Source organism: Andrographis paniculata, unplaced genomic scaffold (genome assembly GCF_009805555.1).
Source record: "Andrographis paniculata isolate CXL003 unplaced genomic scaffold, ASM980555v1 Contig66END, whole genome shotgun sequence".
Lineage (NCBI taxonomy): Eukaryota > Viridiplantae > Streptophyta > Magnoliopsida > Lamiales > Acanthaceae > Andrographis > Andrographis paniculata.
Window position 1 is genome coordinate 1,697,839 of NW_026137602.1, and position 72,089 is coordinate 1,769,927.

The 72,089-nt window shown below is 33.0% G+C and overlaps 6 protein-coding genes across 6 annotated transcripts; 3 read left to right on the top strand and 3 right to left on the bottom strand.

Moving 5' to 3' along the window:
- Positions 1–3,403: 3,403 nt before the first annotated feature.
- LOC127263146 (protein ASPARTIC PROTEASE IN GUARD CELL 1-like) lies at positions 3,404–5,094 on the bottom strand. Its single transcript, XM_051292126.1, has one exon. It carries the CDS (start codon positions 4,959–4,961, stop codon positions 3,543–3,545), a length of 1,419 nt encoding a protein of 472 aa, XP_051148083.1. The 5' UTR covers positions 4,962–5,094; the 3' UTR covers positions 3,404–3,542.
- Positions 5,095–11,423: 6,329 nt separating this feature from the next.
- On the top strand, positions 11,424–14,215 carry LOC127263065 (uncharacterized). The gene is made up of 2 exons (XM_051292001.1): positions 11,424–11,575; positions 11,795–14,215. Exon 2 carries the CDS (start codon positions 11,835–11,837, stop codon positions 13,998–14,000), a length of 2,166 nt encoding a protein of 721 aa, XP_051147958.1. The 5' UTR covers positions 11,424–11,575; positions 11,795–11,834; the 3' UTR covers positions 14,001–14,215.
- A 1,068-nt stretch (positions 14,216–15,283) lies between these two features.
- LOC127263053 (uncharacterized) lies at positions 15,284–23,813 on the bottom strand. Its single transcript, XM_051291987.1, has 14 exons — positions 23,436–23,813; positions 22,930–23,020; positions 22,693–22,777; positions 22,342–22,426; positions 21,257–21,326; positions 19,668–19,737; positions 18,451–18,496; positions 18,116–18,359; positions 17,815–18,020; positions 17,647–17,721; positions 17,243–17,312; positions 17,083–17,163; positions 15,623–15,702; positions 15,284–15,525 (listed from the first exon to the last, which is right to left on the bottom strand). Exons 1-14 carry the CDS (start codon positions 23,549–23,551, stop codon positions 15,447–15,449), a joined length of 1,398 nt encoding a protein of 465 aa, XP_051147944.1. The 5' UTR covers positions 23,552–23,813; the 3' UTR covers positions 15,284–15,446.
- Positions 23,814–27,909: 4,096 nt separating this feature from the next.
- Positions 27,910–35,812, top strand: LOC127263189 (DNA mismatch repair protein MSH2). Its single transcript, XM_051292207.1, has 13 exons — positions 27,910–28,178; positions 28,277–28,326; positions 28,440–28,472; positions 29,321–30,394; positions 31,293–31,847; positions 32,151–32,261; positions 32,326–32,415; positions 32,533–32,604; positions 33,031–33,141; positions 33,348–33,474; positions 34,450–34,649; positions 34,884–35,033; positions 35,226–35,812. The coding sequence occupies exons 1-13, from the start codon at positions 28,130–28,132 to the stop codon at positions 35,427–35,429; spliced, it is 2,826 nt and encodes a 941-aa protein (XP_051148164.1). The 5' UTR covers positions 27,910–28,129; the 3' UTR covers positions 35,430–35,812.
- Positions 35,813–64,218: 28,406 nt separating this feature from the next.
- Positions 64,219–69,688, top strand: LOC127262976 (uncharacterized). The gene is made up of 7 exons (XM_051291859.1): positions 64,219–64,412; positions 64,723–64,933; positions 66,509–66,632; positions 66,786–67,123; positions 67,598–68,435; positions 68,938–69,119; positions 69,427–69,688. Exons 1-7 carry the CDS (start codon positions 64,318–64,320, stop codon positions 69,505–69,507), a joined length of 1,869 nt encoding a protein of 622 aa, XP_051147816.1. The 5' UTR covers positions 64,219–64,317; the 3' UTR covers positions 69,508–69,688.
- LOC127262977 (peptidyl-prolyl cis-trans isomerase CYP26-2, chloroplastic) lies at positions 69,619–71,000 on the bottom strand. Its single transcript, XM_051291860.1, has 2 exons — positions 70,135–71,000; positions 69,619–69,926 (listed from the first exon to the last, which is right to left on the bottom strand). The coding sequence occupies exons 1-2, from the start codon at positions 70,959–70,961 to the stop codon at positions 69,824–69,826; spliced, it is 930 nt and encodes a 309-aa protein (XP_051147817.1). The 5' UTR covers positions 70,962–71,000; the 3' UTR covers positions 69,619–69,823.
- Positions 71,001–72,089: the final 1,089 nt, after the last annotated feature.

Below are 72,089 nucleotides of genomic sequence, written 5' to 3' on the forward strand. Positions count from 1 at the left end.
TTATTCCTCTTAAATTTATATAATAAATATAAATTAATTTAATTGATTTTCTAGCGTGTTTGTTTGGGGATTGGATTTTAAATACAAACCCCAAACAAACATAAGTATGACTGCTCAAAACTCTTTTATTTATATCTTTCATTAATAAATAAATATTTTTATCTATATTTAAAATTTCTCATTTTTATTATAAAATTAGTTTTAAGTTGATTATAAATAGAATAAATATATTTTTTATTTATTTGTTTGTATTATATAAAGAAAATTATGTACAAAATGATATTCATATTGAATATATTTTATTGAAATATAATAGTAAAAATATTTAAAATATCAACAATACTATTTACATAAAATAATAAAATAATATCATAACTTATTATTAATAATTTATTAATCTACACTATCTAAAATATTGTGTCTCTAACCAAATGGATCATCTGCTAGGACCGAGGAAGTACTTCATCCATCTCGCATAATTTGTATTTATTTTCTATTTTCTTCATTCCTATATAATTTGTCATTTTTATTTTTGAAAATTTAATTATATATTTTAATTACATTTTAAATTTTAAATTTATAATTTTAATTAAATTATTTAGTTATTTCAATTTTAATATATAATTATTTTTATTATACAATAACTATTTTTTTAATATATTTTTTAATTATTTATTAATTTTATTTTATCTAAATTCTTGTATACGAAGTAATTAATCCAAATTAGATTGGACAGATAGTATACAATTATAAGTTACATTATTCATCCAATTTTTTTCCCCAAAAACAACAAATCAGACACCTATTTTTTATTTTTTATATTATACTAAAAATCAATTTTGCATTCAAAACATCAAATCAATACCTATTTATATCACATTGTACAACTATTCAAATTCAAAATTTTTACTATTCAAATCCCAACTCAAAATTCAAAGCCAAGCAAACACACCAAATAGAATTCAATGTAGAGAGGCATAGATAATTTTTTCTAGGGCCATCGTGTATGTAATGTGGCCATATGAACGAGTGGAAAAGTTGAGGCACAGTAATAGTAATAAAAATAAAAATAAAAAAAAAAAATAATAATAATAATAATAATAATAATAATAATAATTAATATGTCACATGGACCGCCACCATATCCATAAATATCTATCCATCCCATTCCCACCCATACACACACGCCATTAATTAATTTATTATCGATATGCTATAAATGAGCCTCATTTTGCGATTACACCAATCCTTATTTTGGCACTCTTATGGTTGCTTAGATACGAGGTTATCTGTGTCTTTGTTTGGGGGTTTGGATTTTGAGTTAAAGATTTAAATAGTAAAAATTTTGAATTTAAATAGTTGTATGATGTGATATAAATAAATGTTGATGTAATGTTTTGAATATAAAATTGATTTTTAGTACAATATAAAAAATAAAAAATAGGTGTTTGATTTGATATTTTTTGAGAAAAAAAATTGGATAAATAGTATAAATCTAATTCAATTCCCCCAAACAAACACACTAATAATATCATTTGAATTCATATAATAATAGTTTGGGGAATGTTTAAGGTGCACCAATCTGATTTTCAAATAACTACTTATAATATATACAAATTGTACATATTTTTATTACACACATCACATGCAGTGTGTGTGATGTGTGTAATAAATGTACGGGTTGTTTGTTCAAAATTATATATGTAATATGTTAAAATAACTGTTGTGTTGTTTATTTATAATTATATATGTATTGTATAAGAGTATATTATGTATTAAAATTAATTGTTGTGTGTATTGTATGTGATTATAACATATGCGGTAAATTTATGTGTTGTATTTATATTATATTAATATAAAGAATGTGGTGTCAGAAAAGTATACTATTTGTTATTTCATTACTTTGTTAGTTTATGTGCTTTATTTATATTATATTAATATAAAAATGTGCTTCCATAAATAATATTGTGTGTCGTTTGTTATTACATAGTATATTGTTCAGGAAAGTCTGAATTTTAAATTCAACAATTTTACATACAGCCAATACTTTGATATGATATACAAAAGTCACAATAAAGTGGCACTAATTTAAGTTAGAAACTAAAACTTTAAATTACTCTCATTTCATCAAATAAAATTGGTCCAACTTTTTTTATTTCATGGTTCCACTAAATTATTCCTAATTATTAATAAAATAATAATTAACAAGTAATAACTTAAATCACAACTAAAAAAAAAAAATGATAAAAGAAAGAAGCCAACACCGTCACAAGTTTAGAATTTAGATGTGGTTTAAAAAATACTTTCACTTCGTCCGTCCCACGTTGATGTTTGGGTTACCGTAGATACGAAAATTTTGGATAAGTATAATTAATATAAAATTAAAAATGTATTGGTAAAAATTATTATTATATAATATAAATAATTATAAATTAAGATTAAAATAACTAATTAGTTTAATTTAAATTAAAAAATTTAAAATGATATAAAAGTGTATAATAATTTTCTAAAAAAAAAAAAGTGACATGGAATGTGAGACGGATAGAAACGACAATGTGAATATAGTAGATGAGACGATGAGAGTAATAATAATGATATTTCAATATTTTATTGTACGGTATTACAGCGTAATCTTTTTAGAATAATACATTAATTTTTTTAATAAAATATTATATTTAAATTATTATTATAAACAAAATAACAATTAAACACTAATAAAACAACATTTTTTTAATAATATGAATAGATATTAATGATATATTTTTCAATATAAATTTATTTTATAATATATTATAATATTATTTTTAGTTACTCACAAATACACAGTATATTTCTATTTTAAATTGTTAAATTATAAAATAATTATTAAAAAAATTATCTTTTTTTTTCTATATAAATTTCTAATTTACTATTACATCATTAATTTTTACATTAAAAATAAAAAAAAACAACAGAAATAAAATTATCTTTAGTATAAGGAAATACTAGCATAATATCTATTTTGCATTTTTTAGTTTTTTCAAATTTCACGGAAATAGTACTCCATTCGTTTCACTTACCTATTTATTTTTCTATTTTTATATATCTCACTTATTATGTTATTTTTTTTTTATTGAAAACAAAATTATAAATTTTAATCTTATTTTAAATTATTTAATTTATAATTTTTTTAATTTTAGTTAGATTGATTAATTATTTTAATTTAAATTTAAAATTATTTTTATTATATAATAATTATTTTTATTAATAAATTTTTAATTATATACTTAATATATTTTCCTTAAATTTTCGTGTATGTAAAAAAAAAATAAAAAATATATATATATATATATATATTGTAGCCTGGATTGAGGAAATAATAAATTTTGATTTGATATTTAAAAAAATAATAAAAAAAATAAAATTATCTAAATAAACACGCCTATTATTATTATTTTTTCTTTTTCCTTTTTTTCTGAATATTTGAATTAAGCAAAAGTAAATCGACATTACATTTATGATATTGAATTTCCTCAACTGTCTATACGCCTCGTCCAGCCTGGCTAGCATTTATGCGGGCTGAAACTAACGTATTTATTAGCCAGATTATAACTGACACGTGTCCCCTGCTGCTGCACATTACCTATTATCGACAGTGACCCCTCCGTCGCCGCAAACGCCAGGCAGAACTTCCCATCGCTGCTCACCGGAATCAAGTAATTCTCCGGCGGCAGCGCCAGACTCTTCCCGCCGGCGAACTGCAGCCCTACCGTCGGGACACTCACCGTACTCATCGACGACAGATCGTAGCACGTGTCGAACAGCGAGAACCCGTCGGACGGCGGCAGGTTCCGGCTCATGCTCTTGAACGTGTCCCGGAAGGCGGCGTAGACTTCCGACCGGAGCCGAGTCACCGCCGTGCCGGAGTCCACAATCACCCCACCCCGGCCGTCGGCGCTGATACCAAATAAAGACTCCGGAATCTGAACCGGACGGCCGCCTACGTGGATTCCGGTGATGGCGACGTAGCGGTAGGTGGCAGCGTAAGAGTTCGTAAGCAGCGGCGCCACGACGGCGTCCGACGGCGGCGCTGTGTTGAAGTCCAGCGTCGAGGCGGCGCTGGAGTCGCGTTTCACCAGACAGTACGAAAACGACGTCGCCCCGATCTGCGACGGCAGCGACAGCGCGCCGGCGCCCATTCCGAGAAGACCGGCGGAGCCGGCGAATAAACCCTCGTTGTCGTGGCCGCACCCGACGGCGACGTTCGGCACGGACCCGGTCGAGCCAAACGAAACCGTTTCGGTCGCGAGGTCCCCCAAGGTCCGGGACCCGTCGCCGTAGTCCACCTCGTAAACACAGGTCCCGTCCGTTCCACAGCCGCGCACGTGGAGCGCGGCGCAGGTGGAGGAGCCGCACGTGAGGCGGCGGTAGGTGGAGGATTCCGACGGGTTAAAGACGGGGTCCGATTGGTGGTAGCAGGCGGTGCAGGGCTGACATTGGAGCCACGTGATGTCGCTGCCGGTGTCGATCACCATATAAAATTCCTTGGGCGGCTGTCCTAATCCGACTCTGGCGAAGTACTCGCCGCTGCCCTGGCGGACGCCGGAGGTGACCGGCGACTGGAGGAGTTCCTGGCCGGCGACGATGGCGTCGGCGCGGGCCTTGTCGGCGGCGAGGCGGGAGAGAGTGAGGGCGGTGTAGTTGTTGCGGTAGGGGTTGGGGAGAGGGAGGGAGGAGCGAGAGTGGAGAGGGAGCGAGAAAGAGGAGGCGGAGACGGAGAAGGCGGCGTCAAGTGAATAATTAACGGCGTTAGGGGTTTCGACGAGGTGAGGTTGGAAGATTTGACGGGTGAGTTGCAGTGAAGAGGAGACGTCGAAGGGTTGGAATGGGAGGTTGCTGTCTGAGGAGCGAGAAGTGGCGAGGAAGAAGAAGAAGAAGATGAAGATTGTGGAAGTAGGGAAATGGAATTGGGGAATGGCCATTTTTGCTGGGCAAGAGAAAACTAGAGATGGAGATGAGGACGATGATGATGGCCACAGCAGAGCATTTTATACAATAGTACTACTACTAGTGTTTAGTCTGTAAACAACAGATCGGATCTTCTTGCCTATTAACACATCTTATCTATTTTCACATTAAAGTGTATATATAGATCTTTCTTCTTTTTCAATACAACAGTCTTATTTATTATATTTATCCGTCTCATTTTTATAAATATTCATATCACCGTAAAATTATTTTTATTTTTTATTATTATTATTACACAAATACCACTACTTTTAATACTAATACACTTCTAAAGACATATCAATATAATATTAATATTATATAAATTTTATATCAAACTCGAATAAAATCATAATTTTGAAACATTAGCAAATATTATATATATATATATATAATATGTGTGATGATAGAATTTATTTTTAGGATAAAAAATACCGTAAATTGGGGTTGGGTTCGGTTCGGAGACAGCTAGCTAGCTGTTGAGAGAGGATAGCATTTATTACAGGAAAAGTGGGTTTTTTGTTTCTTTTTTAGGGAAATGTGGTGCGCAGGCAGATGACCTCTACCGTCTCTCTAACTACTGTTTTAGTGTATTGTCATCTGTTTTTTTTTTGTTTATTTTCTGCTTCAATAAAAATTTAATACTAGTAATACTTTCTTCCGTCCCGCTAATTTGTCATATAATCTTTAAAATAATAATATTTAATTAATTAATAATAGTAAATTATAATATTATTTTCAATTGAGATACCGAATCTGGATATGTCCATTATTTTTTATCATCCCGTTATCTTTTATTTGATCACCGAAGATACTTTATTTTATTTTATATTCACAATAAATATTTTTATTTTATTTTTTTTAATTAATTCGTATTCTCATATCTTATATATATGCATATATATTTTTTTCTAATTATATTTTTATTTTGTATTAATTAATTAATCAATATTATTATATTATATTATTTATTATTATTTTTCAATATTTTTTTATTAAAAATTTGTGGAGAAAAATTATATTATTTATTATTTAATTATATTTAGTTTTAATTTTAAATTTAAATAAAGACAAACGGGTACCGAAGAAATTTTCGAATTCACTTTCCTCTTATGACTTTGAAGAGCTACGAGTTCAAAGTAAAGAAGTTGCATCACAATTCGCTCGTATGACACAACTGAAGAAAGAAAAAATCAAAAGCAGCGAGTGTATTGCAAAAATGAAATTCTATTGAACACTAGTAGAAAAAAATAATTTGACGGAATACGATATGCTTGTTAAAGCTAAATTGTTCGAAAAAATTGTTTTAAATATTGTTTGGATTATATTTATTTTGTTCTATATTATTCAAATTTTCTTGTATTTTATTTTATATTTGTAGGCATTAAAAATTAAATGTCTAAATTAAATTAAATATCATATATATTAGAATAGAATAAAATTCTGGCATAATAAATATGTGATATTTAATTATGCACATACGTTAATTTTTGTATAATAAATATCAATTATTAATGTAAAAATCTGCTCAAAATAGAAGATATTGTACAAATATTACATCCATAAATAGAGCCATAATAAATTTGGCAACAAAATAAATTAATCTTGTCAACAAATTAAGTATATAAATTAATATCTTCCAAAAAATGAAATAATATAAAAATTTTGAGAAGATAGGAAGACTCACAATCAAATCCTTCAAGATTGGAAAAACAACATCCTATGAAAAAGAAAAGATTATAAAATCTTTATGTTGATCAATCGGACACGCCACGTGGCACCATCCGAAAAGGAAACCAAGCCACCATCCCCTATAAATAGGAGTCTTGGCCATTTCATTACACACCGAAGTTCATTTGAAAACTCGCACAATGGTAAGAGACTCTCTGCAATGTTATTCATTGTCCTTCGTCGAAAAGTCACCGATTTGGACAAACGATCTAATATTGGTTGACGAATCGATGGAGTTAACGTTTTTCATCGTATGCTCGAGCCAGAGGACGGATCAAAATTCCAAAGCCATCAAGAAATCCATCAAAGCCAAGGAAGAGCCTCCAAAGTCCCTCCCAAAGCTTCAAGATGTTCGTCGCGTTCGTCATCAAAAGCATTAATTTGGCCCTCTTCGATCCACAAGTCAAAGGGACACACCACTAAAGCCGTTATGGAGCATCAAATTTACCTCCTCAAAAATCAAATTCCCTCGGATCATCTAAAGGAAACATCAATCCAAAGTCGATAATCAAAATCGTCAACACGGATATCAAAGCCCTCCAAAAACCGGTAAAGCCAAACCGAATACCAAATTCCTTTGAATTAAATAAGTCATTCAAATCCAAATTGAAAAATAAATCGACCCGAAAAGATACTTACATAATCTAAATAGAAGATAAAAATTGCATATATTCCACTCTATTTTTTTCATTTAAACATCGCACTACTTTTTATCTATATTATAATATAAATTTTCTTAATAAACCCACATAAAATATAATAAAAGAAAAAGAATTCAGATAAAGGATTACATATTATTGAATTTAACATAATAAATATTAGTTAGATTAGTACTCTTTTTGTTTTAACTAAATTGTCTTATTTAACTTAGGCACAAATTATTAGGTATTATATAATTAGTAAGTAATGAAAAAATATATTAGTAAAAATAATAATTATTTAATAAAAATAATTATAGATTAAAATTAATATAACTAAATAATTTTATTAAAATAAAAAAAATTATAAATTTTAAATATAATTAAAGTATCTAATTATTTTTCAAATAAAAAAATAACATGAAATATCAGACGTATAAAAATGACAATATAGACATAATATATAGGATGAAGAAAAAAAATGACATAAAATGTCATATGTACAAAAATGACAATATATAGGATTAGGGGTGAGCAAAATATCTGAAATCCGAAAATTCAATCCGAATCAAACCGAAATTTAAAATTTGGTTCGGATTTTTCGGATTCCCAGATCGAATCGGATTGAATTTTTAACAAATTTCGGATTTTCGAATCAGATCGGATCGGTATACTTAAAATCCAAACAATCCGAAATATGACATTTTAATATATTTTTTTATTATACATATTTAATATTTTATTAATAAAATATTATATTTTAATATAAAAAACTCAAATTTATTAATTATATTTTAATATATTTAATTTGTATATTATATATATTTAATATTATAAAATAATAATAAAATACAAAAGAAATTTAAAAATTAAAAATATATATATATATTTAGAATTTCGGATTTTTCGGTTTAGTTCGGATTTTTTTGTTCAGATTTCGGTTATTTCGATTCAGTTCGAATTGATTTTTTCAAAAATTTTGGATTTTCAGATTGGTTTGGATTTGGCAAACCAAAAATCCGAATGCTCACCCATGTATACTATGGAGAGAGTGTTTAAATACAACCGTTTTGAATCCAGCGTAATCGTATTCAAATGTGATCGTTTTGACTATATGCAAAATTTAGTCAACTTTTTTCTCTTAAAAAAAAAATCTAGTATGACATTATAAACTTTCACGTGAATGACAACAAACGGGAGGATGATGTGACTCTTAAAACTCTGATATCATGTTAAATGATTTAAACGATTGTCTCACTTAAAAATTTAAACTTTTAGCGATGCATATTATTAATTTATTTATCTACAAACGAGAGTTCACCAACAAAACTAATGTTAAAACCAAGATTTATTAATTTTATTTTGTACATGACCAAAAATCGCTTGTATATATTATAAATGAATTTTTATTTGTTTATCAAATGTATCAAATATTGAGAGTTTGTTTGGTTTTGATTTTAAATTGAGATGATGATTTAAATGTTTGTTTAAATGATATTTTGATGTGATATTTAAAAGAAGAATTATATTTTTATTGAAAATAGTACCAAATGTATAATTCCTATAAAAAAAAGAAGTAAAATAAAATAAAAAATTGCCAAACAAACAAAGTCCATTGTTGACTTAGTTGGTTGGTCTTTTGTGGGTCTTTGTTGTGTGGGCTCCTCTATTTTTTGGGCCTTTAGATATTAGATTGTGGTTGATCATTTGGGTTGTCACCTATTGGATTGTTGATTTGGGCTTTCTGTTGGATTTTTTTTTTTTTAAAAAAATATTTTTTATCATATAATTTGGGTTGAGTTTCATATTGTAATTTTTTATTATGATATAAATTAATACTCTTTTCATCTATAATCGGATCATTTGGAATTTTGTAGTAAAATAAGAAATAATAATATTTTATTAGCTAGTAGAAGTATATAAATTTTTTTGATATTTTTGTTTTTTTATGCATAAAGTAATTGTAAATGTAATGATATGATTGTAATTTAAATAAAAGTTAATGATATTTTAGTATTAGTATATGATTACTTTTCTAAAATATGAAAGAACTATTTTAAAATAGAACAAATGAAAAAGAAAAAATAATACTTTGAATTAGAATGAAATTAGTATTTTTAAAAATATATATATATTTACATATATTTTTAAGTTACTTTTTGTCCCTATTTACTGATAATACATGTATTTTAAAAAATATATTATATAAATATTTATCTTTTATTCAATATTTTTTATTATTTCTATAAGTTCTCAAATCTTCAAAATATATCTAAATATAACTTAAGTTTCTAAAATTATTCACCAAAAATTTTATATAATTCAATAAATTATTTATGAATTTATTTGTTTAGTATGTTAGTTTTGAGGTATTTTTGGTGTGAGATATAAGAAATTATATTGATAATATAAAAAATAATACTTGATTTTTTTAAAAGAATAAAGTATATAAATTATTTATATTACATGGATATATGTATATATTGTTTTTTCTATTAATATTCATCAGAAATTGTACCAGCAAAAACTTATTTGGTGCACGAATTATTATTCTTTGTAGATTTCTCACAATTTTTTACTATTCATGACATTATTTTTTCTTTTATAAAATATCAAATCAAATGACTCTCTTTTATTTTGTATATTATATTAAAAATTAATTTTATATTTAAAATACCATTATCAATATTTATTTATATCAACTATTCAAATACAAATTTTTATTATTAAAAAATTCAAACTTAAAAATCAAATCCACGGACAAACACACCTGGTTCCACAAATATCATTGGAGTCTTTTTTTTAAGAAAATTTGTGTGTTTGGTTACCGGTTGAATTTTTTGAGTTGAAAATTGGATTGAAATAGTTTGTTTCTTTACCAAAACCTTTTTAACATATTTTCTCAAAAAATAAATAGTTGATTTATGTTATTTTTATTCAAACGTTTATTATTTTTATATTATCTATATTATTTTATTTACACATTTATTATTTTTATATTACTTTTATTCACACATTCATTATTCTTATTCAAAACTTTTTTAATATATTTTTATTCACACATTCATTATTCTTATTCAAAATTTTCAATATATTTTTATTCAGACATTCATTATTTTTATATTATCTACACTAATTTCTATACCTCACTTAAAAAAAAAAAATTCAAATCAAAATACAAAATAAACATACCTAAAGTGATTTATTTAATTAATAGTTGATTTTATGTTGTAATATATGTATGATTAAAACAAATTAAAATATGTATTTAATTATTTTAATAACAATATATAATATAAATATTAACTTGTATAGAATAAAATTTTATTATAATACAAATAAATAAAATATACAAATATTTATTTTATAATTAAAATAAATTGATTTTATAAATAATCGACGAGTTTTGAAATTTTATAAATATATTTATTTATTAAAAAGGGAGAAAATAAAAATAAAAAATTGAATAAATTTCAAGTAAGTTTCATATGTTTTTTTTGTGAAAAATCAAAAATATATTTCCCAAAAATATTAATATATTTTACAAACTTATCATTTTTATATTACTTACAATATTCTTTATATTTGAAATAAAAAAAAATACCGATTCATCCAAAACACAAAACAAAAACACCCAAAATGATACTTCTTTTAGTTGGAAAACATGATTTGTCTGTTTAATAAAAGAATTTGAAGTGATATTTTTTAATATAAAAAATTATGTAAATAATATAAAAATAATAAATATGTAATATATTATTTTTTAAGAATTTTATGTTTTATAAAAAGCACATACACCGGAGTATATATTTTTTATAAAAAAATAAAAAATAAATAAAAATTTAAAATTTTAAAAAAAAAATTAAAACAACCACTCCAAATGACGAAGCGGAATTTCTTTTTATTTTGATGTGTTCATGATAGGGTCTGCTCAAATAAACTTTTAGGCAGTTATAAAATAATTAGCTTTGGGCCGAAAAGTAATAATTAAGCCCAATAAAAATGTGCCACATGGCCCATTAAAATTAAGTATAAATAGAATTTGTTCTTGCCAGAGGCGCTGCTTCTCGGTTTGCTCTGCCTCTGCACAGCAGCGTAGAAACCCTAGCTCCAAATCGAAATCCATCGTCTTCGGCGACGGCGCTAGTGACCAGTTCCGGAACCGGAACCGCGATCGTTTCATGCTGAGCTATTAGGTTTCTGATTCTCACTTTTTGCATGTAAGTTGGCTTGTACCTAATCTTCCTCATCCTGTGACGTTTGTTTTTGTGCATTATCTGAATAAGTGGATGCGAAATTGTTCTGTTAAGTTTCTGTTTGTAGTTGCTGAACACTGATTGTTTTATTGGGGTTTTTTTTTTAAATATGTATAATTTATATTCACAGTATGTGTGGTTAATTGATTTCTGATGTGCGTTTATTTTGTTGATTTGGAGCAGTAACCGGTAGAATATCTTGATTTTGGGACGCTTGTTAGCAATGACTATAGCTTATCGGAAGAGCGTACCCATGATTACCTATTCAGAGGAAATTGTTGATGGTGAACCAATTTATGTATCCTCAAATTGCCTTCCGGTGAAGGCCCTAAGACATGAGCCTGCGGGGCATTCTTTTCATGCTGCTGCACTTAGGTTGATAGGTCACTGTGTTGAGGTCGACACAGATGATGATGATGGAAAGGATGCTGCTAGTGAGAAGGAACATGTCTATGTAGAGTCATGGGATTCGTACAGCAGTAAGTCGAAGAAGAAATCTGGCAGTGAAGCCAAGCAACAAGACCATTATGCACTGTTGGGGTTGAGCCATTTGAGGTATCTTGCAACCGAGGATCAGATAAGAAAGAGTTACAGGGAGGCTGCGTTGAGGCATCATCCCGACAAGCAGGCTGCTCTTTTGCTTGCTGAGGAAACAGAGGCTTCTAAGCAGGCAAAGAAGGATGAGATAGAGAATCACTTCAAAGCAATTCAAGAAGCATATGAAGTGCTGATTGACCCTGCCAAGCGAAGAATCTATGATTCCACGGATGAGTTCGATGATGAAATCCCTCATGATTGTGCGCCGCAGGACTTCTTCAAGGTTTTTGGGCCTGCTTTTATGAGGAATGGGCGATGGTCTGTGACCCAGCCAATCCCATCTTTGGGTGATGACAAAACTCCTATTGAAGAAGTGGATAAGTTCTATAACTTTTGGTATGTCTTTAAAAGCTGGAGGGAGTTTCCTCATGCGGATGAGTTTGACGTTGAGCAAGCAGAAGGGCGTGATCACAGGAGATGGATGGAAAAGCAAAATGCCAAATTGTCAGAGAAGGCAAGGAAGGAAGAATATGCACGCATCCGTACTCTAGTCGATAATGCCTATAAACGAGATCCTAGGATTCAGAGGAGAAAAGAAGAAGCGAAAGCTGAGAAGAAGAGAGCCAAGGAAGCGAAAATTTTGGCGAAAAAAATGCAGCAAGAAGAAGCAGCTCGAATTGCCGAGGAAGAAAGGAAACGAAAAGAGGAGGAGAGTAAAAGGGCTGCTGAAGCTGCTTCGGTTCAAAAGAAATTGAAGGAGAAAGAGAAAAAACTTGCTCGTAAGGAACGGAGCCGCCTCAAAAAGCTGTCGACTTCTGTTGTGTCTCAGTGTTTACTCGATCTAAACGATGATGATGTGGAGAGTCTGTGCACATCTCTTGATAGAGAGCAACTTCAAAATTTGTGCGACCAGTTGGAGCGAAAGGAAGATCATCTCGAGAGAGCTAAACTCCTCAAAGAGAAGCTCGAATCAAACCAAAAGGCAAAGGAAAAGGAAAAAGAAAAGGAAAAGGCGGAAGATGAGAAGAGCACAAAGCAAAACGGTTTCGTTCATATCAACGGACTTGCTACTGCCGCTGCTAACAATTCTGAAAAGCCTTGGAGTAAAGAAGAAATCGAACTTTTGAGGAAAGGCATGCAGAAATATCCTAGAGGAACTTCCCGAAGGTGGGAAGTGATTTCCGAGTACATCGGGACGGGCAGATCAGTGGAAGAGATTACAAAGGCTACAAAATCAGTTCTTCTGCAGAAGCCTGATTCTGCCAAAGCTTTCGACTCCTTCCTCGAGAAAAGAAAGCCCGCACAAGCAATAGCTTCTCCTCTTACAACCCGAGACGACGTCCAAGGCTCGGTGACTACCACTGCAAGCTCGGAGGAAAACAGTGACGGAACAGGCACAGGCACAGATGAAGATTGGTCAGGCGCACAGGAAAAAGCTCTCGTCCAGGCTCTAAAAACCTTCCCTAAGGAAACTGCCCAGCGCTGGGAGCGAGTTGCCGAAGCAGTGCCTGGGAAAACTGTTGCCCAGTGTAAGAAGAAGTTTACGACAATGAAAGAGAGCTTCAGGAACACTGCCAATAGAAACAACAATGATTCGCAGGAGGAGGGGTCGGGGTCGGCTACTGCTAGTGTCCCCTCAACGACACCATCTTCGTCTTCATGTTCTGAGGAAGATGCGTGGTCGGATGTGCAGGGGAAAGCTTTGTTGCAAGCCCTCAAGTCGTTTCCGAAGGACACGAACCAGAGATGGGAGCGCGTCGCGGAAGCAGTTCCGGGGAAAACTGTGATTCAGTGCAAGAAAAAGTTTGCATCGCTTAAGGAAGATTTCAGGAACAAGAAGAGCGCAGTGTAGTAGTCATCCTACACCAGTTTTGCCGGGTAACTTACTAGTAGTAGTAACATCTTATGATGTTCTTATTCAGATATATAATATGCATGCATGCGTGGCCATCCTATTATTTTTTAAACTACATTACATTCTATTAAATATTATTTACTATTATTGGATATTGATTGTGTTTCTATCGTAGAAATTAATTAATTAAATTTCCTTATCTTATTATATAAGTGGAGTTTGTTTTAAAATTGTGTTACCGAGTTTGATCAAACCAACTCGACTGACTCACTGATGGAGTAATTTCTTGAGTATAGGATTTTTAGCAGCATGGCTCGAAATTTTCTTGTCACAAAGGAGGACATGAAGTTTGTTTCGAAATTTACAACTTCACTTTTAAGTTTTACTCCTGATTTTATTATTTCAACTTTTTATTTTTCAAAAATATCAGATCAAACATCCAATTTTTATTTATTTTATTATACTTAAATCTAATTTTACATTCAAAACATCACATCAATACATATTTATATCACAAATATGCTACATCCGTTTGACTCTAAGAGATTGTAAGGATTTGATTTTTAAATATTAATTATTATATCAAAATATGAAAAAATATATATATATGCAAAAATAAAGGTTTGATTTTTAAATATTAATTATTATATCAAAATATGAAAAAAAAAGAAAAAAAAAGCAAAAATAAGGATTTGATTTTTAAATATTAATTATTATATCAAAATATGGACAAAAAAAAAAGCAAAAATAAGGGTTTAATTTTTAAATATTAATTATTATATCAAAATATGAAAAAAAAAAAAAAAGCAAAAATAAGAATTTAATTTTTAAATATTAATTATTATATCAAAATATAAAAAATATATATATATTTATTAGTATAAGATAAGTGTGACACAATAAACTTTAGAAGGCGGGAAGGAGGAAGAATATATTTAGAAGTATCAACAATGGTGCTTGAATTAACTAATAATAATAATGCGTGTATAGGAGAAATGATGTGCATAATACACGTATATTTTAGTATATAATATAAAATATAATGCATAATGGATTATGCAATATGCATAAAATTCCTATAAAAAACAAAATTCCGTTCTAACAGAGATTATGATCATACTTTTCACCTAATCACAAGACTGAATCCATTGGTAAAATTCACATAAAAAGACAAACATAATTATAAATTTATATTAACAATACCAATATAATAATTAATGTACACATTATATATGTTTAAAGAGAGAAAAAGAGAAGCTACTTAAGGAAGCAGAGCAGTATAAACAACACAAGCAATCCATATACCAATTAGTGTGTCCAAACCTATATATATATATATATATATATATATCTGAGGCTTCCATTCTTCAGGAAACAACAACAAAAACATAAAAAAGAAAACAGAACAAAAACAGGTTTGTATAATGAGAGTTGGGACCTTTTCTATACATCATACACAGGTAGTCGTTCCTCGATGGCAACGCGGCATATCGGGCATTTCTTACATTTATCGGAGCATGAGCTGTTACACCAATATTATATGGATATATTAGTCGGTATGCATAACAACGGAATACATACAAGATAAAGTTGGATGTTGTTGAACTACTTATTGGTACCTGCAAAGAATGCGGTGTCTGCAAGGAAGAAGTACCGTGCAAATCTCACCCTCGAAGCAGACTCTACACAGAATTTTTTCCTGAGCAGGGCAACGAGTACATTGTCATTTATATGGAATTGATGTCAAGGAGATTTATATATCGATTTTTTTAAGATAATTCTATACAAAATTACAGGGAAAACAAACGAATTGTCCTATTCTTTTCAAGGTAGAGCTATCTACAACCCAATATATATCAAAACTTTTCTCATAATAAAATAAAAAGAAAAAGAAAAATTCACATTGATTGTGTTTAGCTTTCCATTTTCACTATCTATGCACGGTAACCTACTCTATCGCCCACCAAATTTATGTTTACTTTTTATTTATGTTTTTTCGCCAAATTTATGTTTATTTTTTATTTATGTTTTTCCACCAAATTTATACTTACACTATGAACTCCATGAATCTAGGAACTTTTGCTCGCATTGTATTATTTGGTCTATGTACCAATACTGATAACATTCGAGATTATGTAAGATTATACACGAAAGATCCTTTTTTGGCTTATTAAATGCCAGCTATTAACCTAGCCCATAGCAACAATTTTTTCTATCCGTTTATATTTCAATCCTACTTTAAAAGATAAATAACAACTTTGTCATCGTTACTATATCAGATATACTATCAATTAAAAATAGGTGTGTTTGTTTTTTTATTTCAAATAAAAATTCTACTATTCAACCGTTTTCAATTAAATATATTATTCTTTCTCACGGAAATTATATCAAAATACTATTTAAATTAAAACTAACTCAAAAATTCAATTTCAAAATAATAAAAAAGCCTATATTGACTAATGAATTTTTCAAGATACCGCTCACAAATTTTTTACTTTTATATTGATTTTTTTTTAATATTCGTGGCCTGTCAAACATGTACATTTTCCAATTGGATGGAGTATTATTTTCCTCAAAAAAAAAGTCATATGTTATATATACCTATTTTGAATTTAATGCCGGTACATATAAAATTATTTTTTATTCAAAACGTCGTATAAAATATCTATTTATATTGCATCAAATAAATATTTTCTATCAAAACTTTTACAATTTTCAAAACACCGTGACACCAAAACAAAAACAAAACAAACTTTAAATATCGAAGACATATAATTGAGGAAAATGATCTCTTATTTGCTTTTTTTGGCCAGGCCTGCCCATAGCTTTGGACAGTATCAGAGGCATAAATCAAACTCATTCTCTCAGTTTAACAAACAGTTCACTCACCAACTATTACAACTTCACTCTGTTTTGAGTAGTGATCTTTGACTATGAAAGAATTTTATTTGATGACTTTGGTAGTAGACTATATTCAATAAAATAATGTGCACACTGGGAAAAATATTCACGTATAACATTTATACATAAGCAAACATCGACACACAAACACAAAATCAATCGGGAATAAGAAGGTTACCTGTTGAAGCCTCTCATACTCCTGCTGGCTGAATTTTGTGATTTCAGCTTGCTCACCAAGTGCTGCTTGAAGTCTCCAAACCTAATGACAGAATTCTTTACAAATCTTTGGTAGGACACTAATGGAAAAATGAAATGAACTAAAGAGACGATGAGATCACCTCCTCAGCAAGATCCTTCTTTGGCATTTTCTTCACTATTTCTGGAGGATAACCCGAGAATGTGTCATATCTGAGTTACCAGCAATGGTACAATCAGCTTTTAGATCATATCATTTTAACCAAAACCCTTATTTATGGATCTGATTCTATATATTATACAACTGCAATAACTTATAATAGGTGCCTACAAACAGATCAATGGCTTCACCAATACATGCATATCATGAATTTAGACTATCTTCTTCTAATGACTTTACAATTTCATGGACACAAATTGTAGTATGCCAGATAGATCGAACTCAGAGACAGCTTATTTTGGAAACAAGTGATCAAAAGTTAGGCACAATAAACCATGTAGGCATGCATACATTTATGATATGATTGATAAAAAGAAAACATCTCACCCTGAAGCCCCAACTTGGAACAGTCGAGCCTGTTCTTCTCTGCTTGTTTCATCAATGGACCACCATCCAAGAAATCTGAAAACCACATATAGTAAACAGAAGCATTTCTACTAGAATTGGTCTTATATTGATATCAAAGATGTGTATAAGCCCATCTTTAAAAACTACCTGGAGCCATGATGAAGGAAACCAAAGCAATCATAAACTCTTGCTGAGTATACAAAATATAATCCTCTACCAGCTTCACTTCGCAGAAAAAGGAAAGTTTTCTCTACTGATCTGGTTATAGCAAGCACGACCCCAATTCCTTGCAATATAAAAATTGGAGAGAAGATAACCGGAAGAGGAATATTCTGAGCACTTGACGGGGTTCCCTAATCCAAAACCAAGGTAAATTGGTAAATGAAATCTTTCGAGGTTGAGTTGGTGAGCATTTTAAGCAACAATCAACCAAAGCAACAACAAATACCTCAAGCCTCATACAAAGAAGGATTTGGAAAACAATAATAGGGATTTTCATGATGTGGCCACCAAAATCTTGTAGGCTGCACATTCTGTCTTGTGATTGTTCCTCGGAGGATACCACTAAACCATTGTTCCAGTCCAGGTATCTAATACTGGAAGAGGAGCCTTCTTCTCTAGCTTGAGAATCTCCATGAATTATTGGGTTGGACCATTTGGTGCAGACAAGAAATGTAAAGCACTCAGCAATTCTATAACAAACACAATGAGCAGACTTTTTCAAACATGAGGAAAGTTAATGTAAAAGGTTAAACACAGTGGCTCCCAGGTTAGAAACATTACCCATAATTTATGAACAAGTCCCACCAGCTAAGACCATAAACATCACCTACAATATTGAACAATATCATGAATCATAAATACAAAGAGGTTTAGGATTCGTGGAACAGAACCAAGAAATTGTCTTATCACTAATCAAACACAAAATTAAGCCAACTTAATAATCCTTGTATGAAAGCCTTTGTGAACAGAATGAAGTCTTGGTGCAAAAAAATATAAAAACCAAGGGGAAACTAAAAATACGTCCAGAGCCATGTGAGTAAAGGGACCTGACAGTACTCAAGAAGTTCCATCTTTGGTGGAACAATGGGCAATATACACACTCAGACCCACTAAAAACTAAGGGGGGAAAATACTGTCCCAAATAATCAGCATAGACTGATCTTTCCTCATTTCATCTAGCATAATTTCACAATGCTAATATAAAAATGAGTACAATCATTTTTAGACTTATAACTATTTCAACTCCTCCAGAAACCTCTAACTTTGCATCCACAGACCTTTTCCCAGCCCAACCCTTCTCTTTCACACACAAAAATGCAGGTGGAAGCACTCTATCAAAAGTTGGGAACTCATTAGTAGGATTGAAATTATACCGTCCCTGTGCAGTTTAAACAGGCCTATGCCAGTTAAGTTCTCATCATGAAATCACAACAACCCCAACCAAAAACATAAAGCATCAGCAGAAATGCACCATCATGATGCACTTCATAGTAGTATATATATACCTTCAAGACCATCCATCTCAGAGAGTTTGGGATTCCCAGATATTAGTTAAGATATGGAATTAGACTCTGATAGTAGCAATCGGCACAACAAGTACAGAAACTATTTGAATTCTCCCTTCCAAACCAATCTTAAAAAGTGTAACGTCAATTGCCTTCCCAATAAAGGTATCCATTCAAGCCAAATTACTTGGTTGCTACTCAAAAGACACAAATAAGAGTTGGAGGTACAACTTGCATATCCCAGGATCTTCCAGAAAGACAAGGGAATTACAACATAAATATGTAAAGACTTCAAGACTCCTGCAGTATGATGGAAAAAAATGGGAAGCAGTAGTAAATAGATCAAGTATAAATCCCACTTCCACAAATAATATATTCACAATTTTTATCTTTAGGTTGTCTTTTCACATTTCCTAGGTATGGATGACAGGAAAAACTACGAAGGTTGTACATTCTGACCTAGAACCATAGTTTATGAGAGATGAGACTTACCACAAAGCTTCAGGGCAGTGAACACTGTAGCAGCAAGGAAGAAAACCATTGATATGGCAACCCAGAAATGCTGAGAATAAAATAATCATGAATAAGGAGTCCTCTACTGATTACTAATCAGATATTAAGAGTTAAATACAGACACAGAAGATGGTGGAAATTGCCCAACTAAAAAATGGACAAATATTAAAACAGAAGCAAACAAAACCACCAAGTTGAATCGTCTTTTTTCATTTAAGCGCAAAGCTTAAGGAATTGTTCATTTATTTGAACACTGAAAATTGTGCCTACAAGGTAGTAATACTTCAAGCTCTTCATCCTTAAGGATCTAGTAGAATGATTTGCTTGAGGTGTCAGAGGATAACGTTTCTTTTGAGAATTAGAAACCACATCCATTGCAACGCATTGGGTTCTACTTCATGTTAAAAATTGAATTACGTCAATTCTTTTTCCACCTTAACCTTTGTTGAATAGTTCCTTTTACTTTTCAGAACGATTCTGGTTGAGTGGAATCTGTCATGTTCATCTCCTTGCATCTCTAGTTTATAAATTTGGATAAATGAATATCTCAACCAACATGTAACTACGTCAACTCCCATTTCCATCGCAAAATCAGGTCATTTTGGCACCTAAATTAAGTTCACAGGTTTATTTGGACACCCAGTCAAGAGAAATGGAATGAGGTTGAAGGCAAAACAAAGTTAAAGATTTTGGTATGAATAGAAGTAGATGATGAGGTCTCACGCCTCTAAAACATTAAAGCATAAGTGCATGCATGTCACTAAAGTATACCAATGTAGAAATGGGAGAACATAAATTGGCAACTCTTAACAAAGTTAAGGACTATTGTATGAAAAGAAGTATATGAATGAGGTCTCACACCTCTAAAACTCAAGGCAAAATGCATCACTAGACTATGTTCTCCCATTTCTACATTAGCACACTATCAGGACACATGACATCTAGCTTTAGCACGTGGACAGTTCACAGTAGACATCATCCTCATTTCAAAACAATAATTTCTATGCACACTTTTTATTTAGCAGAAAAAATCTAAACAGCATATCACACAAAAATTGAATCCACCTTAATATGTATCTCGGTCACAGCAGCCTAAATAACTAAAATTTCTTTACCAAATGAATTAATCGTACTATACAACAGCAATTTCTTGCACTCTGGGAAACAAAATGCATTACCTTTTACATTCTAAAGACTTTTAAACCAAATATCCAACTCCTTGAAATTAACTTTTCCTCGTATACACAAAAAAGTAGAAAATCAACAATCACATCAAAAGAACATATAGAAAATATGTACACTATTCAAAACTGTGCATTTAACATCTAGTGGAACTAAAACTGGAGGTTAATTCCCTGATTCTAGGATGGCACTGCATTGAGCTGCTTCTTTTATATTATGCATTAAAAGCATTTATTACCTCTTTGATCTACTTAAAAAATGAAATTATACTTGAATAATTTAAACTAATTGAACTTCAATACAGGAGAAATCTATGTTATTGGCATTCTGAGAAAACAAATATATTATTTGAACTTGGTACGACTCTTCGAAACCAAGAAACTTACAGGAAGAGTCTCCCATATTGCCTCATCAGTCATACTTTCATCATCACCCGGTAACAATGCCCTGCACATTCTGATTGTAACATGAAAGAAGAGAACAGATGAATTTTTTTAGGAAGGAAATAACAAATAAACTAACAACTGAAAGTTAAAATAAATCAGAGAAAAAAAAAATGTAGGTTTTTGATAATTTCTAAGCTAAGAAGTATTTAAACAAGTATCACTATCTGATAATTAACAGAGAATAGTAACCAAGATTATATGATGGCATGCCAAAATATCTATTGGTTCAATTTATAAAGTGTCCTAATGAGCATGATTCACCAAGGTAACAAACATAAGACAAAATTCAAATAAAATACATAGTTAAAAAAAATAGTAATGAATAATGAAATCCTTGCTATCAATCCCCATAATATCTCCTCGCTGAGCTATACTTGCACTGAAAATAGCATGAATATGATACTAAAAGATGAAAAACATGATTATTAATAGCCACTAACTTTCCTCACCGCCCCCCACCCCCCGGCTTTTTTATTTTATTTTTATTTTTTAAGAAGCAGCATCATCCACAAAATGAAATTGTAATGACAAGAGCAAGGAGTTTATTAGCCGCTGAAATAAGTCCATTGACCTGAAAATGCTTTGTCAATGAAAAAATTAGAAGGAAATATACATCTAAGAAGTGAAAATTAATCCTTATGGCAAGACAGAGATTTAATACTAAGATATTTTAAGTACTGCACAATAACCCCATGGATGAATCTAAGGCATTTTAATTTGTATCAGATAAAGTGAACAAATGCAAACAAAAATGAAGAGGTGGAAACTAATCACTAACCCATCATATATAGGTCTCATAACCATCTAGTGGTTATGGAGAACAGGTTAATGGAAATAAAATTAAAAATGAAACAAATATCTGAGGAAGTAATTCTAAACAATACAGAAATCATCAGCAGAAAGAATTATTCTCCAAATAAGTTATACAATCCACAAAATTTTGACATTTGAACCTTAGTGTACTAGAAGTTACATATTACAGACAATGTTCATTGGTGAAAAGTGAAAATGTAGAGGCATCATACCTAAAATTGTCAATAAGAATAATGACTTCAAAGGCCACCAATGGAAGGAACACAACTTTCAGACTTACAGCAGCAGAACCATAAGCTGTATGTAAATAAGATAAATTGAAGACGAAACTATCAATAACTATTCAAATAGCATTGACAATACCCAACATCGAGTTCATAAGTGTAGAAAAGGAAACAATAGATGCTAAGCATGCAAGGGAGAAATTTTAACAGTTCAAATCAGTAGAATGTTTTGCAAAAAAAAAAAAGGGTTAAATAAAATTTATAGCACAAATACTATAAATTTTTGTGAAAAAAAATGCCTTAATAGCATCAGGAACATGAAAGGGTTTGCTCACTCACCATATAGACTCTCGAGATATATACAAAGCAGCAGTTCGAAGGCGACAAGCAATGGCATAGCAACTACAGCATGGCATGGAGCCCACTATTCACAACAAAATGAATGATAATAAAAAATATGCGAGCATAAGTACAAAGAGCCCAATACTTCATTACAAGAACGATGCAACATATAATAGCTGGCAGATTTTACAAACTGAAAGTTTCTTAAGAATGTGATAATAGAGAAAATCATACATTGCGATCATGAGGAACTGATGGGGCAGGTAGTGAGAATCTTCCGCGGGCGACAATTGCATTAAATAGGAACAGTGGGAAAAAAACATTCCTGCAGAAAAGACATTACATGTGGCATGTCATTAGAGAGTAACAAGGCAACTTCATCAATCAGTCTTCCTCCTTTCTGAGCCTTAAATCATTAGATTTCATATGCAGCTAGACTTAATTAAACAGATCCAAATGTGTCAAACCAACTTTCAATAAGATCCTGTTCAGCTTATCACCGATCATCACCAACACTTTACAAGCATTCAAAAGCATACAGAATATGCAACAACTGAAACAAACAATCATTTGCAATTCTATTCACATGTGAGGGGAACAAACATCGTAAATTCACAAAAAATTAAAACTCACAGAAATGATTTCCTGTACAAGTCCATACCATACCTTAGCTCATCAAAAAACAAGTAAACTGAGGCACATCAAACGACGACAGACAATAATAACTAAAAAAAACGTACCACCATGAATAGGAGGCGGTGTGATCGAGCTTGAGAACAAGCAAAAGCGTGAAGAGAAAAAGCGAAGAGTGCGCCGCCACGGCTTGCAGCGACTTGCCCAATCTTCTCCAGCTCATTTCGCCGCCCGCTGTATGCGCAAACAGTGCCAGAAACTGAGACACTGGTACCCTTCTGCCAAAAAAATCCCAACGACGTCGGTATCTGCTCGCAGATATTTCAGAGAGACAGATTTTACATGGCAAGGATTAAATCTGCTTCGAATTTTATCGATTTGGACAGCAATTTGAATGGGGATTGCCAAATTGGGCTAAAATGGAAAAACCTAGGCCAGAGATGACGCTGATGATGATGATTTGCTACGGCGGGTGGGCGGGCGCCACTGATCTATTACTATTATTTAGGTATTTTGTTAACAATAACAATAATAATAATAATAATAATAATAATAAGGAAATCATATTTTAACTGTTAAGTCACGGCTGACGGCGCCGGCGTAACGGCGTTGATTACTCCGTTAAATTTCTCACTGAATGGGGGCCACTCACAGTTTTCATCCTTAAAACACTTCACTATTTTATCTTTTTTATTGTGATTAATATTTTTTTATTTTTCATAAAATTTACTAAATAAAAATATGTTTAATAAATATAAATTAATTTAATTAATTAGGTTATCATAGGATACTATTCAAAATTGTTTTATCTCTTTTAAAAAATAAATAAGTATTTTATTTATATTTAAAAAAAAATTATAAAATTAATTTATATTAATTATAAATAAATAATTTTTTTACTTACTTTGTATTATAGAAAAAATTATTATTTACAAAATTATATTTATAGGGAATATGTTTTTATTGCAATATAAATTTTAAAATATTTAAATACATATTATAAATTTTTTTAATCATATATTGAATTTATTTTAAAACTATCAATATTATTAATTACATAAACAATAATAAAATGATTGTTATTTTAAAAATTATAAAATTAATATATTAAATTTTAAAATATATATTTACAAATAATGGCTCCAGGCATCATTTTTAGATAGATTAATTTTTTTTATGTGTGATATAAAAAATTATGTCAAAATATTAAATGGAGTATTATTTTAAATTAAATATTAGATTTTTTTTTTACCTTTTTTTTAATGAGTATTTGAAAGTTTTTTTTGACTTTTTTAATCTTTATAAAAAAGTATTTTATGTTGTTTACTACTATCTCCGTCCTATCTATTATGTCCACAACGCTATTTTTGTCCGTCTCACATCTCATATCATTTTCCTTTTTAAATTTCCGATCGAACTAGGTAACCACTGAGAAAACTCAAGAAATCAAGAAAAGGCAAGCAAAACACAAGGACACAAAGAAAAGAATTTGGTTACTCAATTCAAGATGATCTACATTTGGGGCGTTGCCAAACTATGAATTTTTTACTATAGAATATGCAGTCACGTGTTAAAAGTGAGAATACATGTTTATTTCTGGACCAAACTTATGTCAATAATATCTAAATCATATATCTAAAATATAAGATATACTCCTTTTGTCTCATAAATAGGTATCCATTTGCTTTTTGCAAGTAGTTTTAGAAATATTAGTATTATATTGAGATATAGTAGAAATAAAGTATAAATGACTAAAATAATTTTATTAGTATGATGTGATATAAATGTAATGTCATTTGTGTAATATATTGTAAGTTGTAAGAGTATTTGTAATGTTAAGTAGATATTACAGTTACTAAAAAAAAGAAATGGATACTTTGTTATGAGACGGACTAAAATGGAAAAATGAATACTTTATTATGGGACGGAATGAGTAATATTCAAATCATATTCCTAAATTTTAGAATATAATCAGGCTTCATATCTCATCACACTTAATCTCACCCCCGGATATGGTTCTAGAGGACATTCGCCATCAGCGTAACCAGACTATGTGCTGCTGCGGATGATTGATTGTACTCAATCTCTTCCACAGTGGGTTGCGAAGACATTTCTCCGACGATTTCCCTTATTTTTCAACATGGTGGAACATTTTGGTGAAGGTAACTTGCGACTTTGCAACTGTATTTACGTGCAAGACTCGTTGAAGTCTCACGGAACGTACCAATCTGTTATAGTTGAAAATTGTCGATGATAGTCTAATCGATTTTGGCCTATTAAAATCGATGTTAGTAGGAGTCTTCGATCTCCTAAAAAAAAAATTCAGGCTAATCTCGCAACAAAAATGAAAGCGCAAACAAATTCGGGCATGACGGATCGCGATTAATCAATCTGAAACTGATCGAATAAGATGAAATCTAATTAATAGAATGCATGAAAAATAAAACAACTTAGATAACAGTATGAAAAATAAAATGTAGAATGTAGTAACAATAAAATAAGACAATGTAACAAGAATATGGAAGATGGATCTGATTTGCATGAATTAAAACTATAGGTAGGAAAAAAAAAGAAAATACAAGAAAGGAATAAAAAGAAAGTAAAAAAAAATGGAATTTTGGAATCTTATATTGTGATGGACGTGTTAATGGTTGGACTTTGGACTCTCCTGAGCTGGTTTTGGATTGGAGATTTTGGGCCGAATTTGCAATAATTTTTTTTTTCTTTTATATTTTTATAAATAATTGTGTAAATAATATAACATCAAATATTATGTTAAATATTACTCCCTCCGACCCAGGTATAGGTATATTTTATGAGTGGTGTAATTAGTAGATAATTAAAAATATATTAGTGAAAATAATTATCCTATAATATAGATAATTATAAATTAAAATTAAGATAACTAATTAGTTTAATTAAAATTTTAAAAAAAATTAAAAAGTTTTAAATGAGATTAAAGTGTATAATAACGTAGACATGATATTTGAGAAAATATTATTATTATTATTTTTATTTGATGATAAAATATAATATATTATATATATATTGAAAATTATAAAAAAATAAAATTGAAATAACAAGCTAATCACATGTTCAAACACGGTTTTGTTGGATGCAATAGGGCCACTATAAGGGGTGTTTGTTTATAAATTTATGCCACTATAAGGGGTGTTTGTTTATAAATTTATACTTCATCCGTTCCATAAATATAGTTTTAATTATGTTTGATTCGAGATTTAAAGAATATTGATATTATATTGGTAGTGGGTAAAAAGTACGAATAAAAGATTTTTTTGCCCTGTGAGTGTATTAGCGTAAAAAAATAGTGGCAATTGTGTAATAAAAAAAAAAAAGTAGGAATAGTTTTACGGTGATATGATTATTTATGAAAATAAGAAATTGTTTTAGAACGAACAAAAATGGTAAACAAGACTATTGTATTAGGACGGAGGGAGTATATTTTTATTTTTTTATATTTAACTTTTAATATTTAATCTTTGTTTTTTTTTTACTATTATTTGATTTTTATAATTTTTATGTTATTTAAATTTCATAAAATATTATATCTAAATTATTATTAAAATAGGTGATCAAACTAAAATTATAACTAAAAATACAATAATATATATATTTTTATCTAATTTATCATTTTTTAATAATCGATATATTTTTTTTCAACTACCAATATAGCTTATTCTATTTATGTGTCTATTTTTATTTTTATTTTTTCTTACATTTTTCAACTGATGTTTTATCAAACAAATGAATCAATTCTCATTCTCTGATAAATTCTTTTTTCTTGCAATTTTATTATATATTATCATTTCTTTGTACCTAAAGGCTAAAGGTATGTTTGGTACATATAAATGATGTTAGAAAAATATAAATGATATCATTTATTTAATTTTTATAATACCTCCGTCCGGCTATAAGGTCTCACTCACTTTTTGCTTGTTGATATTTGAATATATATTTATTAAATTATATTATTTCAATTTATAAAGTATCACATTTAATTTATTATTCAAATATTTATTTTTTTACTATATTTTTAAAAAATTATACTAAAATTTCATCTTAAAAATATTGTACATAAAATTTATTCTTTAAACAAAAAAATCACAATTTTTTTTTTTTTTTTATAGATTCTCACAAGTCAAAATTTTTTATTGCCCAATTAATTATTTATTAAACTTATTTAAATTTTTTATTTTATCCAACAAGAGAATTAATTCTCATTTTTTACTATTTTTTTTTTTTTGTGTAATTCCATTATTTATACCAAAAGCCCTAAAAGGTGTGTTTTTTTAAGCTATTTTCTAAATAATGTTTTTTTGAATATATATATTTTTCATAAAATATTTAATAATATTATTTTAATGATAAATTTAAAAAAAAATATATTTTTTCAAATCAAAATTTTTAAAACACCTCTTAATCAAACTTTATGCGTACGTTACCATTTAACTCCGTTTCAAGTTAACATATAGTGGTGTTTAATCTGATGCCATTAAAATTGATTAAGAATATGTAATGAAACAAAATTAATAATTAGGATATATCAAAATAATTTTTTCCCCCAACGAAAATGAAAAGGCGCACGTTAGCGCGGAGCCTGCGCATGCGCGCTTCTTCCCGCCATTACTCTCGAAAACCTATACTCCAATCGACTGTGTACTGTCTGCGAATCATCTGGGAGCTTTACGATTGAGTGGGTAGCCGAAAGGAACCGAGGCTCTTGGCGAGGGTTTTATTTTTCATCTTCACTAACTGTTGGAAGTTGAGAGCATTTTTCGCAATGGGCGACAATTTTGAGGAGCCGACCAAGCTTCCCGAACTCAAACTCGGTACAGAAAAGCCCTACTGTTTGGGGTTCAGATCAATTTTTATTTTATTAATTTTTATGTCGCAGTTGAGATATTTATTTGGTATCGATGTTTTGCAGATACCAAGCAAGCTCAAGGGTTTCTGTCGTTCTTTCGAAGCCATCCCAGTGTAACTTTTATTTTAATGTTTTGCTGTGGATGAATAATTATGCGCTGCTTTAAATACAATTGTCAGTTCGGAAGCAATGGTTGGTGACGCATTTTTATTCTGTTTATGTGCAGGACCCTAGAGCTGTCAGGTTCTTTGATCGTCGGGTTAGTGTCTATTTTCTCTTCATTTCAATGTTGTGAAGCTTGTGTTTGCCTTACATTGAAGGCAAATGCTTTGATCTTCCTATGTTATTGAATGTCTGACCTTTTCTTGATGCAATGAGAGACTTCTGTTCAAGAATGGCGTAGTGATTGAAGAAAGGCTATGATGGCTGTGTCTAGGATGTGGTTTGGGATGTTTTGAAGTGAAAATAGGTGTTTGAAGTGATGATTGAATGAAAATGTGTTGCATGTTATGATTTTTCAGGAGAAAAGAAAATGTTTTCTCTGGATTGCATATTGCGAAAACAAGTTTCAAAACACAAATAAACAGACCCTAAGAATGTACAATGGTAGATTGATCGTATAGCTTGAGTTGAACTACTGAGATTATATATTTGTTGTTTTCTTTATTTGCCTGAGTAGATATTTTGTTCTGGAGCCCTAACAACAATCACACTCAAGTTAGTTACAGTATGATTGGGTTGAAGTAAACAACGACATGTATCATTGACACATTTAGGTTGGACGAAACCTGAAGCTCAAACACTTTTAACTCAGAGAATGAAGTGAGCCAAGCGACTGTATGTTAATAGCTCAGCATCACTAGATGATAATATAATGGGATCATGAGTTGTCAAAACAATTTATATAACTCTGCTTAATTGCTTCTGCATATTATGTGGTGACTAATGATTGAAATTAACATTCTAAACACCATTGAATTGCCACCTCCGATATCTTCATCTTGAAGCTCCTTTTTCTTTCTCTATTAGAGTTTTAGTTTTCACTAATTAAATTCAATGTATGAGCTACTTTCATTATTCAAGGGCTTTCGGCCATCTTTTTTGCAGGACTATTATACCGCACATGGTGATGATGCATTTTTCATTGCAAAAACCTATTACCACACTACAACGGCTGTGCGTCAACTTGGAACTGGATCTGATGCCATTCCTAGTGTTAGTGTTAGTAAGACCATGTTTGAGACGGTAATTAGAGACATTCTTTTGGACAGGACCGATCGCACTCTGGAATTATATGAGGGCAGTGGAGCAAATTGGAGACTTGTGAAAAGTGGAACACCTGGAAATTTAGGCAGTTTTGAAGAAATTCTATTTGCTAATAATGACATGCAAGACTCTCCTGTCATTGTGGCTTTGATTGCAAATTTCCGTGAAGATGGATGCAATGTTGGATTGAGCTATGTTGATCTCAGCAAGAGGGTACTTGGCTTGGCAGAATTTCTTGATGATAGCCACTTCACAAATGTTGAGTCAGCACTTGTTGCTCTGGGTTGCAAGGAATGCCTTATGCCTGCTGATATGACTAAGGCTAATGAATATAGACCGTTGAATGATTCGTTTTCAAGATGTGGTGTTATGGTGACAGAAAGAAAGAAAAGTGAATTTAAAGGAAGAGATTTGGTACAAGATCTTGGTAGGCTTGTGAAAGGTTCTATAGAACCTGTAAGAGATCTAATTGCTGCATTTGAAAATGCACCAGGGGCTCTAGGGTGTTTAATGTCTTATACTGATTTACTTGCAGATGAGAGCAACTACGGTAACTACAAGATCCAGAGATATGATCTTGACAGTTACATGAGATTAGATTCCTCTGCCATGAGGGCACTGAATGTCATGGAAAGCAAAACTGATGCAAACAAAAATTTTAGCTTATTTGGCCTTTTGAATAGGACCTGTACTGCAGGAATGGGCAAGCGTTTACTACACATGTGGCTGAAACAACCTTTATTGGATATAAATGAGATAAACTATAGGCTGGATTTGGTGCAAGCTTTTATGGAGGATGCTGGCACACGTGTTGATGTGAGGCAGCTTTTGAGAAGAATTTCAGATATAGAACGTCTTACACGCTCTCTTGAGAAGAAAAGAGCAAGTCTTGTGCATGTTGTTAAGCTTTATCAGGTATTCTTTTTTCTGTTTGTTACACACTCAATACTGGAATGAATTTTTCCCTATTTATTAGAAAGGATAATTCATATTGATTACTTTTTTATGTAAGGATTTGGGATTAAGTGTTGTTTTTCAAATTTATGTGACATTCTTTCGACATAGTTATTTGAAATTTGTATGGCTATATCTTGTGTCTACTATTCGTTCAATCTTTATCTACCATCACTTTTGCAATAAATTTCCGTAACAAGGGGAAAGTAAAATAATGTTTAGTCTTCCTCGTTCCCGTTCCCTTATGTATTGTGTTCCTTGTTTATCCCCTAAACCATATGCTGGCCACACCTTACCCTATCTCTCAGAGCTCATCTTAATTGTTATACACTACATGTGTACGATGATGAAAACGCGCCTTCATTGGCATTTTCAACTCAAATTCAAAAAATCTAGAATTACTAAAATAGCATTCGTCATCCGTGTGTGTGTCTGTGTATTTGTGTGCACACATGTTAAGTTTTATCTGTTTCATTATTGTTATGCAGACCTAATTTTTGTACCATTTGCAATGATTCTAGGAACAATCATACCAAAAGTATGTTTGATGGATTAAATTATCTAAAGCGAGGGTTCAGATTCAAGAACTACTTGATCTGTATAATTAACTAAAAGATCAATGTGTTATTGTTTGGACTTGTCTTTTCATGTCTCAATAGCTAGAATTTGTTTCTCTTCATTGTGATCTTTTTGCTTTCATTTTTATTTTATCTTATGTTATGTTTTCATATAATTTCTATCCTGTAGTTCAATAACAGTCATCTATCATGCTTTGCTGAACTGCTTGCTAAACAATTGCTAATAATCTTGTAATAATTCAATCCATGTAATGTTACAAGTTTCTTTCTTTGATATGCAGTCAACTATTAGGCTCTCCTTCATCAAAAGTGCCTTAGAGAAGTACAGTGGCCAGTTCGCATCATTGATCAAGGAAAGATATTTGGATCCTTTAGAACTGTTTACTGATGATAATCACTTGAATAAGTTTATTGGCCTTGTGGAAGCTTCCGTTGACCTTGATCAACTTGAGAATGGAGAATACATGATTTCGTCTGGGTATGATTCCCATTTAGCGACTTTGAAAAATGAGCAAGAGTCTCTTGAACGTGAGATAAATGATTTGCACAAAAAGGCTGCTAATGATCTTGATCTCTCTTTGGACAAAGCTTTGAAATTGGAAAAAGGGACACAGTATGGTCATGCTTTTAGGATTACCAAAAAGGAAGAGCCAAAAGTAAGGAAGAAGTTGAATACACACTTTATTGTTCTTGAAACTCGGAAGGATGGAGTGAAATTCACAAACTCGAAGCTTAAGAAACTAAGTGATGACTACCAAAAGGTAGTTGAGGAATATAGGAACTGCCAAAAAGAATTAGTTGCCAGGGTAGTTCAGACTGCCGCATCTTTTTCTGAGGTATCTATGTTTCAAATTATGAATTCCTTGTTGTTATTCTGCATTTGTCTTCTTTATGGGCTATTGTCACCCCTACTAGTACAGTGATAATTGTTGTGGTAATTATTGGTAGAGTTACTTAAATAGCATTTAGTCTCTTCTTTACTGTTAGAACCTTTTCTGTGGTGGTGTTGTGAGCTAGGGCACACAGGAGGTCCTATGTTTGAAATTCTCATGTCATGTCAATAGGAGTGGTCGTGCTATAATAAATGGCAAATATGAGATATTCATTGTCTTATTAATAATTATGCTTTCTTGGTGTAGGTGTTTGAAAAAGTAGCTGGTTTGCTCTCTGAGTTGGATGTTTTACTTAGTTTTTCTGATTTAGCTGCTAGCAGCCCCACTCCTTACACGCGCCCACTCATTACTCCATCGGTAATAATTCATTTAGTCATCTGATTGTTACTTTGCAAGACATGTGAACATGCTTACTTCTCAGGATGAGGGGGATATTATCCTAGAAGGGAGCCGGCATCCTTGTGTTGAAGCTCAGGATTGGGTGAACTTCATCCCTAATGATTGTAAACTAGTAAGCTCACGTACATGGAGATAAACTATCTTTTACAGACAATGTTGAAATTTTTATTACCCATTCTGTTGTTGTCGATTTGCTTTTATTGTTTATTTATTTTTTCTTTTAATTCAGGTTAGGAGTAAAAGTTGGTTCCAGATCATCACAGGACCTAATATGGGTGGAAAATCGACATTCATAAGACAGGTTACCGACTAGTGAACTTTTCCTTTCTCTTCCTGTCTTTGTTTCCTTTAATAAGTTAATTGAGATAGTGATGGGGATGCGAGATTAACATGATCATGTTTTTGAATTATTATTTAACTTGCTCTCATGGTCCATTACAAATATGATAGTACAAAAGAAAGCCTTTTTTTGTATTTATTGATTATATTAATTGCATTTGTATAAACACAAAAATAAATGACATGAAAACAATAATTTACTTATCACTTAGTCATCTATTAGCCTCTAGGCATCACCAGCTCCGACCTGGAATTTTGCCTTTGTCAAGTTACTATAGGGTTCAATTCGTAATTGCAGTGCACCTTTAAGTATTTCCAAATACACCAGTTTGGAAATAATGTATTTGTCTCAAACCGTTCCCAGTTAACTTTTTTTATTTATGTGCAGGTTGGTGTAAATGTTCTGATGGCGCAAATTGGCTCATTTGTGCCTTGTGACAGTGCTAGTATTTCTGTACGCGATTGCATATTTGCTCGAGTTGGTGCTGGTGATTGCCAGGTTAGCTTATATAGTATGGAATTGGGATTTGTTGAATATAAACTTGTTGAATTTGATGGACATACTTTCAAGCTGCTTACACATGTTGTTTTATGTGATTCTATCATCACACAGAAATAATCATTGCCAGTTTCACACAAGTACTGTGTTTATTGTGTTACGAATAAACTTTCTTCTTCTGTAACTCTACATTTTGTCTTATATAGCTGCGTGGAGTTTCTACTTTCATGCAAGAAATGCTTGAGACTGCGTCAATCTTGAAAGGAGCAACTGAGAGGTCCCTAATAATAATTGATGAGCTAGGTCGTGGCACATCAACATATGATGGATTTGGTAAGTGTTGAAGTTTTCTGCGATGTGTTCTCTGTGACATGGCATACCCTTACCTCGCTGACCCTTGATCATAAGATAGAGATATGTGTGCACAAGAGCATGCATTTTGGGTGTGTTCTTTTTGCAAAAAAAATTAATATCACACATTCATTATTTTTATACACCTACACAATTTCCTATATCTCATAAAAATTATTCCTTCAAACCATTTTACAAAACAAACACATTTTTTTAGAGTTTTAGTACAAAGCATAGACTTTCATGTATCATATATATATATATATATATATATAAGCGAAAAACTGTGGGTTATTCTTAGGGAGCCCTGACTTATTATGGAAATTAGTTGATAGGATAAAGTTGATGACCTTTCCTTGGCATGAGTAATTTGGGTTCACCCGTATGAGTTATACATAACCTTTTTCGATCACATGATAATGCTTTTGTTTTAAACAGAAATAAGATTGTGATGAAATCGTTTTAATTAATTGTTGTGGATCTTGTTTGCTGTTATGGGGGTTGCATCTTGTTTGCTGTTATGGGTTGCATCTTCATCACCTTGTGAAGAATATGATCTTGAAGAAAGATACAAGGAAACTCTAATTTGTGATGAAATTCTCTTAGTTGTTTTGTACTCCCATGCTATCGACTTTTAGGTTATTTCATTGAGAATTCCTTAATTTTGATTAGAATTCTGTTGATCTTAGTTGCACCTACAACTCACCTTTCAATGTAAAACAGGTAAACTAATCTCACTTTTATTATGATTATTATTATTGTTATTATGTTAAAACCAGTTGGATTGTACATGGCTGTAAAAGTAATCTCACTTTTCGATTGATTGTCCTACTTGGCTTATTTATTTGTCTACTTATTTTTTCTTCTACTTGTTTCAACCTGGTTTCATTTCTCTTCCGGTTCTTAGCTTTAAATTTTGTGCACTTTAATAAGAATGTTTGCACTTTTGTGGTGCAGGTCTAGCTTGGGCCATTTGTGAGCACTTAGTTGAAGTGATAAAAGCACCCACACTTTTTGCAACTCACTTTCATGAGCTGACTGCATTAGCTCAAGAAAATACTAGTGATCAATCTTCAAAGAAGCTTGCAGGAATAGCTAATTATCATGTTAGTGCACACATCGACTCATCAAATCGCAAGCTTACCATGCTTTACAAGGTCTTACTCTCTTCTTATAATTTGAACTTGTGTTATTATCATCTCATGCAATGGTGGTGGCCTATGAAATTGTCTGCTAGTTAATTTCTATTAATAGTGTTATACAACTAGCAAATGTGTTATATTTTAACCAAGTATGTAAATAACGGAATGGCTTGTTTCACTCAATTTCTTTCACTTGTTTTCAGTTGATTTATTATTGTGAACATTTATCGTGTTCAAATTGTTTTCCAGGTTGAACCAGGGGCCTGTGATCAAAGTTTTGGGATTCATGTTGCAGAATTTGCTAATTTCCCAGAAAGTGTTGTTGCACTTGCTCGGGCAAAGGCATCTGAATTGGAAGATTTTTCACCCAAGTCAAATTTGCCCCAAGATGTACAAGAGGTATAATAGCATTCATTCTGTTATAATTAATAGCTCTAAAAATTTTCGCATGTCACAGTGTATTTAAAGATTATTATTAGCTGCACAATCGTTTTTGACTTTTTGCATATGAAGCAACTAATCACATTGAAAATTGGTTTTGCTTTAATCCTGTTAAATCAATTAATGTTGTTATGTGTAACATCGATTCAGGTGGGATCTAAGAGAAAACGAGGTTGTGACTCTGATGACGTTAGTAGGGGCATTGAACGAGCCCGGCAGTTTCTGAAGGACTTCTCTGAAGTAGCATTAGAGCAGATGGAGTTGAAAGAAGCTCTACATCATGTCGGAAAACTTAAAGAGGAACTGGAGAAGGATGCCGTAAACTGTGTGTGGCTCCAACAGTTCTTCCTCTAGTAAAGAATACAATCTGATTTTTTTTTGATATTTATATAGATGCTGAATGAAGCAGCTTGTTATCTATGGAGTTTAGCTTTTGGGTATGTCCTAGGAAAGGAACAGCAGATCAAATTGCACATGGATGGATGGATGTATGAAGTTTCTCTTTTTGGCAGCAACCAGCTTCAATGCCAATATGGATTAGACTAGAAGGTAATTGAAACTGAAACTGATACTGAAATGAGGTAGGTCACCTTTTTAGTTTTATACTTAAGTCTGTGTGTTGTGTCGTGCTGTGCTTTAGGGGCCGTTTCTTTTGGTTGAGTTTAGAAATTTTTTGTTTGGATTTAGTATTAAAATAATGTTTGATGTGATGTTTTGTAAGAGAAAAAAATATGTATTTTTTTTTCAAAAAATGCAGAATTTAAATAGAAATATTTTAAAAAATTGGTCTAAAGAAAAAGACCCTCCGTTTGCATTTGTTCTTTTTATGCATCTGCCACTCGTATTATAAGTATAGTTTTTTTTTTTTTTTTACAAATATTTTTCTATTAGTATTTAAAAAAATTAATGAAATTATTTTTGAAATTTTCTTTTTTTTTTTAATTTGTATTTCATTTTGATATGATAATTAATATTCAAAGATCAACGAAGAAAAAAGTAAATAAGATCTTTAAAAGAAGTAGTATATTTTAAGCAATAATATAATTATATAAAAAAATTGATTGTGAGATTAGAATTTTAGATAATAAAATTTTTAATTGAATACTTATTTGCAATATAAATGTTTAATAAAGTAGTATTTTGAATATAAAATTACATTTTTAATTTAAGAAAAACTAGAATAATAAAAAACTTTATAACCAACTACAACTGTATTTACAAATTACTAGTTATATTATTATTATTATTATTATAATATATGTAAAAATAATAATATGAAAGAATTTTGATTTTATTAATATTGTTACAGAATTAATACTTTTGTCATGATTTTTTACATAGCAGTAGCTAGTAGAGGTGTGTTTACTTGTGTAATTATAGTTTTGGTTTTACTATTTCAAAAAAAATTTCCTTAAAAAAACATAAATTCAAATGCTTACTTTATAGTTATTATATTACACTAAAATTTAATTTTATCTTGAAAATATTACATCGATATATATTTATGGTCCATCAGACTACTATTTCAATTCAAATTTTTATTATTCAAAACCAAAACCAAAACTAAGGGTATGTTTCTATTGACGTTGCACTGTTGGTCTACAAATTGGCACGAGACTCCACTGCCCTCTCTCAGGGCCGGTTCTGACTTTCGAATAGCTCGTGGTGAAATAAAAGTTAGAGGCCCTTAAATATATATATATATATATATATATAATACTCTCTCCGTTCGTCTTTAAGGGTCATATTTATCTTTTGCGTCATTGTATTTAACCTTAAAAATATCTTTATATTTGTATAATTTTTTTTTGTACAAATGTCTTTTTATTAGTATTATAGGACAACTAATGGAAGTATTTTTGCAATTTTTTTCTTAATTTGTACTACATTTTGATATAATAATTAATATTCAAATATCAACACGCAAAAACTAAATGAGACCTTAGAGCCGGACGGAGGTAGTATTTTTTTATCTATAATAAAAAAACATTTTTTTAGTATTCTTATGCAAAAAATATCAATAATAATAAAACAAAATTGTTCATAATTCTCATATACTTTTGAAACTTAGCATAAATTATTTATGTATTTTAAAAATTATGTGGAGTCTCTTTATACTTTAACAAATGTTATATGAAACTCTTACCATGCAAAAAAAAATACAATCGAGAAATCATCTTTTCATTGTCCAAAAAATATGAAAATGAGTTTTATGCAACATATTTGAAAGTATATGAAGACGTCATGCAATTTATAAATTATAGGGAGGATTTACGCTGAATTTCGAAACAACAAGAGAGTTAATGACAATTTTGTCTAATAATAATAATAATAATTTTGTCTAATACTTATTTTCTTCTTAATGCAAAAAAAATTTAAATTAAAATAAAAGATCCCTGAATATATATAAATGATATACTCTTTCTTTTTTACCTATAATATAATATCAATAATTAGATAAAATAATTATTTCTAGTATTTTTAGATAAAATATCAATAATAATAATAATATTAATTTTGTTTAACCAATATTTATAAATAATATATTTTTTTATTTATAATAAAATATAAATAATTGAATAAAATAATTGTTTTAACATTTTTATATGCAAAATATTAATAATAGTATTAATTAATATTAATTTTGTCTAATGTATAAAAAATTATTTTTAAAATTTGAAGGTAGTTGGATTTGATTATCCAAAACTTCAAAAGTAATATATGTAACACTTAACCATAAAACTATATTACTCTATTAACATAATAAAATCAAATAATATGTATATATAAATATTGTATATATAACAGAAATATATAACTGACTCCTATTTAAATTGGGCTCTGGGCGGACACCCTTCTCGCCTGGGCCCAGAGTCGGTCTGCCCTCTCTGTCCGACAACTAGGGAAGTTTTTTCCCTTTTTATTTTTTTATTTTTTTTATTTAAATTCGAAAATTACAAAGGTCTGTGCACGACCCTTACATATTAATTATGTGATCATTATACTAATTATAGTTTACTAAAGTGTATATATATATATATATGATATATATGTCATTTTATAGAAAATAAAATTTTTTATTATACAAATAAATAAAATTTTCAAAATATATATGTTCACATAATATAAATGCATAATTAAATTATTATATTTATTACTAATCAAATCAATATATATCAAAATTCCTAGAATCCAAACCAAACCTACACACAAAAAGAAACTACTTAGCTCCGCCCCAGATGATTATATTATACATGTTTTGATGTGGTTCCCCCGTGTGTTTATGCCTCAAGCTACAAGCCATGCATGTTTAGAGTGTCCGGCAAATCACGGAGATTGATAGTATATTGTTTTTGAAATTTATATTTATTTTTTGTGGAATTATACATGAACTATCAATTAAGGGTGTGTTTTTTTAAAAGATTTGGTCACATTTTCACTATTCACTAAATTTTTTCTTCAAAAAAAAATTAAATCAAACACTCATTTCTTATTTTTTTTTATAAATATTATATTAAAATTTATTTTGCAATCTATTTATATCATATTATAACTATTCAAATTCAAAATTTTTATTATTTAAATTTCTACCAACATTCAAACTCCCAAACAAACAAGCCCTAAAGACATTTCCTAGTCAACTTTTCAAAATATATTGATATGGTATCCATTCCCACGCCTTGTCCTTCCGAGGCATATTGGTTAACGGCGCCGTGATCACTTAGTGTCCCTTGATGAACCGCCAGTAGTAATTTACCAAATCAAGAATTTATTCTTTACATTAATATATAAATTTTTAGTTTTACCTACAATATGAATATATTTTTAGCGGTTAGAAAAGTAGTTAAAAGTAGGTTATTAATGATAACACCATATTAATTATAAGCTGAATGAATTAATAAAATATTAAAAATAAATATAAAAAAGAATAGTGTATGTTAAATTTTAAGGAAAAAATTTGATATAAAAAATAATATTTATATTGAATTACAACTTTTTAGTAAATAGAATATATATTATATATATTCTATGGATATATATTATATATTTTTTAATATTTATTAAGAATCATATCATAGAAAAGAAATATGTTAGATGAAAACACACCTTTTCTATTTTGATATTTTTGCTTTATTTTAAAAATAATAAAATTTTGATTTAAAATAATTATTTAATATAATATTTTTGTTAAAAAGTTGAAAATAAAACACTATGTTAGTTTGAAAGATAATCATTTATTTTAATGTGAATTTAACAAATATTTATTTGTTTCCAATCTAAAGTAGCATTTTGAATTCTTAAAGTAGTTTAAGAAATAATACTTATTTGTTCCACTTTCTATGTCTAGTTTACCGTATATATGAAATTTTAGGTAAAATATAATTAGTAAATAATTAAAAAATGTATTAACAAAAATAATGATTATATAATATAGTTAATTATAGATTAAAATTAAGATTAATATAGTAAATTAATTTAATTAAGATTAAAAAAATAATTGATTATAAAATTTAAAATGTTATTAGAGTGTCCATTTTTAAAAAAAGAACAACAAATTATATGACACTAAAAAAAATTAAAAATAGTGGACAAATAAAGTGAGATGAAGAAAATATTATTTTATTGGTTAGTGGAAATGTGTAAGATGATTTTGAATATTTTTCACTTTGTATTTTATGTAAAAATTAATTGTATATGTAATAGTATATTTGTAATTTATTTAAAAGTCAAAGAATACTATTGAGACCTTATGTATTTTATTTCAACCTCACTACGGTTTGGCCCACTACTCACCATCGTCAAATGGTGATTGTGTTAAAATAAGCTCTTATTTATTATGTGTTTTATTTATATTTGTTGATGTAATTTTTCAACAAAAATAAAGTAAAATTCAAAGATATAGAAAATATCCTTAAACTTGATTAATTAGTGCCTGAGATTAGGAATCTCTAAACACTGTACGGTACAGAAAATAAACTGGAAAATAAAAGACTGAAATTTAAAGTGGTGATCCCCAAATCTGACTTTGCTTTGTTGAAGTTGATTGAAGATGCCTTGCCAAATGATTATCCAAGCCTTTAAATATCCTCTGGGAAACCGTACCGAAAACCGTCACCCGAACGGTTACAACGTCTCCTTCCAAACCGTCTTCCAACCCTTCTCATGCTGACACGCGTCCTCAGCAGACCAAAATTATCCCTATATTTCACTCTTTGAGCCGACCCCAGACCTTCCGCTCTTTTGGCCCGACTACCAATCTACAATAGTATGGGTCCGACCGCCAATCCTCCCGACTTGCGAACCATCTGACTTGAGGTCTTTCCGCCTTGAGGACTTCCCGACCTGAAAACCTTCCGACTTGAGGTCTTTCCGCCTTGAGGACTTCCCGACCTGAAAACCTTCCGACTTGAGGTCTTTCCGCCTTGAGGACTCCCCGACCTGAAAACCTTCCGACTTGAGGTCTTTCCGTCTTGCGGACCTCCCGACCTGAAAACCTTCCGACTTGAGGTCTTTCCGTCTTGAGGACCTCCCGACCTGAAAACCTTCCGACTTGAGGTCTTTCCGTCTTGCGGACCTCCCGACCTGAAAACCTTCCGACTTGAGGACCTACCGCCTTGAGGACTTCCCGACCTGAAAACCTTCCGACTTGAGGTCTTTCCGTCTTGAGGACCTCCCGACCTGAAAACCTTCCGACTTGAGGTCTTTCCGTCTTGAGGACCTACCGACCTGAGGTCCTACCGTCCTAATGACTTTCCGTCTTGAGGACCTACCGACCTGAAGACCTTCCGACCTGAGGACTTTCCTTAGTAATAAACCTATTTTCCTTGATTTCCTCATGGTACCCTTCAGTCAGTTCAATCAACTCTATTGCCAGGCCCATCCTTCTTTTTACCTTGGGCTTTTAACCTAATTCTAAATTTCGTACGTAACAACTTGCCCGCCGCCAAGGGACTTTCAAACGCCATTTAACAATCAATGTTTGGAAGTTCATAAATCACTACCTTCTTGAAAAACTCCCTTAGCAACTGCACCAGTTACTGCAACACTCCTGATAAACTTCCTTCTCCGCAATACAAGCTTTTGTGCATCACAAACCCAAAACACTCTGATCATGGCGAATCAATACATTCCTGCCCTTCCCTTCGACGGAACCCTCCCGGAGGGCCCATTTTCAGCCTCGAAAGTACTGACTCCGACGATCCGTCCATATTGCACTACTCCTGAAGATTCAAATCGGATGAGGGAAGTCTTGGAATCCCGAAATTCCTTAGCTATCAACAGCCCTAACTACCAAGCAGTTCGCATTCGAGACAGTATCAAAACTCATCTCACAGACCCAAAAGATCCTTACCGCGCTTGGTATCGACGGGTAGCAGAACACTTCCAGACCCAATGGCGTTCCCAAAAAATCGACCAAGCAATATTACTGTCCACCATGCCTATCAACCTGCATGAGAAGGTGTTGTTGGCCATGTCTGCCTTCTGGAATGCGGAAAATGGGACTTTCCTCTTCCCATCGGGCCCCTTTGGCCCAACTCTTATGGACGTTGCAATGATCGCGCATCTCCCAGTCGTGGGTGAAGACCCTGTAATGGGAGCCCTAGATGGGCAGGAGCCATCAGAAGACCATCCAGGGTGGTCTTTACAAGGTGTGAAGGAATGGGGTTGGACAAAGTTCGCAACCGACCAGCAAGGGGCTCCAGGGACCCCTGTAACCGACCGGGAGCATACTGCCTTTATCCTTTTTTGGCTTTGTAGGAATAGAAACAAACTCCTTATTTAAAAGAACATTGTTTCTCACAATTCAAGAAACACATTCCAAGGCATATTTTAAAAATCAAAACACTGAAAGTGTTAACAAACATGGCGAATGACCGACCTCATGTTCCATCAAGCAACTGGGAGGGTGTTCTTCAACCCTTCTTTGTAGGTAATCACCCTATTGGAGGCCATGCAGAAGACTTGTTACATATACTCAAGCAACTAGACTTCAAATTCCGATTCTCCCAACGAGGAAGAAGAACCATTCATCGCGTCATCCGCCTGATGGAAAAAGTCATTGAGGGGTATGAACCTCTTCGTGACATCCTTAGCCGCATTCCTGATCTTCATCATCACATGGAAATGATCGAAAATCACGCAGCAACCATACTTCCAGATCTTGGTTGGGATAACATATTTTCCAATCAACGAAAAGTCTTTTCAAGATTGCGGACCATCGTTGATCGTGAACATCAAGCCATAACAGACATGCAAGCACGTACCCATCAAGATTTAGATGAAATGCAAAGCCAATGGGAAAGGTACCGACCAGATTTGGAAGATCTTATTGAGGAAGAACCAGAGCTAATATCCACTCACTGGGATGAAAAGTCTGATTCAGAGGCAGAAAATTTCTCACAACTACACGATGACTAACAGAAATGAACCTTTCCGTAGGTTCGAACCCCACAAATGGGTTCTGAATAATATTTTGTTTCAGGCAGTCTTGTTATCTGAAAAGGCAGGATAATACCTCTTCAGATATTTAGCATTAATACAATCATGTACTCTTCTACCTTCATGATTTACAATAATGAACGCGCCATTTCCAATATCTTTTTGAACAATGTATGGTCCTTCCCAATTCGGTGACCACTTTCCCAATTGATCAGTTTTCTTATATGTAGGAAGAATGGTCTTCCAGACTAGGTCTCCTTTTTGGAATGTCATGTGAAGTACTTTCTTTCCGTAACTCCTTGCTCTGATTTCACTCTGTTTCACACTTCGATCTATTGCATGGAGACGGTTAACATCCAAATCTTCTAACTGCTGCAACATAAGTTGTTGGTATTCCTTTGTAAGATCACTATCAGTAAATTCTGTTCGGCCAGATGATACTCGAATTTCGGCTGGTAAAACAGCATCTTGGCCAAACGTAAGTTGGTAAGGTGAGAACCCTGTGGCCGTATTTCTGGTATTCCTATGTGCCCATAAAGCCTGAGACAATAACAAATGCCACTTTCTTGGGTTCCCTTCAATCATCTTCTTTATAATCCCAATGATAATCTTATTTGCTGCTTCCGCCTGTCCATTGGCTTGGGGATAATAAGGTGAAGAATGATGTAACCGAACACCGAATTCTGCCAAGAAACTAGAGAACTTTTCCCCTGTGAAAACCAGGCCTTGGTCGGTTGTTATAGACTGAGGAATACCATATCTGTAAATAATTTGGTTCAAAACGAAGTCTATCACTTCTTTCTGATCCACATTTTTCAAAGCAACTGCTTCTACCCATTTGGTAAAGTAATCAGTCGCGACCAATATGAAACAATGATGTTTCGATGAAGCAGGATGTATCTTACCAATAATATCCATAGCCCATGATTTAAAAGGCCATGGTTTTGCCAAAAATTGCAATTCAGTTACTGGCAAATGGTTTAAGTTTCCATGTCTTTGACATTCCTGACAGCCCTTGGCAAATTGTATGCAATCTTCAAAAATCTTTGGCCAGAAAAACCCCAAACGATGAATGGCCCATCTCATATTCAGACCTGCTCGATGAGCTCCACATTTCCCACCATGTACTTCTGTCATCACTTCTAGAGCTTCTTTCGATCCCAAACATTTCAAAAGTAAACCTTCAAATGATCTCTTGTACAAAATTCCATTTATCAATTGAAAACGTAAAGCCTTCAATCGTGTCGCAATTGAAACACTCGCACCAGGATTCTGTAAATACAGGATAAGCTCTGTTCTCCAATCGGGCACTGTTTCGCCATCGGACTTCTGTCCGATAATAACTTCACAATCGGGCTCCTGACCGACCGTCTCCTGCCCGACAGCCTCGCAGTCGGGCTCCTGTCCGACAGCCTCTTGCTCGACCGTAACTTCGCGGTCGGGCTCCTGTCCAATAGCCTCTTGCCCGACCGTAACTTCGCAGTCGGGCTCCTGTCCAATAGCCTCTTGCCCGACCGTAACTTCGCAGTCGGACTCCTGACCGACCGTCTCTTGCCCGACCATTCGGTCACATATTGGGTCTGTCTTTTCTTCTATGCCCGACTTGACCTCCGACCACATACCCTCCAGAATTCCTTTACAGGCCCTTTGAGCCAATTCATCAGCACGTTGATTTTTGTCAGTAATCCCCTCTTATGATTACAGACTGGACCTTCCTGGCTATTAAAGCCTCCAGACCCAAAATTAAAGCCTCATATTCTGCCGAATTATGGGTCATGGCTTCCAATCGTAATTGTAAGTTGATCTTTTGACCATCAGGTCCTTGCAAAAAGACCCCTGCCCCTGATTTGTTTCCAGAGGTAGAACCATCAAAGAACATCAACCATGTTCTGGTACTTATATATGGCACACATCCGACCTGTAGATTATCCAAATATGATGAACGACCAAGTGGTCGGACGCTATCACAAAGAGAATACCCGACTTGTGAAAATTCTGCTAAGAAGTCGGCTACTGCTTGTCCCTTGATTGCCCTCAGCGGGGAATGTTGAAGATCAAAAGGAGCCAATTTGATGGCCCACTTCATAAGTCTGCCCTTCATAGTAGGTCTCTGCAAAATTAATTTGATGAGATCCACCTTTGATATGACCTCAATTCTTCTGGGCAGCAAATAATGCTCGAGTTTAGTACAAGCGAAGACCAATGAATAACACATTTTTTCTGGCATAGTGTAATTCAGTTCTGGTCCTGTAAGGGTTTTACTGAGATAGTAGATTGCCCTTTCCTTCCCGTCATCACCATCCTGTGCCAATAAACAGCTAACCACTTCATATGTATTTGCCAAATAAAGTTTGAGTGGCCGACCTTGTTTAGGAGGCATCAAGACTGGAGGGTGAACCAATGCCTGCTTGATAGCATCTAAAGCCATTTGTTGATCGGGACCCCATTCGAAAGCATTTTTTCCAGCTTTCAACAATTTAGTGATGGGTCTGACCTTGCCAGCAGCATTAGAAATGAAACGCCTCAAATAATTCACCTTACCCAAAAGACTTTGGATTTCTTTAACCGTCTTGGGTGGCCGACTATTAAGAATGGCTTTAGCCTTATTGGCATCAATTTCAATTCCTCTCTCATGAACTAAGAATCCTAGAAAGCTCCCGGCTGATATTCCAAAAGCACATTTGGTTGGATTCATCTTTAAATTGTACTTCTTCATTCTTTCAAATGCCTCTTCAAGATCTCTCAAATGTTCGTCAAAACTGGCAGATTTAACTATAACATCATCAATATACACTTCCATAGATCTGCCAATTAAATCATGAAAGATTGAATTCATGGCTCTTTGGTAAGTTGCCCCTGCATTCTTTAACCCGAATGGCATGACTGTCCATTCATAAATACCTAAAGCCCCTGGGCATCTGAATGCTGTCTTAGGAATGTCTTCTTCTGCCAAGAATATTTGGTTATAACCTGCATAACCATCCATCAGACTAAGGATTTTATGCCCCGCTGCTGCATCTATCAGCATGTCGGCCATAGGCATCACATATTCGTCCTTAGGGGTAGCTAGATTCAAATCCCTGAAATCGATGCATATCCTAATCTTACCATTTTTCTTGACCACTGGCACAATATTAGCCAGCCACTCCGCATAACGGCAAGGTTGAATGAAACCCACTTTGAGAAGTTTTTGGATTTCTTCCTTGATTTGAGGCATCAGATCTGGACTCATTCGCCTTGGAGGTTGTTTGTAAGGTTTACAACCTTCTTTGATGGGCAATCGATGCTCTATTAGACTTCTTGTCAAACCAGGCATCTCTGAATAATCCCATGCTAAACAATCAATGTTGTTTCTAATAACTTCGAGCATCATTGTTTGTTGCTCTTTAGACAAATAACCACTTAACCTGATCACTTTTGGAACCAATTCGGTTCCTAAATTAAACTCCAATAATGGGTCTTGTGATGAAGCTGTTGGTTCTGTTTTTTCTAATAAGTCGGGCCAACGAAATTGTTCATCTTCTTGGAGGTGAACATCCAGAATCTCTTTACTATTTTCTGCTTTATGTAATAACTGCTTTAAATAGAACTTATTAATAAGAGAACTACATACTTCTAAGCTTGTATCTTCCATCACAAACAAATTATACGGGAATGGGTGTGGCTTTATCATGAGCCATACAATAAAGGTGTTCTTTTAATAGAACATCGAGTTCTGGCCAGTGACTTTATAACCCTTGTTTGGGTATTCCCTGGCCATATACAATTGAGACATCGGAGCCAAAGGACTGGCATAAAACACTGACTCTTCAACTTGTTCTGATACATCGAATGGGTTGTCATTCGCTTCCATTTTGAAGACCTGATCTCCTTCCCAGAACATTAATTGTTGGTGCAAGGTTGATGGCACACATCGAGAGGCATGAATCCAGTCTCTTCCCAGCAAGAGAGAATATGTAGTATCTGCGTCCACAATAAAGAAAACAGTGGAAATCTTCTTTGGTCCGACTTCAATGGTGGCAACCATCATCCCTTCAGGCTTAGTCGGCTGCCCTGTAAAACTTGTCATTTCGAATTCCACAGGAGACAGATCATGAATTCCTTTCCCTAGCTTCTTGAGAGTCTTCAATGGCATAACGTTAAAGACTGCTCCATTATCCACGAAAACCTTTGTAATTGGTTTTCCACAAATGTGAGCATTAACATACAGAGGTTTCAAATGGGAGATCGCACCCTCTGGAATAGGAGGAAACACTATCGAAGGTGTTTCGGACTGAGGCTCAGAATCTGAAGTCTTTGCCCACTCTGTTTCCTCTAATTCATCATCTGCCAAGAATGCCCATAACGGTTCGTCCATAGTATCATCTACCAGACTCGCCCATATCGGTTCATCTCTCATCTGATTAACTTCTGTCATCCGACAAGGGATGCGTGGTCCCAGACGAGATTTAACAGATCTTGAACTTTCCTCTGTAGTTATAACTTCTTCCTTCGTCTTGTTCTGAGGTTGAAGCGTCAAAGATTCTATACGGAAGTCTTCAAGAGATGGATTGATGTTGATCCGTTCACAATGTTGGCATCTAAAACCTTTAATTATTTCATCTGCCATTCCTTTACCTTTCCCCTGTCCCGACGAACTTCTTTTGGTATGGTCGGAAGCGCCTGATTCGGCATTCGGTTGCTTTCCTGACCAGACCCGACTGGACCGACCAATTGGGGACTGAATGGCTGCTCCCTGCTCTTTGGTCGGTTGTTCTGTGGAGACTCTAACGGACCGATCTCCTGCCACGTGGTCGGCTGCTTTTTGTTCGTCGGTTAATTGTTTTGCTGAAGGAACTCGTTTCCCATACTTTGCAGCATACCTGCGTTTGGCATTGCGAATCTGTGTACGATTCATACCTGGGAAACGAGGATCTATATCAACTGGCAAAGGCTTTTTATTTCGAGCCCAATTGTTCCCGACTGACCCTGTTTTTCTGGTCGGGTGGTCACGAACTAACGCCCTTTCTTTCACCTCCACATTAAAAGAACCATCTGGATGGTCCCATTTTTCAGCAACTGGCTTCTCACAAATTTTGAGTCGTTCTTCCGGTCGGCTGCTGTTTGGCCGACTTCCTTTTTTTGTTTCGGGGCTTGGCTGGTTTCGTTCCCCTTTTTGTCCATCGTTGGCCGAACTTTTCCTTGTTTCCGAACTTGGTTGGATGTCAACCATTGCCGTTGTTACATTCGGAAACGGTTGCTGGTCTACACCTAGAGTGATGTATTTGAGCCGACCTGTCTTGATGGCCTTTTGAATTTCCTTCCTAAAATGAGTACACTGACTTGTAGTGTGTGTGAAAGAATTATGCCACTTACAATATGGTCTCCCTTTGATTTCTTCTTTAGTGGCAAGTCTTTGGCCCTTTGGAATACGGATCTGCCCATCAGTCAGTAGGATATCAAAGATTTCATCAGCTTTCGAACTATCAAAGGTCGGTTGCTCCTTTCCTTCAGATCCTGGTACTGGCTTCAATTTAGGACATACATACGGTTTTCCAGAAAGGATTTCGGCTGCCATCTCTTCTGACTGATTAAAATCAAAGTCGCATGTTTCTGTTCCCATACTCGCCATATGTTGGCCTCTATTACGTCTGTTATGCTGATCTTCCTCTCTGAACAAAGACTCTAGACGTCCTGCCTTGGATGCAAGACTTGCCAAATCCTCAACATCCAGGGCAGTGAGTGCCTTTCTTAAACGATTATGCATATTCCGGACCACTAAATTGGTCATCTCTTTCTCACTGATTACCGTAGGACATCGTCCCTTCATCAATCGCACCCTTTCTATAAACTGTGAAGCAGTTTCTTCTGGATACTGTCTCAATTCAAGTAAATCAGTTAAAGAAACAACTGGTAAAGGATTAAAGAATCTAGCGTGAAATGCCATCTCCAGTCCTTCCCATGTCTGAATTTGTCCTGGAGGCAAACTTACAAACCACGAAAACGCCGTTCTAGTAAGAGATAAACCAAACAGCTGTAACTTATAAAAAGGGTTATTGCCAACTTCTCCTAATTGTGCTGTGAACCGACCAACATGTTCTATGGTGGAAGATCCGTCCTCCCCTGAGAATGCATGAAAGTCGGGTGGTCGAAAATTCCTTGGGAGAGGGTGTTCATTAATGATCCTTTCTAGGAAAGGTCTCTGATATGCAGGGCGGTTAGCCATCTGAGGAGTTAATCCATACTGATCCCTTAATATATGTGCAATCTCGTCAGGATCTACATGAAAGCGTTGATGATCAGGAACATGGAACGGATCCTGCACAGGAATATGAATAGGATCATGTATATATCCTTCAGGCCTGTCCTCCCTTGTATTGCTCGGCTGCGGATTGGTAACCCTTGGTCCCAGTGGAACATTGTTGGGAAAAGTCAAAGGAGATTTTCCCCTATCCATTCGGTTGGGATTTGTGGCACTTGGGAATGTACTATCCACGAATGATGGCCCTGCGAAATTTGCCTGTGGTCTGGACGGTGACACTCCTGGTGGCGTTTGAGTGGGTTGAAGACTAACCCTTGACAGTGCTTGATCTATCATGTTCTGCAACTGACTCTGTTGCTCACGCAACATGTTCGTTTGTTGCTCACGCAACATATTCTGCATAACCAAGGTATGCTGGTTGTTCATTTGTTGAACATAAGACCACCAATCAGTTGGTGGTTGTGGGATTTCCCCGGCATTTGGCACAATAGGTGGTGGAACGGATTCTCCCACCGGTGTCGAAGATGCTTGCGGTTGTGAACCTGCCATAACCCTTCCGATGATTCGGCCGGATCTAAGACGTATGAAATTATCGCCGGAATTGGAATGAGCAATTTTGTCTTGCTCCCACTGTGGTCGCCAATTTGTTGATGTAATTTTTCAACAAAAATAAAGTAAAATTCAAAGATATAGAAAATATCCTTAAACTTGATTAATTAGTGCCTGAGATTAGGAATCTCTAAACACTGTACGGTACAGAAAATAAACTGGAAAATAAAAGACTGAAATTTAAAGTGGTGATCCCCAAATCTGACTTTGCTTTGTTGAAGTTGATTGAAGATGCCTTGCCAAATGATTATCCAAGCCTTTAAATATCCTCTGGGAAACCGTACCGAAAACCGTCACCCGAACGGTTACAACGTCTCCTTCCAAACCGTCTTCCAACCCTTCTCATGCTGACACGCGTCCTCAGCAGACCAAAATTATCCCTATATTTCACTCTTTGAGCCGACCCCAGACCTTCCGCTCTTTTGGCCCGACTACCAATCTACAATAGTATGGGTCCGACCGCCAATCCTCCCGACTTGCGAACCATCTGACTTGAGGTCTTTCCGCCTTGAGGACTTTCCGACCTGAAAACCTTCCGACTTGAGGTCTTTCCGCCTTGAGGACTTCCCGACCTGAAAACCTTCCGACTTGAGGTCTTTCCGTCTTGAGGACCTCCCGACCTGAAAACCTTCCGACTTGAGGTCTTTCCGCCTTGAGGACTCCCCGACCTGAAAACCTTCCGACTTGAGGTCTTTCCGTCTTGCGGACCTCCCGACCTGAAAACCTTCCGACTTGAGGTCTTTCCGTCTTGAGGACCTCCCGACCTGAAAACCTTCCGACTTGAGGTCTTTCCGTCTTGCGGACCTCCCGACCTGAAAACCTTCCGACTTGAGGACCTACCGCCTTGAGGACTTCCCGACCTGAAAACCTTCCGACTTGAGGTCTTTCCGTCTTGAGGACCTCCCGACCTGAAGACCTTCCGACCTGAGGACTTTCCTTAGTAATAAACCTATTTTCCTTGATTTCCTCATGGTACCCTTCAGTCAGTTCAATCAACTCTATTGCCAGGCCCATCCTTCTTTTTACCTTGGGCTTTTAACCTAATTCTAAATTTCGTACGTAACAATATTTATTTGATTAACTTGGTATTGACATTGATTATAGAAATCTGGCGCTAGTTGGATGTGGATAACTGATATTTGGTAGGTTAATCAGTAATAAATAATTCTCTTTGGTTTCTTGACATTTTGTTCGGCTAAGGGAAATAAAAATAATTTTTTTTCTGCCTTAATGTCACACTTTTTCTGCATACGTCTTGGTTATTTCTATTTTCCTTTGTTAGCTTCACATTTGTAAGTTTAATAGATTGTTCGATATTGTTATTTACTTAGAATTAGGTTTGCGATATATGGGTGTGCTATGCTGCAGTATTCCAAAAAATTTTATCTGTAACTCATTATTTTCCAATTATCTTCTTTATCCCATCGCTTTTTTGGATAGCTTGATAGGGTTCTCTGTAGAATTTCTACATATTGTAATAGGCGAGATGTATTAGTGTGATAAGTGAAAGATTAGTGTAGATTCATGCTATATTTTACGCTATAGTGAGAGATCGACCGGCTTGATTAGAATTTGTTTGATTCAGTAAGTTACGGGGCCATTCTTGACTATTTGGTCACCTTGGTGCTGAGGTAGCCTTTACGACATCACTTTCGAACAATAAGGATGTGCTAGAGGTTGAGCATCTACATTTGTGTTTGTTTTCATTTTTTTTTCTTGGTTCGATTCAATACGAGTAATATTTAATGAATTTTTTTTTGTTCGATTTTATTATGTTTTTTCATCTAACATCACAACTTTAGTATCCAAGCTTTCAAAATCTTTGAAAAACTTGTAATAATAATAATAATAATAATAATAATAATAATAATAAATTTGTAACCTTGAATCACTTTTATGATATGGTAATTTTATGACAAATAGCTTGATAAGATGTGGAACAAGGGAATGTCAGATTTATAAACTTGGTTTTAAGCATATGAATAGATCGATTAGCTGATTAGCTGAGATAGTATGCTTTGGGGTGATTGGATCAGAATGTTTGAGTTAATGAAATATGGAGGAAAATTTAGACAGATTCAAAAAATATGACAGTAAATTTATTTGAATACATGAAAGGGGATGAAATTGAGTGATTTGATAAAAGATGAACAATAAGTTTATTTGAATCCATAGAAAAGAATGAAATTGAGGATGTGTTATTTTTATTAAAACAAACTAATATATTTCTCTAATAAAAATTAATATATTATATATATTTATTATTTTTATAGTTTATACATTAATTTTTGGGGCACTTGGATTAAAATTTTTATGTACTTCTGTTAATTTTATATAGACCTACATTATCTAATTACATACTCCAAAATTATCCCGTTGTACAAAAAAAATGTCAAGTCATGTGCCTGAAATTATTTTATTTGTATACTGAAATTTGTTACAGAAATTAAAAAAAAACTCTGATAAAACCCACCATCTAAAATTGTAGCTTAGTTTTTTTTTTTAAACTCATCTCTTTTCACACTACCCTTCTCCGTCGAAACCCCCCGTCAAAGTAATTTCCGTCAAGCCTCATCGTATAAACTTTCGCCATCGTCAGAAGTCTCTACTCGCCGGCCAGAGCTCTGTTCCCGCTCGAGATGTCGAAAAAAACATCAACCGCAAAGCAGAGTTTGAAAAATAAGTTAAAAGTTTATATTTTTGGTAAGATTAAGTTTTTTAGTTCATGGTGTACTTGGATTTATTTATATTTGTGTCTCAGTTGGGTTTGTACAAGATTCGGTAACGGGTCATTTTACTTTGATATCGTATTGCACCATCAGGTCGAATATAGTTATTTTTATGTGTATAAAATTTTAAATGATCTTATTGTCTTTAGAAGTACATTTATTTGCATTTTCCTAGATTTATATTTATAGTAAAATAGTTGAGATGTGAGGCGGGCGGTGCTTCTTGTTTTCTTCAAATACCGTAGACAAATTATTTTTTTTTCGGGTGATTTTTTAAGTACTAAGGTGTTGGACGATGTCTTTTTGATGAAGTTGGTTAGGGTTTAAGGTTATAAATGTATCTATTTTATCTATTAACAAAATTTTGTTTGTTCTTTATATTATTTTCAACTGTCTTTCATTGTCTTTGGTGTGCTTTGATTATTGATTTATATGTCTCAAATAGAAGATTACTTATTTTTGTATGCCATAAAATTATGTTTGTGCTGGGTATACTCATGAAGAAATATTTTTGTTGAAATAATGGCAGACCCGAAAAAGAATACAAAGGTCTTACCTCTAGATTATTTATACATTTTTTTTTATATAAAGATGACTAAATTTAAGAGACTGTACAAGGTAAAAGTCTTGACTGTGCCCACTTGTATGCATAGTTGAGACCTACGCTTTAGACAATAAAGACCGTTACCTACCGGGCGGCTGGCGCTCGAATTCGATGAGGCCAAGACTTGAGGGCTAAAATTCCTGCAAGAATTTTAGCAAAGGGCACTGGAGAGTCTGTATAGTCCAATCTAAATGTTTAGGATGCAATTTGTTAGAGTCGGATTGATGAATAGCTTAGATTTGTGGTTAAATAGGGGTACTTAACCGTTGATGTTATATTTTAAATAAGACTTTGTTGACCACCGACTATTTTAAACTAACGAATGATATTTTAAAAGATTGCATATATATACTTACGTTCTGGTTATGTATACGTCTCTTTTCATTATAGGTAATCCAAAATTTCTAATATATACCTTTATATGTTTCTCGGCACCCAAATCACTGCGTAGATATACTGGAGGGGAACAAGTACCCACAAAAGTAAATAATATACTTCAGTTAGGCAAATTCCATAATTGAGTGTCGAGCAACCCCTAGACCGAGATCATATACCCCTATGGTGATATCTGTACCTTCATATTTAATTTATATACCTCTGACCTAATTGAATCTATTCCTATGAAGGAATGTGATCTCTAAGTAATTTTACCCAGAATCGGTGTACATTGAGAATATGTATACTCATAAAATTGTCCTGAAAACACCGATGGACCGATGACAAGTCCACATCAATGACTAATATATTCCTTACATTGGGGAAAGTTCAATATGTCTTACAATTAATATTTTCTATCCCTTCTAGTCCATTTACTCTCTTTGGGTGTTACTTCTCACTATTAGAAATGCTTGGACAGACAATCACATTATAAAGAACGTGTTAGATCATCAGTTATGCAGAGACTTCAATATATCTACTATTATGGATCATCTCAACATATTTTATTTCATATATATCGTAAGTGACATTCTTCATCCACCATTGAATGCATTGATAGATTTTTTTGTATGTCATCTCAGAAGAATTTCTTACTGCACACTCATTGCGCAGAAAATGGATATGATGTAATCATCTCGTAGTTTTTTGATCTAACAACAATCATTGACAAATTTTGGACATGTAGGTTGAATACCCGTGTTCATATTAATAATACTTGCACTCAAATATGAATACTTCTATACACAAAGATGTGTTTGCTTACTCGTACTATGTATACCTTCAGTATTAATGAATATACTTCTCAAACATCATAAAATACTTGCATTGTCATTATAAAAACTCCGTCGAAAAAATTAAATGCCTAGACCTGATTCAAGGTTAATGTAATTTAAGATAAATGATGGAAACACATTGTGGGTCATGTTATATCGTAAGGAGTATTTTGGGGGCACAGATGACCTCAAGTATTACGCTGAATTTAATAAGTCAAGCTCTATATCTAGTGTATTGTCGTTGTTGATAATTGTTATTCTTGGTCAGATTTTATACACCTACAATAATTTTAATGTATTTTTTTTTGTGAATTCATATACCCCAGAATACAACTAATTTGCAATTAATTCGTAATGAATATACCCCACATATTAGTTGTGTACTACGAGGAATAAAAGAGAAATATCATCTAATTTTGAAATCATTCAATATTGCTCTAGTATAAAGATTTCCGTTTAATGTACAATCATCAAAAAATAAAAAGAAATTCCAATCATATGATGAGAAATCAGAAATTGCTAAGCTAAATCCTCCATGCAACTCATCGGTTCTGTCCTTGGCGACCACAATGACCATATTTTTTAGATTGTTTTACATGTTGTGATTTAAACCATTTTATTTTAGCCGAGTTGGTTGGATAGATGTTGTAGGAGGAATTATTTTTGGCTGGGGGTTGTTCTGTGCCACATCCATATCATTAGTCAGCACCCGATTAATGGGTTCTTTGTAAGTAGCTTTGTTGAAAAACGGACGTCCATTGTTTCTTGTGGTGCATCGGATATCTCCGCATTCCATATAAGAAATGTAATTATCTTGTTGTACATATCATAAAAAATGAAACTTACATTCTACACATACATGTGTGCGGAAGTTGTCCACTAAGTGCCAGAGACAATATGCGTGGTGGCTCCGAAAAATACGACGGGAATAAATTTAGAAGTTTCGAGTGTCTATCCAAAAAATGTTTTCCTTCTAATTTTACTATATATCAACGTGAAGAAAAAACCTTAACCTCCAACAAAACTATTCTCAATTTTCATTATTTTCAACATACACAACTGCATAGCACCAAGATGTTATGAACATACAATCTAAAAGCATATGAAATATATGCCAAGGTTCATACATGAGTAGTTGTAGTATATATCAACCAAACCAGGGCATTTTAAAAAAATAAAGCATATAATATCAGACAACATAGGTATAAGATTAATAAATATAGGTATACTCCACCAGAAAAAAGGTTTTATGTGAAAATGGCCACACATACTACCCATGAAATCGCAACAACTTCCTTAATTTTTTTTTTCTATACATACTATCCTATACTGTAAAAAAATTCCACCAACTGTGCAAATCATCTCGAACAAAGCATAATCACAAAAGGATTAGTGAAATAATAGTGAAGATGATCGATCTACCTGAATTTCTATATTCGTCTTCAGTGGAATGTGGGTAGGATCGGTCGTGAACCTAACACCACCATTTTAATCAACCAATAAAATTACAACAACAAAAGAACATTCAAAATCGAAACTTCCTTTCACCAGTGGTTTCCTTGTGCGAAATAAACCTAAAGTTGGAATTTGGATTCGACATTGTCATAGATCACGCACAAATAAAATAGAAAGTTGAAGGTTGAACGAGAGCTCTTCGTGCAGCAATGCCCTAACGAGGAGAGAGAAATATCATAATGATAAAAGTTGAAAGAGATGAGGGTAATATTGTAATTGGAATTAGGGTAGAGAGTTAATACTAATATTTGTTATAAAGTGGGGAGTGCAGTGTGTGTGTGAAGTTTCAGTAGGGACTGAATTTAAATATCAAAACAGGGATAGGTAGTTTTATCCAATTGTCCGTTAATTTTTATACCTCACTAAAATATATCTATTTTAGAAAACAAACACCCCATAAGTGCTTTGGTAAATAGAGTACACCTTCATTGGTGCATTCGGTAGAGACAATAGTTAATAGTGTAATACTCCCTCCGTCCAAAAACGAATATCCTACTTTCCTATTTAGGATGTCCAATAACAGTTGTCATCTTTCCTTTTTTTATACACTAAATTTACTCTTTTACCCTTTTTTATATTTATCAATTAATCTAAATTTTCTATTTTTACTCAAAATTTATTTTAATTTTATAATTATTTAATTATAAATATTTACAATAAATATAAGTAAAACCAATCTCCCCATTTCGACCACCGTTAAATCAGATCTAGGGTTCTTTACCAACGCTTTTTACCTCTGTCCTGCGTCCGCCTCTAAATCGATTCTGTACTGCATAGAAATTTTTGGATTGCGCTATCTTTTCGCTCTAATGCATTTGTTCAATAAAATTTCCAGAAATTAGTTTGAGAGGAAGTTTAACTCACAACAAGCGAAGAGACATTGACAATCGAAAATAGATCAAAGGTACATTTTGCTTGCAATTTCTTCGATATGTGTTACGATGAAGTTTTGTTGCAGGTTTATAATATTTTGGCTTTGGAGAAGACCTGCAAGTGGAGGTTTTTGTATGTAGAAATAGTTCACTTATTTATGTTGTGTTTTAATTTCCGTATAGTGCAAAATAGTTTGATTGATTATGTTTTAATTTCTTGAGGTAATTGCTCATGACACCATTAAGCTCTTTTGTTGGATATCTTTTTTGTTCAATTTCTTTTCAAGTCTGTCTGTGGATTATGAGACATTATACCAAATTTAAAACATGATTCTTGAGTTTTTGGAGTTTCTTTTGAAGTTATTCCAGTTGATTTATATCATATTTATTTAACATTTTGTGATAACATTTTTTTATGTCTCAATTGTTATGTTGTTTGGGATATTGAATTTCAAGAACAATCTTGGGTGAAAAAATAAATAGATAATAGAGCATTTATTAGTATTATTGAGAAATATTAAGAGATATGTATAATATAATGAAATTGAAAAATTTAATTGTCTTTTATTTTAACTTTGTTTATTAGTAAATTTTGAATATTGTTTTATTAAAAGTTCATAATTTTAAAGATGAACATCTTAGTTGAAATTATTATTATTATTGTTTTTTTGTTATAGGTGAAAATAAGTGGAGCTATGCTACTTTTATGATGATAAAATCAACTCTAAAGTTGCAGTAATTATTTGATTTTTTTTTGCACCTATCGTAAGTGTGGTTATTCATACTTGAATTTGTTGCGGAGATTTCAATTGTAATGAATACTAAAGAAAAAAAAGATTGGTCTTGACATAAAAAATAAAAAAAAATTTATGACTCATTTTGGAGTCGTGATATGGATGAAATATTCATTAGTACATTAGCGGATAAAGCATGCCAACTGGATTTGATTATACAAGTTTCTAACTTCACAACTATTCAAGAAGCATTAGATGTTGTGAACAAAAAATTTGGGACTAATTGTAAATATAGTTATGGCTTCTTAAAGCATCAATTAGCATATGATAGATATTGGACCTTCAATCAAATCATTAAAATGAAAGAAGTTTACTAGGAAGAGCAACTTAACATCATTGGACAGAAAAAGAAATTTGGAAAACTATTTGCAAGGTATTTTGATTTATATGTTAATACCATAGATTATACTTATCTAAACTTATGTTTTTCGGTGGAATAATATATTGAAATGCGATAAGTAAATGTATTGGCTTGTATTTTTGCAGTTCTATAAGCTTGGTATAGCTTATAGCTACTAAGGAGAACCAATGTGGCAAGAATTACAAACTATTTTTGGTCCTCGGCCGCACAAGGAAAATTATCATCCTTATAAAGGTCCTGAACTGTCGAGTAATTCTAGTGATTCCAACTCAAACATTTATGAAAGTAAGATCATTGACAATTGTTTATCACACTTTCATATGTTATGTTTATTTTTTTCTAATAATTTGATTATACGTAATTACAATTCAAATAATTTATAATGCAGTGTACGTTAGTGATTCGTATGATGAGCAGTACAGTGGCGGATCGTCCAAATGTTTATAAAGATACATTGCAATAAAAGTTTTTCAAGGCCGAGAACACTTCACTTTTGAAAAAGATGAACTAAGACTTTTGGAATGAATGGAATGGAAAAGAAGTGTATTACACCGGATTTTTGTTTATAAAAACTTAGTGCTTGATCAAAGTGTATTGTTTGTAGCATAGTTCATTTAAATATAAGTAATTTTTTGTGAGAACTTATTCTCAAGATATTGAATGATCCTAATATTTGCGCTTGTGTTTCAATTATAAGAGTCAGAATGTTATGTAATATTTTAAATTTAATTTATATTGAAGTTTATTGTGGTTTGCAGATTGTTATTGATGGTTATATTTTTTTATTTACTTTTTTTTTTAATATCATTTGTTCATAGTGATGAGTGAGGTTGATGAGAATGGAATAAATTGATGTATTTTGTATTTTTTTAAAAAAATATTTGATGTTTATTGCAACTGAATTTATGTCTATCTTCCAATATAGATTGATATTTTTTTAATCATTAGCCTACCGGAATATAAATTAAATTTATTTCTATCTTCTTATATATATATATATTGAATCTAATATTTTCTAGATTTGATCTGGGGAAGTATGCAGACCTTTCGTATAACATCTTTCAATGGATTCTTCAATGGTTGCACTTTTATTTTATATAACTTTAGCTAAAATCGAATCAATATGTCAAAAATACTAAAAAATCAATTGTATGATAATTGCACAGTGTACTACTACTACTTGGGTGTAGGAATTAGAATGTAAAAAATTCATTCAACATACGTCATCATTGGTATGGTATGAAAGAGTGTAAATGAGATTTTATTTTATTTTTTTTTAAAAAAAACCAAATATTTCATTGTTTGAGGATCAATATGATATAATGTTTTTTTTTTTTTTACATCAAGTAAGAAATTTATCAATACTAAGTATTGACAGGTGCAGTCAGTAAATTATATTTCAAAGAAAAAAGAAAAAAAGAAAAAGAAACACATAGTAGGCATTAAGCCCTCACCACAATTTGATCCCTTTGACATTGCCACTACCTTAAGGCAACAAAAAAAATAATACTCCTTCATAACACAAAAAAATATAGGTACAAGCACTCTTAAAATGGCAATCCAAAAATGGGAAGTAGTGCCCAAACACACAGTAAGTCAATTACAAGAAATTTCTAATTTAAAATAAAATATTTTTCTTCTGATGCCAAAACCAAGCAGGTCTCTGACAGGTCTTTTATGAGATGCTTGATGCAACAGGTTCCCTGATGATCCAAACAATTCTGTGACCTTTGGAATTCCTCTCCAACTCGATACCAACAATGATTAACTTGAAAAGATAATCCATGAATCAAATATGATGTGTTATGGCTGGACGTTGATCAACTGGTGGATTATGATACAAACAAGCCTTCAAGAAGCAAAAATGTAAAAAAAAAAAAAAAAAAAAAAGCGTCACAAGGGAAAATATGTTCAGGGCCTCCTTCATTCTATTAACTTGATACAGTCCAATAAGCCAAATGTTATAAGGAGACGAGTCAAATCCAACAACTCAACACACAACTCAAGTAAGCTCTTTACAACCTTCATCACTTCTAAATAAAATATTTCCATGAGTGGTTATCCCAACCATCATACAGTGAAAAAAGACACAACCGTAGTTAGATTATAATAGACAATTGATAATATACAAATCAATGCATGTAGAAGAATGAAAGATTATGCCATAAAAATATACTTTGAACACAAAAAGCCATACGCAGAAAAAGTAAGAAAAAAAGTTTTCATGATAGCTCAAAATGAGAACAACCCCATTAAAAGTTTACAAGTTACAATATCACATAAAACAACATTCAAAGTTTTCATAATAACTAAAAATGAGAAGACACCAAAATTGGTTTCATGAAAAATACATAAACTCAAAATTGAAAAGCACCAATATAAAATTCACACATATATAATAATAATAAAAAAAACAAATCAGAGGAATTAAAATACTAACTAGCATGTCTTAATTCCAAACCAATTAACAGCCAAACAATCTGTCAAATAACACCTTATGAATGCTCGAGAGAAATGACAGGGCAATAGTGAAATGAAGACAACTAAATATATATACTTCCAGAAATATAACAAATATATTTTTACAAAAAATTACAAAATAAAGTGGCCACTATATCTATTTGGTGTGCTATTATGCCACTACAAAATGTACATAATACAAACCTTATATAAAAAACTTAGTAGTCATCTTCTACACATTAGGATACCATTTTCAAACATATTATTTAAAACATTACAAAGCTCCTCTCCATTAATATTGCAGATTTTGAAGCACTCCCAAGGCATTAATTAAAGCATCTTGATCACAAGGCAAACAAATTGGCAATTGATTTTCGTGCTCCAATTTTTCCTTGTTGATATGCTTTAACCAAAAATTATTTTCCCCAAGATTTTTTATTATTTCATTCATTATTAGTTGCAAGGAAAGCCAAACCCGATTCAGAGTATGTGCTTTTTGATCATTGAACGAGGTAAGAACAACCGTAACCAATTTATCAATGGACTTGGGAGCTTTTTGATGCTGTAAAGATTGAATTGAATTAAAGAATCCAAGATCTAACACATTCAGATCTGGACAGTTTGAAGGTTGTGAACAAAGATGAATCTCAAATCCATCTTTGTTTGCAGCCAAAACAAACTCCGGATCATTGATAGAGATATGAGGTTTCATATTGTCCTGTTGCACAAAAATAACCTTAGAACGAGATTTCGGCCACTTCTCACGAATTGCCGGTAGTACTTTGTCTATCAAACATGATCTAATAACATCCCTAATATTACTAGTTATTACTTTAGTCTTTAAGGTACCCGCATCTCTATTCTTGCCTTTTCTTTTTGCAGGTTCTTGATAGATAAAAGGAAATATTCCTATTTTTCCATCAAAGTTTTTAGAATCATTGTTACCTAATGTTGGGCGTGCTACGGCAGCCATAAACTTAACCTTTGGGATGAAGTTTTTACTTTGACAGGTTCGGTGTGGATCCGCTTCTTCTAGAGTAAGGTAATACTTCTCTGAAGTTCTTGATAAATAGAACCATTTTTCATCGATATGTATATAATTAAACATACCTTCAAAAGTCGGATTTTCGTTCAGTGTGCTTTGATCAACTTTTGATATGCAAAACTCAAGTCCTGCCTTTTTGTTTGCAATGGATAGTGAAAGCTTGATGGCATTTGAATGCCGTCTCAAACAACCTTCTTTGAATTGGTTGTGAATTGTTGATTTAGAAACCTCAAGTGCAACGCTAAGTAAGCGAAGATTAGAACGCTGCCGTTAAGGCACTTGAGCTATAACAGCCGGATCGATTTGAATCATCTTACGACCGCTTTTACTTGCCCTTGATGATACGTTCACCACACCACCATCAAGCATACTTTTACTTCCTTGGGCCCATATTCGTTGTGCAGTGCAATCAGTGACTTCAAATTGACGAGCAACTTCTTTAACGGAGCCGAATTTTACTTTTCCATCTCTACTTTTCTGTAAAAGAATTTGAAACATCATTAGTGAGCCTTTTCCACTTAGCTTTGGGCACTCTAACATCATTTTCATTTAACACTGACTCTATGGTTTAAATTCAGCAATACAACGAGAGAAGAGTGAAAAGTTATGAATAAATATCTAAAAAGTACAATGCTTGTATAGATGGATGTAAATAATGATGAAAAATTTCATTTGGCGGCAAATCAAAATCAGCAAAATTGCTGCAAAAAATTTAGACAAGAGCGATAAAATAAAATAAAGAGAAAATAGATTTGACACTTCGTTGACAAAAGATATTTCTTACAAATTAAATTGAGACTAAAACAATTATACCGTTGCTATGATGTTGTGCTTTTTCTGATTGTGGATTTCTTACCACGACGAATGCAACGATGACAATATTTTTTTCTCTTTCACGTTATGCCATAATATTCAAAATTGCTCCTTCATTGTCAATAAAATGATATATATCGAATGAAACCCACGATATTGAAGATGAAATTTGATAAAATTTGATAGAAAAATGGATCTAGGGGACGATGAGAGAAGAAGAAAAAATCGTTCGCAGAATAAAGAAAATGAAGAACAGAAGAACAAAATGCGTGCAGTTATTTACAGAGTGGAGGAGCAAAATTGTCAAATAATGATAAAAAGCTAATTGCATAACCTGTGAAAACGGGTTAGTAGGGCGGATTGGCCCACAACCCAACCTAACTCGCAAATAAGCGGGTTGTTTGCGGGCTAACCTGCGGCGGGACAGATCAAAATTTCATCAACCCAACCCAATCTATCGGCGGGTGACGAGCTAAGCGGGCTAGCCCACGGGCTTTCTAAAAATATTAAAAGAATATTAATATTATAAATATTTTCATAATTAATATTTAAAAATAGCTAAAAATAGTTTTATTGTAGAATTTAAATAATAAATATTTTAAAATAAATAAAAATATAAAAATTCTCAATTCTAAATATTATTAGTTGGTGTATTTAAAAAAATTAATAATAAGAAATACTCCATTTTAAAAATAAATCATAATTAATTTTATGAATTTGTAAAATTATAAAATAATAAAATGGAAGACGAACAAAACAAACGGTAAAAAATCAAAACAAATAACAGTGACATGGATAACAGAGTTAAAGAAGAAAAACAAGCGTGTAGACAATATTGATAATTTATTTAAGCTAATGATAATATAAATTTTATTTTATTACGTCTTAACTTAAAATATCTCTTTTCAGTGGATTAAAAATAATCATATATTATTTATTAAATAAAGTCTACAAGATGATTTTGATATTTTTTACTCTTTGTACCTTATTTATAAATTAATTGTATTTATAATGGTATATTTTATAATTTATATAAAATTAAAATATATTCTGATGTTAATATTTGATTAGTTTTATTATAATTTTTTAATGTGACAGCAAAAAATGGTAAAAAAATTTCATTTAGTTAAACGAGTGAGTAATAATTATTATATTTACTTGGCCCGCGGCTAATCCGCCCCGCTGTGGGCTAACCCACTCTCAACCTGCGGCTCACCCGGGTTGGTTCATTTAGGCCCGCATTTTAACGAGTTTTAAACAATCACAATCCAATCTTCCCGGGGTGGATTAAGGTTCTATAAAATATTTAGGACAGTTGATTATGGACAAAGGGAGTATTAATTTATACTAGTATTAATTTATACTAATGTTGTACGTTGAATCTACATAAATTAAATTGCAGTTATTTCTAATAAATAAATAAAAGTATTTATTTATATAATTAACATAAATAAATTTATTAAAAATAGAAAATTTAATATATATAACTATGTTTTTTTTTTTTTCTTCTTTTTTTAAGAGATTGGAAACATGAATTAAAAATGCATTTCATTTTACAAATTGTTTGGTTATAATTTGAAATGAGAATTGATTTGAATTTTTTTTAAATACTATTTTGATGCAATGTTTTATAATAATAAATAATATATTTTTATTAAAATTGTATCAAATAATTAGTGTTAATTTTAATTTGAAATATTATATTAAAATTAAAAAAAAAAAGTAGACAATATATATCAACTTATGCCTCAACTTATAACTAAACAATTTCAGAACTTTCTTTTCACAATAATATTAGAATTAACTTTTTCAAAATAAATAAAAATCAATATAATGCAGCATTTAAATAAAACAAAATTATTAAAAAAAATCAATAAAAAAATTCAGACATTAAGTTTGTTCGTTTGAAGAATTTTACCAAAATTTTACTATTCATCCAAAATTTTCCCTCCAAAAATATCAAATCAAACACCTATTTTTCATTTTTTATATTATACTAAAAATCAATTTTACATTCAGAACATCACATCAACACCTATTTATATCACATCATACAACTATTCAAATTCAAAATTTTTACTATTTAAATCCCAACTCAAAATCCAAACCTCCAAACAAACACACCGTTTTGAACAATAGTTAAATATAATATTTTAATATTTTTTTAATAGAAAAATTGCACAAGTGCAAAAAAATTAAAATCAAAAAGTATATTTATTTGGAAAATTTTTGTTAAAATTTTACTATTTAAATTTTTTTAAAAATATTAACTTAAACATTTATTATTATTTTTTTATTACAATACTAAAATTTATATTTACATTCATAATATTAAAATTTATAATTTAAAATAAAGATACAAAATCAAAATCCAAAAAAAAAAAAAAAAAAAAAAAACACCTATAGATATATTTACAAGTCAAGGGAGTGTCGTCAGATCATTTGTGTTTACAAGCTGCTTTTATTTAGAGCTGTGTGTGTATTTACAGCTCTACACTGCAGAGAAATCTTCCAATGTGTTAATTTGGAACGGAGATAACTCGAGAGAATGGCGGAAGAATCTGAGAAAAGGTTTGAAGCCGTGATGAAGAAGCTGTTTCATGCTCCTACGAAATCTCGACAAGAATCTAACAACGCTGCTGGGTATGTTTGTTTCAATTTATCCGTTTTCTTCATTTACCAGGGATTCAATCCGTTTTGCGTTTTTATTCTGTTTCGTGAATTTCGATTTCTTGTGCATCCAATTTGAATTATGTTTGCTTTTGTGATTGTCGATGAGTATATTTTCAATCGAATCGATTTCACTTGGTGACGCCTTACATATGGAATTTTGCCACAACTTCTATAGTTAGGTCGAACATAATTTTATTTGATGAAGGCAGTTTAGTAATATCTGCGTCGTAGTTCTAAATTCCTGATGGAGCTTTGCTTCTCTGTTGATGTTTTGTCGCAGCCAAGGGAGTCAGAAATTAGGTAGCCGAAAGCGCCTGCACCCATCTTCAGCGGGAACAAAATCGGCGAAAAATGCGTTCGATGATTCACCGGACTTCTTGTTAAATTCGACTGTATCAGTTACTGCGCCGCAGTGCCGGCCTTGGGACCGTAATGATTTGTTTAGGAGGTTAGCCACTTTCAAGTCGATGACCTGGTTTGCCAAACCACAGGTATGGCCAAGTTCTTGGCTCTCTATTATTCTCGTCTTCCTAGTAGTCTTACGGAGAAACAGGTCCTTCACTATTATCAATCCTCCAAGCCATTTTGAATTTCTAGTACGTTTCATATATACCACATCTGAAAAGAGATCTAAATATCAAGAGAAAATAGGCCCTAACCCATGTAGTTAAGAATTCATCTTGTAGGAAACATTTTTTATTTTAATTCTTTTTTCCTACATTGCAATAATCATAATCAAGAATCTTCTTCTTCTTCTTCTTTGAGAAATTTGAGCCATACCCAGCAATCATGTGTTTGCACTTGGATTATGAACAAGTTGCAGCTGTATTTGATAGAGAATGTCTGGTTTTGCTCAGATGGATCTCCATCTGTGGTAAAAGAACACTAATTAGGTTTGTGCTCAGATAAATTTCCATCTGTGTGATAAAAAAGGCTAGTCATTTAATGGTTTTTTGGCTCTTGTTAGATGGCATTAACTTTGTTTGCTTAGTATATCTTTCCCCTTCTTTCCTTGTAATTTCTGCCTGAAATCAGCTGGTTGTTTCCATTTCCAATCCATTTAGTTTCTGGACTTGTTAAAGTTCATGGACGACTGAAACATACTACCAATATTCATATACCACTTATGATTGTCTTAGTTTACTTCAAAATTTGGGTTTACAAATTAAGATGGAGCTACTTGTAATTGGTCTGGAGGTTGTTAAGTTTTGATAGGACTCTACAATGTGTATGTGTGTGGTTGGCTAACTTTTGTCAATTATATGCTTGGAAATGAATATATAAACTAAGTAGTAGTTGTCTATTTAGCATTGTTTCATAGTCCTTTTGGATTGAAGGTCTGTAAGCCATATAGGAAAGGTTTTGATGAAAAGTTCCATTAAATAATATGGTATATCTATACTAAGAATGCCATAATGATAATATGTTGCGACTGAATCAAACCAATATAGTCCTTATTATGCATCTTATCATGTGCACCTGACCATGAAAAGAAGTTCCACATAAATAAGGACTAGCTACTCATGTTTGGCGTTTCCTGACGAACCAAGTAATTCTGGCGTAACAGAGTTTAGTGAGTTTTATGCGTTATTTATTCTGTTCTCTATATTTATATCCGTTACTCGTTAGGAATGTATCAAATTGGTGTTACAAGGACTCGGGATCAGAAATCATTATGTACCACTAGTAAAATGTAAACTAAAACAGATAATAATGACCTTGGCATCGCTAGTTCGTGGTGTATGTACAAAAAGTTTATAGATAGAAATTTTCTTTCATTAAGTTGTTGATTGTCATAGATGGAAGGATTAGAAAAACTGTCAGATGAAGTTGAAACAAATGTGGCCAAATTCATTCCCGCAATTTCATTACTTTCTAGTTTTAGGCACCTAATCATCAAGTGTAAATGGCTTTACCATAGTTGAATTTCCAAGACGTCTCTGCTGAAAGTCTGCTCACTCATTTAGCAAAGTACATGCTTGGGCTTCTTTATCTTGTAATTTTGCTAAAGCTTTCTGTCTTATATAATTTGAAAGGCTTATAAAGAACAGAAACATTTTTTTTAGGTTGTCAGCCCTTTGGAATGTGCCAGGAGGGGTTGGGTTAACATTGATGCGGACACAATTTCTTGTACCTCGTGTGATGCTCGCCTACTGTTTTCTACTCCATTTGCTTGGACACATCAACAAGGTATGAATATGATACTCTGAATGACCTTTTCTTTTCCACATTATATATCTTTAGCTTGTTTTAGATTTCATTGCACAATTTGTGGGAAAACTTGAATGCACAAATGTACCACAACTGCTGAATCTGTCTTCTTTTTGGTTATTGTCTAACCAGTTGGAAAAGCTGCCATGGTATTCAGCTTGAAGCTGGAAAGCGGGCATAAATTACTATGTCCTTGGATTAATAACATTTGTACAGAAGAACTTGCTCGGTTTCCAATTTTGTCATCAGACTCGTTGATAGAGGATTATAAGAAACGCTTCTTGTCACTTTCGCACCTATTAGCACTTCCAGTTATCTTACCTGCAGCCATAGCATGTTTGAGAAGCTCTCAGTTGGAGCACTTTTTAAGAGAATGTCCAACTTCAGGGGTTAACACACCTCATGAACAGTCTATGGCAGAGCTCGCAGAAGATGTACCAAAGTCAACTTCTTCCATCTCCTACTATCAGGTTTGACAGAAACTATTGAAAAATCTTTGATCCTATGTGCAATTACTGAATTTTGGAAGAAACATGTTACTACGTCTCTTTGTTCTGTTTTTTTCTGCCATTTTACTTTTTACATGAATATTGAGTATATTTCAGTAATATTCATGGTGTGTTTAGGGTCTTTTAACTTTAGATTCAAGTAATTGTTTGTGTATGAGAGGTATCTGAATGGAAGGGCCTGTGCAGTCTGTTAATATTCTGGTAATCATGCACATGCTGCTGTTTGGTCCTTCTTGTAAAATGTGAATAGTTCTTCTACTTGTGTCTTGTATGGTATTCAGTGTAACATCAAAATGCTGATATAGAGATTTTTCAACTAGGTTTACTTCAAATTTTCATTTCTCTTTTAACTGGTTATTTTGTTTAAGTTGTTTCATCTATCATACATCGCCAAAACAGCTACAGTGAAGAGTAGTGACTTCTCAATGTATGCAGGCTCAGAAGATGATAAGCTTATTTGGCTGGGAACCTCATGTTTTGCCATATAGAGTTGACTTCAAGGATGGAAAAAATCAGTCTTTGAAAGATGGCAATGTAACAGTTACAGAGGGAGAAAAGAAAAAAGTTAGTATCTATTCTTTGTGTACTAGTGAGAGCACAAAAACTTCTAGTGAAATGCAGTTTGATCCTGGCTGTGTTGTTCTAGATTGCAAGCTTTGTGGGGCAAGTGTTGGACTATGGGCTTTCTCTACCATTCCACGGCCCCTGGAGTATTTAAGGTTTGTTGGGCCTACAGTTGTTAAGGGTAAAAGTACCTCTATCCCGCTCAATGCGGAAGAAGGTTCTTCCAGCAATCATATGCATATTGGAAATAATGAAGGTATCGCAAATGCTGTTACCACTGATTCAGCATCATTAGGTTTTTCAATTGCAGGTGGCCTTCCACCTGCTCTGCTGAATTATGATGCCACCATATCTTTACCAGTTGTTGGTGAGAACTTGAGAGCAAGATTTCCTTTGGAAATTGAAAATGAGGATCACTTGGCCATTCATAAGTCATCAGAGATGTTGGATCAGCAAACTTCAATAGAGAGTGCAAATGTCTCTGGGGAAGGAACCCCTATACTGGCGACAGATTTAATTCCCAAAATCCTGTTAGACACTCCTCAGACGGGTGGAGACAGTTCTGTTGTCAATGTAAACTTGACTGAGACAGCTACAACAGTTAATACCACAGCTACGGATGATATCCTAGTTGCTCAGGGTGGAGACACTGAGCCCAACAGACAAGAGTTGAATGAGGCTCAAAGTGAACAAGGCCGAAACATTGGAGGTAACTGCCCTGATAATTCTGAAATAATGTTGATTCCAGAGAATAAGCCTGTGTTCTTTGGATTGTGTAGATTAATTCACATCTTAATTTCTCTGTTCAGTTCATTAATCTTGGGTTGAAATCTTGTGGTCCTTGAGTAGCATTCTTTGATTAGTATAGAGATGTTGACTAACTGTTGCTCTTGGTGTCTATGTATCTTAGTCTTGACATGCTTATTTTGCAGCATTGCAAACTTTTGAATATCGGTTTTGTTTTGCCATTTCCCTTTTAATTTCTGCAAAGAAATATTGATTCCATCTTTTATGTGATCAAACACCATCTTAGATGTCCCTACATATTAAGTTGTCAAGGAATTACATTCATTGTTAACACATCTTTGTGCTTTGGGGATCCGGAAATTTGTTAAGTGGCATTATCATTTTCATTCTGTTTCCGCTATTTAATATGTCTTAAACTTTCAATGCAATACGATGGTGGTAAAGTTGCTTATGAACTTTTGCAGGGGAGGATAAAATACTACCATCCTATCCCAACTTGAAGGAATTTGATCCAATCAAGCAGCACAGGCACTTCTGCCCATGGATCTTTTTGGCTGGCAAATATTCTCCTGGATGGCAACAGACTCTAACTGCTTTAGGAAAGGAAAATGAGCCCAAAGACGTCTCTTCATCTTCCTTAATTGAGGTAAAAAGGTTACAGCATATACATACTGATTTCTTGACAAAGTGCCCAGCTGGTTAGTTTGTATTCAAGTGTAAATCACAGGCTTGATGATGCCGGCAATTTGCTTGCAAAAATGAATTGATATGAGCTCTTGTAATGCCCTGTGAATCCCAAATTTTTATTATATCGCCTCTTCCCACTGTAACTCTACTATGCTAGAGCTAACTAACTAAAGAGTAAAATGTGATTGTAACAAGATTGTCGAACTTTTCATCTACCTTTTGTTTGGTTAAAGGACGCCAATTGTTTTACATTGTTGTGAGCGCAGGTGGATGATCCGGTTGCTTCTGTAGAAAAATTATTCACACCTTCAAGCAAGAAAAGAGCGAAGATCTCTGGTGGAAGCTAAGTACATGACATCGGTGAAGGTATCAATCTGAACCACTGTGCTGACTCGACAGTTTTTACAGTTTTTTCGACTATTTCCTTCCCCACCCCATTCTATGGAGGCAGTAAAACATTGTACTGTAAAGGCGAGTTGAAATTTTTATTCAATGGGGAATTTTGCCCTCACCTTCTTTTGGATCGTATTCATGGTTTTGTTTGTCATGGCTGACACATTGGAATAGCAGCAACAAATGTTGGTGTAGAAACAGTAGTCTATCATTACAAAGAGACAGACGAGCAATCCCGGGCATATGTCGGATGGAGCGTCCAAGAGTCATTCATTCGATCAATCCACAGTTGGTGACAACCACCTTTGAGTAAGGTCTGTTAAATCCCCTTTCTGCTACCACTGCTCTCTTGTCTCCGATCAGCTTTGCGACCCTTAAATAGAGAAAAACATACTGTTGTTATTAAAATACTCTCTGCAAGTATAGTTGGTATCATAGTTTCTCATAGCTTTTGATACATATGTGTTCTCTTCTACTTGCCTACCGCCGTTGATTGAATGGATTGGATTTGATACGATAGTTTTCAGTATATTGTATAATCGTTCGCTATGGTTGAGCTCAAAACTTGAGTTGTTGATTACCTGAAATAGGGGGACGATGAATTCTCTTGCACGGTCTTCACTTGTCCGATTCTCTCCACAATATCCATTCCTTGCAGGACTTTTCCCACCACCAAAGCTGACGGGTCCAACTCCGGGGAGTCCTTAATGGCGATCACAAACTCGGTGCCATTGGGGTCGACCCCGACCTCTTCTTGATCTATCTCCAGCTTCCCTTGTCGCGCCACCACCTTCATCTTCGGGGGTGGCTTTGATGGATTCCTCACGATAATGCTAACGCTCCCGGCCACATTCCTCGTCTTAGTCTTACATTCCTCGGCTTCGCTGGCTGCTGCTGCTTTCTCCCACTCGCTGAGGAGGCTCTCGGCACCGAAATTGCTCCCCTGCCGCTTTTGCGCCAGCTCAGCATCGATGCCGTAGGATCGAACTCCTCCATGCTGCACGTAGTTGGGTGTGATTCTGATGAAGTCTTTGCGGCGGTAGCTCACACCGGCGGCACCGCTGACAAGGCTGCGGAACCGGGCGGAGCCGGCTGGGGCAGCATCGCCGTAGAGGCCAATGGTAATCCGACCAATGGGGTCTCCATCTATGGATATGTCTAGAAACGCTTTGCTGGTGGTGGGGGTTGGAGGGTGGCAATTGGTTGTGGTGTCGGCACTCAATGCGTCGGCGGGGGCAATGAGGAGTAAGAGTAGGGTTGAGGCGGCGAAGTCGCGGCGGCGGCGGAGGTGGTGGTGGTGGTGGCTGGGAGAGGAGGAGGAGGAGGAATAGTGAGGGAGGAAGAGAGGATGCTGTTTTGGAGTGAAATTGTGATAAGGAGGAGGAGGGGGACGCGCTAACAACTGCATTCTCTCTCTCTCTTGTCTCGCTTGAGAGAGAGAGAGAGAGTGTATATATATATGTATGTATGTATGTATGAGTGTATGGATAGAGGTTAAGAAAAAAGCGAAATCCATTCCTGCGGTGTGTGTATGATGATATCTATCATTAGTCGTCGCCATCTTCCCTACTGTTCTTTCATCCAATGCTCTATATAAACTAGTAGTATTACTTTTAATTCTAATTACTAGAGATGTCAAACGGGACAGGTTAGTCCCAATTCGCTCTGGATTTGATTTTAATAGAACGGATTTGGGTTTAAGAAATTTGATTCGAAGTGGGTTGTGGATTTTGAGTTTTAGATTCGGTTGGATTCGAGGTGGGTTACGGGTTTTACTAATAATCCGCCTCTCCCCAAACTCATATATTTTAATAATTATTATAATTTATTTATATTTCTATACAATATAAATTATATTATCTATTTATTTATTTATTTTTTTAACATATTAAACATAAAATAGAACATTAAATTTATGTTGGCATTTGTTCTCCTACAATTCTTTTTATAATCACAGTCCATGTTTGATTTTTCTTATTTTTAGAACTATAATTAATTTGTTAGTATTTTGACACATACGTTTTTTTTAGTATTAAATTATTTTTTAAAAAAAGCAGGTCTGTCGGGTTGGCCCCGAACCCGAAGAGTTTGGGGTGGACGGATCTTGGATCCTAATATTTTCTAGTGGGCGGGTCTTGGGGCCGGCAAAATTCGTTCCAAATTCTCCCGGTTGACATCCTTACTAATTACTCCATCAATTTTACAAATTTATTCTCACATTTGTTTTTTTTTTATTTTTTTTATTTTTTATTGTCATCCAAATTTATTTCTATTTTATTTTTTAGTAACAAAATATTACTTTTTTATTCTTTATTTGAAAAAATAAATTTTTTATTTTTATCCATTCTTTTTTTTAAAATCGTGTCCGATCAAACGAGTCCACGATTGGACGAGGGAAGGAGTATTATTATTACTATTAAAAAATAACAGTATAATTGTTTTATGGTTTGTGTATTTTTTTTTTTAATAAAATAATTGTTTGATCTAATCTCAAGCCACACACATATTTAAGTAAACAAATTAAGGGTGCATTACG

Coding starts and splice junctions, on each gene's coding strand:
- LOC127263053 (XM_051291987.1), bottom strand. CDS start 23,551: ATGAGCTGGAGAAGATTGGGCAAGTCGCTGCAAGCCGTGGCGGCGCAC. Junction 18,497..19,667: donor CACTGCCCTGAAGCTTTGTG/GTAAGTCTCATC, acceptor TCAATATTGTAG/GTGATGTTTATGGTCTTAGC. Junction 15,526..15,622: donor AGACACCGCATTCTTTGCAG/GTACCAATAAGT, acceptor TTGGTGTAACAG/CTCATGCTCCGATAAATGTA.
- LOC127262977 (XM_051291860.1), bottom strand. CDS start 70,961: ATGCAGTTGTTAGCGCGTCCCCCTCCTCCTCCTTATCACAATTTCACT. Junction 69,927..70,134: donor TCATCGTCCCCCTATTTCAG/GTAATCAACAAC, acceptor TCTCTATTTAAG/GGTCGCAAAGCTGATCGGAG.
- LOC127262976 (XM_051291859.1), top strand. CDS start 64,318: ATGGCGGAAGAATCTGAGAAAAGGTTTGAAGCCGTGATGAAGAAGCTG. Junction 68,436..68,937: donor ACAAGGCCGAAACATTGGAG/GTAACTGCCCTG, acceptor GAACTTTTGCAG/GGGAGGATAAAATACTACCA. Junction 69,120..69,426: donor CTTCATCTTCCTTAATTGAG/GTAAAAAGGTTA, acceptor TTGTGAGCGCAG/GTGGATGATCCGGTTGCTTC.
- LOC127263065 (XM_051292001.1), top strand. CDS start 11,835: ATGACTATAGCTTATCGGAAGAGCGTACCCATGATTACCTATTCAGAG.
- LOC127263146 (XM_051292126.1), bottom strand. CDS start 4,961: ATGGCCATTCCCCAATTCCATTTCCCTACTTCCACAATCTTCATCTTC.
- LOC127263189 (XM_051292207.1), top strand. CDS start 28,130: ATGGGCGACAATTTTGAGGAGCCGACCAAGCTTCCCGAACTCAAACTC. Junction 33,142..33,347: donor TTGGTGCTGGTGATTGCCAG/GTTAGCTTATAT, acceptor TGTCTTATATAG/CTGCGTGGAGTTTCTACTTT. Junction 35,034..35,225: donor TGCCCCAAGATGTACAAGAG/GTATAATAGCAT, acceptor ACATCGATTCAG/GTGGGATCTAAGAGAAAACG.